The sequence below is a fragment of the Echiichthys vipera genome, assembly GCF_963691815.1.
Source record: "Echiichthys vipera genome assembly, chromosome: 10".
Classification (NCBI taxonomy): Eukaryota; Metazoa; Chordata; class Actinopteri; order Perciformes; family Trachinidae; genus Echiichthys; species Echiichthys vipera.
The window spans coordinates 4,765,293-4,837,381 of NC_139835.1; positions in this window are offsets into that span (position 1 = coordinate 4,765,293).

Sequence of the window (72,089 nt, forward strand, 5' to 3'; positions counted from 1 at the left end):
CTCACCCTAATTTCTCCTAAATTGCAAGATATGGTTTTAAGGTGGTCGACAACCAAACAGATGCTCATCTGCTTTGAAGTTGAGTCACCAGAGCCACACTAAATTGGATATGGAGCCGACCCATTTTGAACGGAAGAATTTTTAAACTTTTGGTACATCCTGCTGCTATTGGAATATTATTCTAAAGATTGTTTAGCTTTAAGTATTTGAACCATGCTAACGCGACTGGAGGAAGACGTCTTGTCAGAGCATATAGACCTTTTTAATGGAATTCCATTAATAGGCAACAGCCTTGGTCCTTGTTAAATTCCTGTCAGTTGATGCAATCCACTTACACCGCAAAAGGAAATAAACTAGGACAGATTTGGAATGTTTATGTTTACATCTTTGAAAAGGTCCATACAACTCAGCTCAAGAATCCAATGAAGGGGTGGATCTGTCACACACAGTAACACACAGTGACTTAGATCAGTAACTTTAATCTGACTACTGATTTGGAAATAGTAACACGTTAGACTATCCTACTGGTTACTGAAAACAAAGGAGTCAGATTAGAGTAGTGTTACTAAGTAGGCTAACGTGTTAGTGGCATCACTGGTCATCACTGACACTGATGGGCTGGCACAAGTTTGTGATGAATAGTTTAAAGGTTAAATAACAAATAACACCAATGATAAACGGTAACACTTAAAAGAACGCAAGCTATCTTTGAAAGCCTCCCAAACTGCCTCAAACCGGTCACCTTTAAAAAAAGAAACCAAGGGTGTGTATTACTCTAATGCTTAGCTTTTATTATTTCATATTAATTATACATGTTATGTGGTGCAAACTATTTCTTATCTTGCTCTTTGTTGAGGACATACTCCCCCAAAACTCCTCAACATTAAAGGTGGTGGGATCTTGGGGCATGGAGATGAGTTGGTAGTCCAGGATCTCCTCACTCACTTTATCCTGTTCCTGTGGCCCATGGAATGGAAGTAGTTCCTAAATCTAAAAAAAACACCATGTGTGAAGAACAAATTAAGGATTTGTTTTGTGAACATGATCAAAACTGAACTTAATACTTAAAGTATTAAATATGTTAAATCCTGGAAAGTGTGGAAACCCTTGCCTGTCTACAAAGTATAGGGTATCTTCCACCCCACACTCAGCCCTCTGTTGGACATCAACAAATCTTGCATGTCTCAGAAGGGCCTCATGAAAGGGAAGTTCTTGAGCCCATACTCCACTGCCCTGACCAGAAACGTTCGTGCTGCCTGCTGGAATAGCTCCACCTCCTGAGCTGTGATGTCTCCAGCCTCAATGAACCTGTTGAGGGTACCTCTAGTTGTGAAGCCAACATTTAGCTTTTCTCCTACCAGACAGAAAACAGAAAGAGATAATTAAGTACATAAAACAATATCCCAAAAACAAAATCACATTTTATTCACTAAATGCATCAGGGTAGACACAAAGGAATTTGACTTTGCAATCAGCATTTTAATGCAAGACTAGACAGACATACAGTGAGGCCACAGATTCTGCAATATATGCTCAATAAGTGCAAGTGATTCCTCTGTAAGCATGCTATTATACCCATGGACTACATATACATTTTATGGCTTTTCCATCACATCAGATATATCACCCAACTCATATCAACAGTCTTCCCAAAACGTATTTGAGGTCAAGGAGACATTTATCTCCTAATTTGAGACTTAATAGTATTACCTGCTAGTTGGTTTTGTGGGTCTTGGTAGGCGATGTTGTGGACTTCTCGGCCCTGGAGTGCTGATGGCTTCATGAACCTTGCACACTGTTTTTTGATGAACTTTGTCATCTGCAAATTTGTGGTTAATTAAAGACTTACAATTACTGAAAAGGGGACTTATCAGCCAATCAAAAATAAGCAGACATATTTGGCAGCAGAGTAGGCCAACCCTTGCATTTTACCTCTCCGTGGAGCAGGAAGATGGAAGACCTTTCTCTCTGGAGAAGGAGGTTCAGTGTGGAGAACACTGGAAGCACTGCTTGAAAGAAGAGGAGGTAGACTTCTGTCATCGGGTTGGAAAATGCATCCACCAGCCTTCTAAATCTTGGTTGATTCTGATCTGTAAATAAAAAGAGTTAGGGTTAGGATTAAAATGATTTATTTAGTCTGGTGTAATGCAGCTGTACTACCGTCAATGAAATAAACAACATACTTAAAGACTTAAAATAGCTGGTAAGTGGCCCAAACTGTCACAGAATTCATGTGATGCACATCTCTAGGCCTAAGCATCGCACTAAAATGTGCAGCAGAATCTCAATATACTCGCTCCCATGGAAGTCACAAAATTCTGGAATAGATCATATATATATACATATGTGATCTATTCACAGGCTATCATATATATATATATATATATATATATATATATATATATATATATATATACATAACATACATAACATAATATAACATCAATAGCAAAGAAATAAAAAAAAATGTTTGTATTTGTTGTACAATAGAGCTGGTTGAATCACTTAAACCAGTGTAACCCACATCCCCAGTAAAATCCAGATATCTGCAATATATTAAAGATTTATTACAACATTATACAGCAAACAGTTTCACTTGGCATTGGACTTGACAGACTGGGAATGTTAAGTATAAATAAAGTACATATGTGAACTTACTTCCAAAAACTTCAGCCCTGCATGCTTGGCAGTGTTGTGTACAATATGGCAGGGGCATCCATGTATGTAAATGCTGCCATTTTCTCTCAGCATTCGGGCTGCAATTGAGTTTTTGGCACCTGTATTTACAGGGGCATTGTCGATGGAGAGACCTACACAATTTATCCAAGGGATATTATTTTCCTGCAAGGTGTCATTGATTTTTTTATAAATCACTTCTGCAGTGCCACAGCTCTTTCCACTAGTGGTGCACATATCCAGGAATCTGTGCACAACATTGTTAATATTCTCACTGTGAGGGGATTTATCTTCTCCAGACCTGTAACAATAATGTGCATAACTAGACTTACATCTTGTTCGAAACTTGTATGAGTGTGCATGTAGAAATGGATACAAACTTAAATTACTGCTAGTTGTTAAACTCTCATCTTCATCACCAGTTCCTTCTTGAAATGTGGTGCCACTGCTTCATTTATGATGCACATTGTTTTGGTACTTGGGATCTTAAAGCTCTGAGCCGTGGGGGAGTCTCCAAAACATTCCTTGTACAAGGGGCTGAAATGGTCAGCAACAGAAAATGGAATATTGTGCTGCACCATTGCAACAGCGACCTTCACCTCAGCTCCCCTTGTCTGCAATATAAATTAATAACATAGATAAGATAAGATAAACATTAGATACGTTTTTATGGAAATACACACAGCAGTTAATCAACCATTAGCCATTTGGTTTTCCTGTGCTATCTACCTTGGCCTCTTGTACACTCATGCCTCCAACAGAAGTTGCTGGTGTGTAGAACTGTGTAACACTGCTGGCTGAGTTTAGAGCCTGTTCTTTGGCACGATGTCCCTTGCCTTCTACATGCCTGCTTATGTCCCTCACGCCTTGATGGGCACAGGAGTTTTCTTGTCTGCAGACTGAGCACCAGTAGAAGGAGCTAGTGGTTCCCATTGTGATGAATGGTCATCGGGTTGACCATTCCTTCTTAATGGTAAACCTATAGGTGGCTGCTCCACTTAATCCTCTGTTATTTTTTGTTTCCAGTGGAGGCTCTTTTTGTTCAATAATGAATCATCTCTGCATTAGTTAATAACGCATATCACATGCCATTCGTTCAGGTTTGCTTTGCCATGGCCACCCCACTCTGCTCTGTGTCCCACCTTGGCCATCCCAGTCAAAATGCCCTCGAAACCCCACTGGCATTATTATTGCCCATCTCTGATTAGCTGGGAGGGTCATGAGAGTCATGCCTGGCCAAGATGGTGACAGACGGAGCCACTAGAGACTCATTTTGCCTCCTCACAAACATATGTGTGCTGTCATGAAAACTGTGTCCATATTTTAAACACTCTATGGTCATGAATGCAGGTGTAAGACTTTCTAAATAAAACAGGAAATAAAACGTACAGATTGGCAGGCTGTCACAAGTGTTGATGGAGGGTCAATCAGTTTAAACAGACTGAACACAAACATATGAATAAAAAAGAATAATTTCCCTAATATTTCAAGATAACCATAATTTACGGTATATTTGTATGTCAGCTTTTCCAGGACTCTTGAGAAGAGGACATTTTAAAGAGCCATTCTGTGGTTCAATGTTTTGATGGAATTCTGTCAGAAGGAGAGCATGGTAATGCATTATTATTATGCATTATTATGAGTACATTAGCATGCCATCCTTGTTTTTGTTTCTGAAACAAAAAACAGTGAGCCCCATGATTAATGAGAACACATTTTGATATTTTATTCTAAACATTCATTCATTCATTCATCTTCAACCGCTTATCCCGGGGTCGGGGTCGCGGGGGTGCTGGAGCCAATCCCAGCTGACATCGGGCGTGAGGCGGGGTACACCCTGGACAGGACGCCAGTCTATCACAGGGCACATAGAGACATCACATTGTGATGTGTGCATGCAGAAATGAAGGCTTTACTCGATGGAAAATATATTTCTCTCTTCTCCTGATTGACTTCAGTGAGAGTTTGATAGACAGATGGTTCATCCAATCACCTGCCAGGTCTGTTTTGAAAGTACATGCCCTTTACCAATGAGTTTCTGGTTATGAGTCTGGTTGCCAGAACCCCCATAGAGGGGGACAATTCCCATAGGCTATTTTTCATTCATTCACACTATTTGCAGGAAAGCAAAACATTTTTTCAAAAAATGCAATATCAGTCTTTTCTAATATCAGGCGGCTCTAATGTAAAATGTATCTCAGCACCCAGCAGTGGATAAGTGTTTATTAACAAAGGTGTGGATATATTCCAGCTTTAGACAGGGGTGGAGGGCTCCAATGGTGAGGTTCTAATTGCAGCAGGGAGGGAGCATGTTGCTTCTTTCACATGTCTCAAGTCACATGTTAAGTTCCTTATATGTTTTTGAACAAATTGTAATGTAGTGTAAGTAGAGATGGTGCAACTGAAAATAGAGGTGAGTTTAGAGTGACCTTTCCACTCAAACTTACCATTAAATTAGTAGGACCCTTTGAGTCTTATAGCAGTAGTATCAAGTATCATGTAAGGTTAACACAGCGGCACGGTTTTTAGGAAAGAGAGACGGAGTAAGAATGGGGTCTTCCCTATGTTCCCCGGTCACATAAGCCTCTGCCTCTGCTGATTTAATTCAGCATTTTGTCAGGGTTGGAGGTTACGGTTAGGTTTTAGCATGAAACGGCACAGGCACAAGGGGACTTTCTGTGTCATTAAAACACTTTAAAAACCTCCTTAAAAAGGCGTGTGTCGGTTGTTTAAGGTTAAAATGATGGTTAAAATGTAAATTTATATTTAAAAAGAGATTCAGGGTACCACTGGACCGGACAGTCAGCCGGAGATGATTTAGTTATTAAAGTACCCTCCTTCCTGTACAATTGCAAATTTATTTTTAAATGAGATTGCAAATCTCATACAAAGATCTCATTTAAACATTAAAAATAAGTAAAAAAGGGGCGGCCGGTGGCACAGTGGTTAGAGCAGTCGCCGCATGTAAAGACGCTGAAGGTCCGAGAGGCAGCGGCTGCGGGTTTGACTCCAATCTGCAGCCCTTTGCTGCATGTCTCCCCCACTCTCTCTCACCCCATTTCCTGTCTGTCCTATATAATAAAGGCTTAAAAAACTGTAGAAAAAGAAGAAGTAAAAAGTAAAATAAAATATATAAAATAAATAAAACGTTAGGGTGAGAGTCAGGGCGAGGGGGTAGTGCTAGGGTCTACATACATAGCATTATTGAAAAAATTTACAGACCGAGGAACATAGGACCCTCTCTATGAGAAGCTGTTCCCGTGTCTCATACATAGCGGGCAACATAGGACCAGGGGAACATAGGTACGCTCCTGTAAGAACATAGCAAGTGTTAAATCCCTTCCCTTAATTCAGTTGTCACAGAAAATATTTTACTATAGCAGGGAATATGTTTACCCAATGTCTCCACGGTCCTTTACCCGTTAATATATACTCCACAGGTCTATTTGAATTAAGTGGCTGCATTATGTAAATATCACACTCAATTCCGATCAGCCGGGTACACAGTTAATACATTTTACTGCACACCAGCCTTGTGTTGCTTTCTGTTGTATTTCTTATGCAGAACAGTAAGTGCAAAGATGTCATGGTAACATAATATATACAGTCTTAATATCCATGCAGGGACATACATGAGCTGGGAGGATGCTTTTAAACCTATCCTAAAGGATAAACAAGATCCACACTTAAATCACTTTAGCTATTGGCCAGAATACTGGTATACTGTGGGACTTAATGAGAGGAGACGGAGGAGAATATTTTGAACCAGAGGACATAAAGAGGCATTAGCATATGTTGACATCTCACTGTTACTGCAGGTAACTTGGCCAGCGAAGGGCCAACGGGCCACCTGGGCTTTCACTTGTCTCCTGGAGGTAAAAGACATTTACAAAGGTTTAATTCAGAATACTATGTGTGGGCCTAAAAGGCATGCTTTGACATTTCAATTTGCCTGAGTTAAGTTAGGGTAGAACATGTTCTTTCTTTCTTTCTGTCTTTCTTTCTTTCTTTCTACAAAGTGATTAAAAAAATATAACACTGAGACCAATCTTAAATGTCAAGAGAGTACATTCTTGTACATTGATCATCACAATTAGAAGCCCCATAGCGCCACAGCTAACTGCAGAAATCACACCCAGGTCAGTAATTTCCACTGATTTTCAGACCCTTTCACAAGACTAGCAATGCTGAAACTAGGGATGGACATTTTAAGTCATTTCCATATTCAAGGAGTCACATTTAATTATTATACAGCATGTTTGAGTGTGTGGGTGCGGGTGCAGTGGGACGGTGGGGTGTGAGACAAAATATATTTGACATCCATACATATACATATACATGATACATTTTCCTTTTGGGATATGTTATTGATATACAGGCGACAAATGTCAATATTTTTATTAGGAGAGAAAATGAAAGAGAGAAAAATGTGTGTTTTTTGCATTTATTCATTTGTTTTTTATAGTTTCTGTAAATTTAATTAATACAGAAGATTTTATTTATTAATTACTTATACAGATATCGTATCAAAACATATCGCGATAACATAGTTTTGTAAGTTACTCTGTGATTCCCACCCCTACCCTCTATTGGTAGGGTTGTGTGTGGGATAGCCAAGCGCGGATATCTGTGGTCAAAACAACCATACCAACAGTGTTGAAATGTAACAAAGCAAGGAAACTTTATTACTGTACTTAAGCAGAATTTCAAATGTCTGGACTGTACTTTTTTTTCCTTAATAAAATGTATAAAGCTGAAATTTGTTAAGCTGTGTTTAGACCAGACGCGATGGACGCAGCTGCCTTTAGCAAGGCCAAGGCGGCTAGCTAGCTGCAGCTATACCCTACAATGCTGTTATGCATTATTTTACCCTACTCTCAATGCTGATTGGCTGTTGCACCACAGCATCAGGCAAATCGCCTAAAAAGTTCGTTTTGTTTTTTGGGGGGGATTTACAACACAAAACAACAATACAAAAATAGTGAAATTATAAAAACAAATACAAAACAATCAAAATAGAAGAATTTAATAGTTTCAACTCACGCGATGGACACAATGGACACAATGGACACAACATCGCATACATTGCCTTATTATCCTGTCTGTACATTGACTTTGGATGTAATTGCATCGCGTCCATCCTGTCCATCCTGTCCATCGTGGTCATTGCGTCGGGTCTGAACGCAGCTTAAAAACAAGAGCTGGCTGCAGCCACCGAGCCATCTCACTGTGAGGCCAAACCCCCTTATGATGAAAATTGTTATAGTGCTCCAAACAGTAATTTACACAAAAATAAATAAATGAGGATTTGAAATACTCAAATCATACCATATACAACAAATTAAATCACATCATTCAACCACAGGTGCTGGGTGTCACATTAACATTAGTTAGTAATTATCATACGCCTGTTGAAGCCGCATAAAGTTAGATTATTATAAAAGATTTTTTGCACTTTTACTTTTACTTCCAATAGTTAAGTACATTTAATATCAGAAAAATATTTTTGATACTTAAGTACAGTAAATAGACGATACTTCAAGACTTTTACTCTAAAAGGTGACTTTAACTTCGACCAAAGTCATTTTATGGCAAGATACTTGTACTTTCACTCAAGTATTGTTTTCAAGTACTTTATACAAGACTGAATACCAAAAATATCTGTATGGATGTTGAGTGTTGTTATTCTAGAATGTTACTGTACACATTGGCTTATTGGCTGCATGAGCCACTGGTCATAGTAGCACATTGTAGTAAATCACTGACAGTTACAAAGTATTTAGTCTGTTGAATGAAGACTGGTGTCCAAATACTCCTGCCAATCCCTAGTAGAAACACTCCTGAGATGACACATCTAACTTGTTATTATTGTTTTGTTATTATTCAGTTTTATTTGACAACTTTCCCTCTTTATAAGAACACACTGGGCTCTGTTTTCCTTTATCTGGACACTAATAGAAGCACAGACTGCAGGTGCAAGCCCACATGGGTGTGATCAACTAATTTCTGCAGTTTAGGTGACCATTGATGGTAGTGCATTTCCTGCCATGTTGTGCAATGTGGAAGCAAGGATGAATACACTTCTGCTGGAGGAATACTGAATCATTAGGTGAAGTCAGGGTGAGCTTCATTAAGCATAATCACAATCACAAAACCTCCTCTCATTAGCTCATAAAGCAACTGACACATTACATGGACCATGAGGAGAGGCTGCATAGTCGAAACACAAACATACGAATCATACAAGGCACTAGGATGAAGTGACTGAGGGGGTTGTTAAAAATGAGAGAATACATTTATTAAAGAGAGCATAACATATCACTAGAACCGTGAATATTTTGGGAACTTATGAACGATCCTCTTTCAAAATCAGCAGAGAGGAGAAACAGCATTTTTGGCTTGCAGCACTTTCTCTCTCTCTCTCTCTCTCTCTCTCTCTCTCTCTCTGAGTGGGCGTAGCGTTTGTTGAGTGAGTGAGTGAGTGAGTGAGTGCGTGTGCGGACATTTGTCCGGCAGAGGGTTACTTTTCTATCTTTGTTTTCTCTTCCTATTTTACTTTATAATTTATGTTTAGTTAGATAAGTGTTGTCTTTATTGTTTCTTAGTCCGCAACCAGCGATTTGATCGCTGGTTAGCATCGCAAACATGGAGAGAATGGCGTTTGATAAATTGAGTCGGCGTCATGGTATTAAAATCCCCGTAAATTCAGATATATCTGTTGAGGAATGTGGTCTAGCTGTTGGCGTTATTGTGGGACATGATAGCATTGTTTCAACTTCTAGAATGAATGGTTCAGTGGTTATTTTTCTTGATAATTTTACTAAAGTCAGTGAAATTATCAGCACAGGTATAAATATAGATGGAAATCTGGTTAATGTTCTACCACTCGTAACTCCTTCAAGACGTGTAATATTGTCCAATGTACCGCCGTTCATTAGCGACGAGATGATTTGCCGTGAATTGGCAAGATATGGGCAAATAGTATCTTCAGTTAAAAAGATCCCGCTTGGATGCAATTCCCCATAATTGAAACATGTCGTGTCTTTCAGGAGACACGTGTATATGATCCTTAAAGATTATACAAGTGATCTCAATGTCGCGTTCAAATTTAAAATTGAGCAGTTTGATTATACCATTTTCGCCACTACCGAAACTATGAAATGTTTTCATTGTGGAAAGGAAGGACATCTCATTCGTGCTTGCCCTGAGAAAAATAAAAGCAGACCCACAGTAGGCAGCCCTGTCACAGGTGCAAGTGAACTGTCTGAAACTGAGCCTGGAGGAGTAGGAGAGGTGGCGGAGAATGAGACTTCAGCGGCAGGGTCGTCTGTCAAACATAATGCGGAAAAGGGACCAGAACAAAGCGACGCAACAGGTAAGCAAGATCCAGGTATGGGGTGTAGCACAGTGTCTGATGAGTTTTCTGCTTCTCAGAATGTAAACACACAAGTTGTAGAAAGTGAAGACGCGTGTGGGAATATGTTGTTGGAGTTTCCCACGGTAAACGAAAAGACTGCTGTAGAGGTAGCAGAGGCCGTATTGGAGGGTTTAGCTGACGAGGAAGGAATGGACACTACTGTGGAGTTTAAGTACCCCATAGTGAAAAGAAAAAAAGATTCTGATGGACGCACTAGATCAACTAAAAAAACAGCCGGTTCAGCCGATTTAAATGTTGAATCTGAGTCTGATTCCACTGACTCCTGCTCACCGTCACAGCAGCACGTATTTAGGGCTTCCTATACCTTAGATGTCATAAAGGATTTTCTGAAACGCACCAAAAATATGAAACGAGTACGAGTGGAGAATTATTTTCCAGATACCATGGGCTTTGTTGATTCAGTGCAACAATTTAGGATTAATCCAGAGAATGGTGGTTTTACTGATCAAGAGATTGCACGCCTGAAAAAGTTTCTGACAAAACTTAGACAAGAGACTAATGATGAAAGTAAGAGCGTCATTTAATTCGATCTTCATTGTCATATGGTGCCTTTGTTTGGTTGAGTTTGTGTTGTGCTTTCCCTTACAAATGAGTGTTTTTAACATAGCGACTTTAAATATAAATGGTGCTAGAGATATAAACAAGAGAGCACAACTCTTTGAGCTTATAAAACAAAAACACATAGATGTATTGTTTTTGCAGGAAACCCATACAGATGATAGGAATGTTTTGGATTGGTGTAGAGAGTGGAATGGGAAAATATTCTTTAGTCATAAATCTTCTTTAAGTGGAGGTGTGGCTTTACTCATTTCTAGAAGTTGCGTTGCCTTAGATTTCACAGTTGACAACATTATAGATGGGCGACTTTTGAAAGTTAGAGCTACTTTTGATCATTGTGCTTTTGTTTTTTTATGTGTGTATGCTCCCTCATCTGGGATGGAAAGGATGATTTTCTTAAATAAACTATGTGAAGTGTTAAGTAATTGTAGTAAAGATGATTATTTAATTATGGCGGGTGATTTCAATTGCACAGCACTAAATATAGATAGAAATCATCCAGAGCCACATCTTGCTTCTAGAAAGAGACTGTTGGAATTGATTAAGAAACATGAACTTGCTGATACTTGGAGGAATTTTAATCATATAAGACAATATACATGGGGTCATGCAAGGGATGGTTTGATTTCATTAGCCCGTCTTGATAGATTTTATTGTTTTAAACATCAACTGAACATTTTTAGGAACTGTGAGATCATTCCTGTTTCTGTTTCTGACCATAGTTTGGTAATGTGTAACGTAGGCATGAGGTTTATTAAGCCTAAGAGTGCTTATTGGCATCTTAACACCAATTTGCTGTGTGATGCAAATTTTAGAATAGTTTTTTTGTATTTTTGGAATGATTATAGAAAATGTAAGACTAGTTTTCCATCTCTTCAGCAATGGTGGGATTACGGAAAGGTCCAGATAAAACAATTAAGCCAGCAGTATACTTTCAGCGTCACAAAAGACATAACCCGTTCAATGAGAAATCTTGAGATAGAAATAGTAGAACTCCAAAATGTTATAGAAACCACAGGAAATCAAGGCCATAATGAGGCACTCAAAGTTAAAAAGGGGCTTTGGCTGACCTTTTAGGATTGAAGGCACAGGGTGCTCTGGTGAGATCCAGGTTTCAGAGTTTGACTGAGATGGATGCTCCATCCCGTTTCTTTTTTAGTCAGGAGCGTAAAAATGGGCAGCGGCGTTGTATACATGCTTTGCGTTCCCAATCTGGGAATCTGCTAAAAGAGCCTGCTGAGATTCGGAGATGTGCAGTCAGTTTTTACGCTGATTTGTTTTCCTCTGAATATAGTGAGCAGCCAGAGATTGAAAAAGTATTCTTTGATGGGCTACCTAAAATTTCCGAAAAAAGTGCAAAAGAATTAGACCGACCACTGTCTTTGGAGGAGCTTAGTGCTTCTCTAAAGACCATGGAGAGTGGTAGATCACCTGGTATTGATGGGCTTCCAATAGAGTTTTTTAAGACTTTCTGGGCAGTGATTTGAGATGATCTGCTGGATGTTTTGAATGACAGCCTGACTAAAGCTGAATTGCCATTGAGTTGTAGGAGGGCAGTCCTAACTCTACTACCCAAGAAAGGTGATCTCCATGAGATTAAAAATTGGCGACCTGTGGCACTTTTGTGTTCTGATTTGAAGATCTTTTCAAAAGCACTGGCTATTAGATTGAGGAATGTGATCGAGCAGGTGATCCATATAGATCAAACATATTGTATCCCTGGAAGATCCATTTTTGATAACATTGCTTTAATTCGGGATATTTTAGACATCTCAAGATTATTGGGCATGGATACTGGTCTGATTTCCCTGGACCAGGAAAAAGCCTTTGACCGAGTTGAGCATCAATACCTATGGAAAACTTTAACAGCTTTTGGTTTCAGTCCAGGTTTTGTTGCTAAGATTAGAGTTTTGTATTGTGGTGCTGAAAGTATCCTAAAATTTAATGATGGTTTATGTTCTCCTTTTAAAGCTCAGAGGGGAATACGGCAAGGTTGTGCACTCTCTGGTATGTTATATTCTCTTGCTATTGAACCACTATTGTATAGATTAAGGATGGTCATTTCTGGGTTTTCTCTTTGTGGTTCAAAATATCTGTTATCTGCTTATGCTGATGATTTGGTGGTTTTTGTAAATAATCAAGAAGATGGTAATGTTTTAACTGATATGGTCACAATTTTTGGGAAGGTATCATCAGCAAAGGTTAATTGGGACAAAAGTGAAGCACTACTTGGGGGAAAATGGGAAGGTAGGACACTAAAACTACCTCAAGGACTGAAATCTGGCAGGAAGGGATTTAAGTACTTAGGTGTTTTCTTGGGTGATAGTCAAACAGAACAGAAAAATTGGGAAGGGGTCTTCGAAAAAATTAAAGGGCGTCTCAAAAGATGGTCTTGGCTATTGCCTCACATGTCCTATAGAGCGCGTGTTTTAATTTGTAACAATTTGGTGGCATCCGCACTGTGGCACCGTCTAATGGTGTTGAACCCTCCCCAAAAGTTGTTGTCTGATATTCAAACTGAAATGGTGAATTTCTTTTGGGAAAAGCTGCATTGGATCCTCCAAAGCGTGTTGTTTTTGCCTAAAGATGAAGGAGGCCAAGGACTTGTTCACCTGGTCAGCCGAGTCGCTGCCTTCCGCATACAGTTTCTTCAAAGACTGCTTGTGGGCCCAACAGACTTATTGTGGAGACCTTTGGCCTATACTATATTGCGACGACTGGGAGGTTTACAGCTGGATCTTTCCCTTTTTCTAATGGACCCCAACAGGCTGCCTTTCAAGAATCTGCCTGCATTCTATCGTGGACTTTTCAAAGTGCTTTGCTTATTTAAAATAAAGAGATGTGAATTTTCAATATCTGCACCACTGCTGTTGAAGGAACCGTTGACAAGGGGATCTAGGCTGGATATATCAAGAGAATCATCTCTACCATTGGACTTCATTTTAGAGAGCCATGGTGTAAAAACTTTGGAGAATTTAGTGTCTCTAGCAGGCCCTGAATTCGATAAGGTTGAACCTGTGGCTACTGCTTTAAAAATGAAGTCTACACGAGTTGTGGCACAGTTATTAACCAAATGGAAAGGTGTCTTGACAAAGAAAGAGTGTGACATGTTGAGATCTTACTGTGCCATTAGTTCTGAAATGGATGATGGTTTTCTGTTTCCAAAATTGACCCTCATACCCCAGCTTGATGGGTGTGAAGGGCCTTTGTTGAACGTATCTTGTTTTGAGAAAATGTATATGGATGAAACTGATGGTAAAGAACTGTATAAAGCCTGTGTTAAGGTTTTGAACAAATTAAAACTTAATACAAGGACTGATACAGCATGGCGGGCCAAGCTTGTGTTAGATGACAATGTTAAACCAAACTGGAGAACCTTTTATAAACCACCATTAACAAAGAGATACGGGGACTTACAGTGGAAGATTTTGCATGGTATTGTGCCTGTTAATTCTTTTGTTGCGGTGCTAAATCCTATGGTTGATGATAAATGTCCTAGCTGTTGTGAAAGAGAGACTGTTTTTCACTGTTTTATGGAGTGTCATAGGCTAATCTGCTTGTTCCAATTGTTAGAATGTATTTTTACATGTTTTGGTTTGGTTTTTACTAAAAATGTTTTCATCTTGGGAGTTAAGTACACACAAAGACGAAAATCTTGCTGTCAGCTATTAAACTTCATACTGGGAAAAGCAAAGATGGCAATCTGGGTTAGTAGAAGAAGCATAATTGAAAATACATCTGACCATAATCCAGTGTGTGTGTTTAAAAGACTAGTGAAGTCTAGGATTTTGATAGATTTTAAATACTATGCTGGAATGAAAGAGTTTGGAAGACGTATGGTGTTACAGAGAAGTTTTATGCTTTGTTAGGAACAATGAACTGGTTTATGGAGAACATGTGGCTTAATTAAGTCCTTATTTATTTAGATTATTTATTAGTTGTTTCTTTTTTATTTTTTGTATGTTTTCATTTAGTTGTTGTCGTCTTTCATAAATGAATGAATGAATTCATAAATAGACTAATGGTCTCTTAAAGAAAATGCCCTTTCTGTAACATACGTGAAAGAATAGATCATTAAAGTTGTTTTTAAAATTCAAAAAAAATTCTCTCTCTCTCTCTCTCTCTCTCTCTCTCTCTCTCTCAATTCAATTCAATTCAGTTCAAATGAGCTTTATTAGCATGACCATATTGCAACTGTGTTGCCAAAGCATTCAGTACAATAAAAATAGTGAACAATTATGATAATTACATTGAACAAGTAGGAACTATGTCAGTATGAACAACGTCCAAGAATACAAATACATACATTACAAATCATACAAAATGCTTATACAATAAAATACAAATAGGTAATGGAAATATCGTAAAACAAATTAAGATGATAAGATGATGATGATAACAAAAAATATATTACAAAAGTTGAGTGTTTAATTATACACGGACAGTAAATAAATCATAGAGAGCAGTTGTAAAAAAAGTCTCTCTCTCTCTCTCGGACTGTCTATCGATCTAGTCCTCCAACAGCAGCGCTGTCCTTTGTCCTTAAACAGCAGCTAAGCGATAGTCACATCCTGTGGCTCCAATCATTTTGATTTTTTGGCTATTTTTCTATAGAAACGTAAACCTTAAACAGAAGGGGTGAAAATACAACTTTAAAGTTCCCCTCCTCTCAAAAAAGTGTTTTTCTTCTGATTATGTCCTCTAAAATATCTGACAGTGACTATGGTTCGTCACTAGAGAGGTGTTTTTACATTCCTCTACTGAAGGAGGAGATGTCTGTGCACTTGAAAGTCAAACGGATTCCATTCCATGGGCGGTTCGGCTCCGTGTACGTCCATCCACCTGCTGGGGCTCCACGAGTTGCACCTGCCATACTAAAAGTCGGCGATCTGCCCAAGAGGCTCCAAGTCGGCTTAAACGTTTAGGCCTATGGCTGATTCTCTCTGTTTACTCATCTTTTGTGCGCTTCTCTTTAAAACTTGGGCCTGCTCATAGTAGGAGATAATATCCGGTACGTAGGATATAGCATCTTGTACTGTCTTTAGTGGATAACGTCACCTAATTCATCCAGACTCCTGGGGCTGGTGTGGCTGGCTTGCCTCTTGCAAATTACCTTATCAAATAATGTTACAAAGCAATCAACGCCAGATTCATGCGACTTAGCTAAGTAACAGCTAGCAGGCTAATTTTAGCTTGCTTGCTAAGTTATCTCACTAAAACCTAAGCTGGCTGTGGCTTGGCTGCACGGCATGAGTTAGCCACCAATTTCTGGTGTGCACTTATTGGTAACGGATTTCTTTGTAGAGCCTGACTTCAAATACCAATGGGGAAAAACTACTATATCGGCTCATATACACTAGGTGGATCTGTGAGAGATGATCTAAAAAGACTGGAACAGGAAGTCCCTTTTCAAGTCTATTCATTACATGTTTCACTTTAATCTTATATCTTGGTGTTACAGCAAGATGTAGCATTAATTGCTGTTTATTTCCAGTGATGATTAGTGATGGTCTGGGAAAACTCCTGACCTCCCACAGACTGACAGCGCAGGCTGCTGGTCAATATAGAGCAGTGGATTTGCAGCTTGAGTTCTCTCTGGGGGGCTGTGTGGGAGGCTGTCTTGCTCCGCTTCACTCTCGACTTGAAACCAACAGATTTGTTCTGTTGGCTGTACCCACCGTCTACAGAAAGGTCGCTCTTTAAACAGAATATAAAATGAACAATGTCCCCAACGATTGTTAAACCCTGCACCTGTTTGAAGAGGCGTTTAGACAAAGAAATCTTTCAAAAGCAAGGAATGTTGCCTATGCAAAGGAGAGCCTGTCCAGACCTTCTGGTATCTGCACATTCTCTGTATTGAAATGTTTTATTCTGTTATCCTTGTTCATTTGACATAGAAGCAAGGTGTTGATTGGTAGACTACGGCACCTTGGGAGAAATATGTGAAAACCTTGCCATTTAACAGTGGAGGTGAAAACGAGTGCACTATCATAAGTGCTGAGTGAAAAGGTGTTTCGATCAGTAGCACCATAGCTGACATATTGACAGGTTTAGAAAAGACAGATTTAAATGTCATGAGCACTTCCTTATTTTTTTTGAAAAAAGGTAAATTCTTTTGAGTGCTCACACCATGAATAAAGGCATCAACCATGAGGATTGCAAAACAACTAGAAGGCTCCGTATCCAAGCCAAGACAGCAAACTTTACACCTTTCAAACATTTATGTGCCGCTATCAATGTTCCCAGGCCAGCATTTCCATTTTTGTGTTCTTTATTCAAAAAGTCTGCAATGTGTAAAGGCCTTTAGTGCCAAATAGATGAATACAGAAACACTACTCATTCAAAACAGCAGCTGATGATAGATTAAGCCTTGGATATCTGACCTAACACTTTTCAATCATTCAGCAACATCTAAGAGTTTAATCAAACCCCATTTAGAACCTTTCTATCTTATCGGACAAAACGCGCAATTTGTCTGCCATCCACCCGTTCACACACCGATGAGGACAGATGGACAACTGGGGGTTCAGTGTCTTGCTCAAGGACTCAAATTGCTGACAAGAAGCATCATCGCCCACCAACCTTGTGATGAAAGGACCAGCCTACCTCCTGAGCCAGAGCCACCCCAAACAACTTTACCAACTATTTTACCTTTGTCTCAGTTTTATAACCTGATAAGAGAACTGAACTTCAGTGCTTGGAGGCACCTGAATGTAGAATACATTTAGAGCATCTTGCAGTCCCTGACTGGATATTCACTGAACAAAACAGGCTGGACTGTGAAATGAAGGTATTCCTCATTGCCTTCGCTGTGGCCTGAGGCTGCCAAAGAACTCTGGGGAGAGAAGAGTTATTGCTTAAGTGTGTTACGTGTGTGTGTGCTCTGTGCATTTGTATGTATAAAGTGTTGTACTGATGTGCCTGAGGAGGAAGCCAAAGCTCATCCCAGTAACACAGTAGAGGGGAGGGGGAGAAGTGTGAAAACATTAATGAACGGTTGTGTGTTCCTCTTTTCACCGCTTCAGTGTGGTGACAGAGCTGCAATAATAGAAGCCGCACATAATGAGTCGCTGCGAGAAGAGAGTACACAGAAAGACATACACACACACACACACACACACACACACACACACGCACACACACACATGCACACACACACACACACACACACACACACACACACACACACACACACACACACACACACACACCGCAGAAAGCTGCTCAAAATGCAGTTTGGAAAGAGAGCCGCTGGCCCCTGTTGGTCACCAGAGGAAGTAAGTGTGTCCTGGACTCGTTCAGTTGGAATGGATTCAGTTATTTTGTCCCTTGGCATTGAATCTCTGTTCTTCATCCCCTGCAATTACAGACTTTTGGCTCGTCACTATATCTCTTAGCTAGGAATGCTATATAGTGTTATTTTCAGTAGAAAGTAGGGCTACTTAGAAATGCCATTCATTTACATGTGAGTGATGCTTAGCCTGTTTTGGGACAGTTTTATGCAGTTTGAAATGGATGATTCTGATATATCTGACAGAATTCAAGATGTAATAACCTAATTTCTGTTATTTGTACTGTGTTATCCATTGCTTCAGTTTGCATTGTCCTATTTTAAGTCTATGTATTTACTCGGTTAGCAAAAGACCCGTATTTCCACGATTTTAACAAGCCACAACTAAAAACCATTTTTTTACAGGACAGTATGAGAAAAGAAAAAAACATTCTGTGTCACATGAAAGTGTTTCACTACAGTTCCCATGCCAGCTGCTGGCAGTTCTGTCTGCTCTATAACCATGGATATATAGATAACAATCAACTGGATCAATGTCTGTTTGTTCTGAATTTGTTATCTAATGCAAAGGAGTGCAAAGTTTTGATGAAATCGGCATTGTCAAAATTTAAAGGGATACGTTTTATAATCTTCAAATATTTAAGCGATTAAAGCTGCTGGCCAAACAACCAGCACCCTTAAGGGGGCTAATCTTTTAATAGCCAAATTATTATATTTTTCTATTTTAAAAAACCCTAAAGATTTCATGAATTTGTGTACAAATATGTGTAATTTGTGTAATTTCTTACAACAATCTTACATTATATTTCGTTATTCAAGATATGAATTAACACTACTCAAGATACCAGAATTTAAATTTTCACAAAATAAGTGTGGTTAAGTATAGAAAATTATACTCGATACATGATACCACAGTGACACCACATATATCATAATCACACTAAGATACTTTTTTAGTAAAAAAAACAACCTGCACACAGTGCTGGTACAGAAAAAGTCGCTGAACACTAGTGATGTGCAAATGAGGCTTCATTAAGGTATATCTACCATTACCTTTATTTCTGAGCTCGCTCCACATGGCTCTCTCTGTTCAACAAAGGGTTGAGGTGAACCTGGTGTTTCATGTAAAATTAATGTATTTTGCATGAAGCTGTTGTTTAATCATCACTTGAGACTGAATAATTTAAAAGCTATCAAAACAGAGAACACACTTGATAATAGCTCCCCTTCCACATGCTAAAACAGGAAAAATCCCCAAAAACGAGCCAGTTCACGGTGCAATAGGATTTAATAGCAGTAATAATAATAAAAAGCAGCAAAACCCGACAGGTGATGCAATTTCCTGGACCTTTGCTTTTCTTCTAATCTGGTTTAATATGATGTGAAGCTTTGGTCGTGCCTTAATCTCAGTGAACAGACCCCAATCCTTTAGCATTCTCAAAGCCCAACTCGATATGACAGGGTACTCTACAAATTATTTCCTTGGAAAGAGATTATTCTGTGCACTGAAAGGTGATGTAAGTTTAACCGATGATTGTTTTTGCCAGTTCTCTTCCTGGATGTTTTGGGGGCTGACAGGAATACAACACCGACTGTTCATTGGTATTCCAGCACCGCTCTGCCTGTCTCGCTATACTATAGAATGCATAGACTTTGTGACAAAGTTGATGAAGCATGCATTTTCATCACTGTGCCAGGGCAGAGCTCCGACAGTGTGCGATGCAAGCATTGCAAGGTAGTCGGAAAAAAAACGTAACAGTGAAGACACAAGTAGTGCACATACACAGGCTATGCAATGTGTGATAGAGAGATCGTAGTACATGTGTGTTTGCTTGTATATCTCTCTGTGTACTGCATCTGTATCCTATATGTCTCTATATTTGTGCAAACAATAATAAATTGACTCATATAGTGCTGTTCTCTACTCAGAGCGCATTTACACACGCATGTGCCACATTCATCCTTTCACACGCACACATTCATACTCTAATGGCAGAGGTTGCCATGAAAGGTTTCAGCTGCTCATCAGAAACTAGTGATTCAGACACACATTCAAAAACTGATGGCACAGCCTGCGGGAGCAATTTGGGGCTCAGTGTCTTGACCAAGGACACCCAAGGACACTTTGACGTGCTAGTGGACCAAACCATCACTCTACCTCCTAAAAAACAGCCGCCCCTACAATCCCAAGACATTCTGAGTAGGAGAATTGGACAGTGTAAAATCTGTATATATAATGTGCATTTCCTCCTCATTACTGGTTAATGATTACTTGTCTTTTGCCTTAGAACACGCAGCTTTGGCTCCTAATTGTACCATACAATGTTTGGTCTAAATCAAAGGTTTTCAGAATAGGGGAGCAGAAGAGTTGTCGGTGGGTGTGGAGGGGAAGAAATATATTTCAATGAAGAAATATTCTCCATTTCAGATAAAACTGATGCTATTGCATCATATGCCGACAACTGCCAGTAGTCACAGGACTGAAGTTGTTGCCCGCACCGTAACTCACTCTCTTCTTCCCCTTTACATGCCCCAAACAGTTATGGGCGATGTTGTAGGGACACAGTTATTTGTTTATGTGATGGCCTTCTCACAGTCTCAGACTTTGAAAACCACTAGCCAAAATTGCACCTCATGTAGGTGATAAATAAGCATTGATCAGTTAATTGTCCAAGAATCTGATGAGAAACTGCGTCAGAAGTTTTAAGAAGAATGATAACTGCCTAGGGCCTGGACATATACAGTACACCTCTCTGCTTGTGAAGATGATCATTGTTTGACTGCAGTCTTCATGCTGTGTTTCAGTTGTCACAGTTCAGAATGAGAGGTGCATATTCTATGTTTTGAGCTCTTCAAGTGACCCTGTCCTCTCCTTGCAAAGCTGCTGCACATTTAACTCCAGCAAAGACACAGTGGGACTACTCTGGTATAGAAATGAGAGTGTAATGATTAAATAGCTGACTGCTGAGCTGGGCTCAGTGGTGGTGGCAAGCTCAGTCCTGTCTCCCACAAGCAATAATTAAACTATCTGAAGAAGGACAAATAATAGTGATTATTGATGGTTAGTTTATGATGCATTCAGCGGGTTGCTGCAATACTTTCTTAATCCCATGTGTGCTTGTGTTCTTAAAAAAAACCTGTGTGCTAATTGTGCGTTCACTAGTGCTGTCCAAATGAAGCTCCATGAAGCATTAGTTGTATTTGTTGAGCCCACTAGATGGAGCTCTTGGTTTAAAGAAAAGGGCCCAATGAATTGTGATTCGGTGTGTTTTCAACCCTTTGTTGAACAGAGAGCTCCATCTAGGGGACTCAGTTAGTTACAGTATTTTTCACGGCTTTTGGTACTGACCTTGGATATAGAGATACAGTAGCTGGGCATAACTAGTCAAATACAGACGAGAATAAAATAAATGATTAGAGTTAGATTCTCACCGTATTGTGCATTTACATCTGATTAAGCAACATTCATCTCTACGGTGTGAGTATATAAGTGTAGAAAAGCTATTTTTGGCTGCCTTAACCTTTCATGCTTGTTGCACTTGCAATGCAGATTTTTTCATGCAACAAAATCACTGATTAAAACACAGCATGCAAGGAAGTGCAGAAATCTGGTTGTTAAATGGCAGTGATGCAAATATTTCATAAAAAAGTTTTCAGTGGCTCAGCTTTATAGAAAATGAAAGGGCCACTGGAGATTTCTGTTGTTTACCTGATCATTACATTATTGAATTCCGTTAAATAACCCCTGTGATGTCATCAGGGTTGGGAGACTACAAACAAAATTGGGGCATAGAGTATGAAAGACATGGGCTATTACTGTACACGTAGAGACAAAAGGGTCTAAAGGCTGGATATTGTCAATAATTGACATTATTTTACTGTTGTGCTAAGCACTTGGTACCCTGTACTGTGTTTCTATATTATTACAAATACTCATCAGCTCTTACCTGACTTGGAAACTGATTTGAAAAAGGCAGGCACTTTCAAAACATACCTGGCAGGTGATTGGATGAACCATCTGTCTGAAGCACTTCCCAAAGTTAATCAGAAGAAGAGAGAAATTATCTTTTCCAACAAGAAAAACATTTAGTGCTGTTGGCCTGTGAATGTTCTCATTCGTCCAGGTCATCGTTATCCTCAAAGCAATTTCAGCCAAAAACAACTGGACTGGTTGTTTGTCTAGGAAGACGTTTCACCTCTCATCCAAGAGGCTTCATCAGTTCATGTACGCATTTGACCAGGCTGGGACTGGTCCAACTAACTGGTGTGGAGATCCAGGTATTTAACCTCTCACAAGGCCGATGATGTCACTGACACCCTTTGTGCTCCAAGTGCCCACGCCCGTCGTTAGAGTGACAGTCGTTGGTGGGCAGTTGGTTTTGACTTCGTTAGTGCTCTATTGAGTCTGAACGACAGTCGTTGGGGTCACCCGGGCCATGTGTGAACAGTTGTCCTTTGAGGTTAGATTGTTGAATCTCCTGGGAAGGGATGAAAGGGCAGCATTGTAAATTGGAGATAAGTGGTGTCTCAGACCCCCTCCTCTGTTTAGCGATGGTTTCTCCACTTTTACATAGATGGCTTCTTTTACTCCTCTTTCAAACCATCTGTCCTCTCTGTCCAAGATTTGGACATTGCTGTCATCAAAGGAGTGGGCTTTCTCCTTGAGGTGTAAGTGGACAGCCGAGTCCAGGCCTGAGGAGTTAGCTCTCCTGTGTTGGGCCATGCGTTTATGCAGTGGTTGTTTTGTTTCTCCAATGTAAAGATCTTTGCATTCCTCGTTGCATTGGACAGCATAAACCAGGTTGCTTTTGTGGTGGTGTGGTGTTCTGTCCTTCGGATGTATCTGAGAAACTCAGGAGGATTTTCAACAAACACTGCATCCCTGTGTATTTCAAACCCGGTAACACACTCAGACAGAGACTAGTACATCCGAAGGACAGAACACCACACCACCACAAAAGCAGCCTGGTTTATGCTGTCCAATGCAACGAGGAATGCAAAGATCTTTACATTGGAGAAACAAAACAACCACTGCATAAACGCATGGCCCAACACAGGAGAGCTAACTCCTCAGGCCTGGACTCGGCTGTCCACTTACACCTCAAGGAGAAAGCCCACTCCTTTGATGACAGCAATGTCCAAATCTTGGACAGAGAGGACAGATGGTTTGAAAGAGGAGTAAAAGAAGCCATCTATGTAAAAGTGGAGAAACCATCGCTAAACAGAGGAGGGGGTCTGAGACACCACTTATCTCCAATTTACAATGCCGCCCTTTCATCCCTTCCCAGGAGATTCAACAATCTAACCTCAAAGGATAACTGTTCACACATGGCCCGGGTGACCCCAACGACTGTCGTTCAGACTCAATAGAGCACTAACGAAGTCAAAACCAACTGCCCACCAACGACTGTCACTCTAACGACGGGCGTGGGCACTTGGAGCACAAAGGGTGTCAGTGACATCATCGGCCTTGTGAGAGGTTAAATACCTGGATCTCCACACCAGTTAGATGGACCAGTCCCAGCCTGGTCAAATGCGTACATGAACTGATGAAGCCTCTTGGATGAGAGGTGAAACGTCTTCCTAGACAAACAACCAGTCCAGTTGTTTTTTGACTGAAATGCTTTGAGGATTTAGTGCTGTTCTTTTCTCTCAATGAAGAAACACTGATTGGTCAGCGGACAAGAAGGATTCCTGTGTGCATTGCGAACGCTATCCTCACGTGATCTCATGTTATCACAAGAATATGGCTGCTGTGCAAGGTAAGATCATGACCCCTCAAACACGATAAATGTACACCACATGGACCCTTGCAGCTAAGTTAACGTGAAAGGTATAACTTGCACTGAATGAAAATGTCAGAGTTGCATCATAGGAAGTGTAGGATCCACATTTTTTTGCCCATGTACCCTAACTTTATGGCAGTATGATACTAAATTACTGGAGTATCCCTTTAATATGAACAGCTGGCATGGGTTACAAATGGAATCTTCAGAATGTGTCCTGTCATAGCCCTGTGACTGGCTGGTGACCTGCTGGTGTACCCTGCCTCTCTTCCATTGCATCTTCAAATGGGCCCGAGAGCCCCTGCACTCTGAACAGGATAAGCTCTACAGAGAAAAGATGGATATTTAATATGAGCATTGTTGCCTGTGTCTGCATCCTTTTCCCTGAATCTTGAAGAAAACGAAACATTTGAAGCTGAATTTGCTTTTCTAAATCTCCGGAGACCGTATGTCCTCCACAGAACTGTAAGGAAAGATAATGATGTTTCATTCTTTCCCCAGGGCAGTGAAGAGAGCTAAAATATTGGTGTGTAGATGGAAAACCACTGCAGGGTACTAAAAGATAAGTAGCAATGTCTGTGAAGCATACAGAATATTGTATGTAGGTAAAACTGGGAGAAAATCAATGAAAATGTATTTTAGTATTTTTTAATTGTCAACATGTGATGGTAAATAGAAGGGAAAGCAAATCCAATATTAATTTAGACACTTGGAGTTGAATTGAAGTAAAATGCAGTCAGTGTGCTGAATTCTATGATTCAGCCACATAACATAAAGGGTAATACCTTTACTCCCACATCTCACCTACTCATACTTTGCAACTTGAACTAAAACTCAAAGAGAAGCCTTCTGACACCCCCACCTGCAACTTTGTGATTTATGCTTGCCATGGCTTTGACTTATTTATATATATTTCTCAAGATATCATGGTCCAAAAAGGCGATAGGGGAGGGAGGGGTGCAGAAGCAGCTTGATAAATGATCCGTGAAAAAAAAGGACACCTGATAGGCAATTCCAACCAGCAAAAGACGGATATTGTCCAGAAAATAAAAACACCTCCCTCAGCTCAGATAACACCTCAATCTGTCTTTTAAAGGAGTGAGAAGAATGGAGCGATGGTTCCATTAACGGGCACAACCGATTCTTTTCAATATCTTTCGAGAATAATTTCGTGTCCCCTTTTTCTGAATGTCAATTATATCTGTTGTCGCTGCTGCTTGGACCGACAGTCAATATGGAAAGGAGGCAGAGACAGATTGGTCGCCAATAATCAGTTTCCTCCTGGATTTGCTGATTACCAAGCATTGCAAATTGAATGTAGAGTGCATACTGAGGTGCTAATATGTGTCTTTAATGGCTCCAAGGCTGTGGGGAGACAGAAAGCAGATATACGGTTAGGAGTGTAAGAATAGCTGCTTTGTGTGCTGCTTCAATAACAGAAATGAGGTTTCCCATTGCTTCTGTGTTTGTGAACGTTGTCCCCCATTCTGTGCATATTAACAAAACTGCTGCTAACATCAATTGTATTAAATATAAACATTACCCTTCTGAATTGTGTGTTCAGAATAGAACAGTTCTCTCTTTCATTGATGGGCTCCTGTGCAGTTTCATCTTTGTGTTTAGAATAGTGAATGTGAGCTGCACAAATAAGAAAAGAGATTCACACACACAATAAGCAAATCTTCTGTGCCTTTCAGACAGGGAAAATACAGGGTAAATACAGTGTGCATTGGCTGGTACACAGTGGGAACGTATCCGGAGACCAGCAATGTGTCACGTCTCCAGGCATCACTCATCACTGGGTGCCACAGGGTCTTTGTTGCTCTTCTGTTTGTGAGGAAGTGGTTCACAGGGGAATCTGCAGCCTCTTCTGTAAAAGCTGTGGTGTCGTGCAAACACCCCGCACATGCATTGCCTCCTGCTGGCCAGCAGAAGTCAGCATTGTTCTACATAAATGACCAACATATAGGGGTGCCCTACAAACACAGAGCAGAAGAGTGTTCAGTCTCACCTGACAAATACTGTGACAGAAAGGAAAGGCTGTCATGCCTTTATTTATTTTTTCATTATATTACCTATAAAAATCACCGCCATTATATAGCCTATGCACTTGCTTTTGAATAAGGGAGAACAAAGGGAAAATCCTGTATCTACAAAGAAACATGTTCCCTCTTGTCTGCTGGAACTAGTTTGTGTTAAAAATAGGGCTGGGTTTAAAAAGCAATGTTCAATTGAGTGACCCAATATCGATTCATAAAATTCAGAATCTGACCGTTTTTTATGAATACATTGGGTCGGGCGTATTGCGGAGAGGACTAAATAACTCCAGAAAGTTTTTGCGAGGTAAAAACTGGCATGACCATTTTCAAAAAAGGTCGATTGACCTTTCACCTGCGTTGACTGGCTCTAGTGTGTTCATGTTTTGGGCTCAATTCTTTATGTAAATATTAACATTTTAAATAATGCACCAGCCTACAATTTACAATACTAAGGAATATTTTTTATTTCTTAGCAATATTGGTTGTACAGCTGCAATCACTAATCAAATCAATATCAAATCAGTATTGAATCAAATCGAATCGGCAAGCTAATTGAATTGATAGGGACTCAACTCGATTCAGGAAATCAGTGGTGATATCAAGCCCTATTTGGAAAGTCAACTTTATTTGGACTATTTAAAGATTATAGTTTGAGTAGTAAATTGAAATAATAATCAATTTAATACATTTAAATGTATGACTTAAAGGTACTGTAGCTCAACCATACCAAATGATTGATTATTGATTTCGGCTAGATGCTAAAATGGCAGTTATTGGTACCTTGTTGTATAAAAAATTAACAAACAGGCTTTCTCTGCACACAAGACAAAGTCAGAAGATAAGATTTTCTTTTTTTACAGATAATTCAAGGCTTTAGTTGACAGAGGTGCACACCTATAGACCTCAAAACCATTACACTTTATATTTATGTTGAGTTTTGCCTTGTTCACTTTGCACTACAATTTCACAAACAATTCTAAATCGAAATGTCCATAGAAATACTAGTTTTATTGTGATTAAAACAGTCTGTAACAGGTTAAATTAACTCAATTCCTTTGAGTTTATTACATCCTGTTAGCTATCACAGCAGCAGGATCAATGTGTGCACTAAATGTGAGAGAGGTACTGTGTGTATTTACCCAGATGGCACAGCAGTGGTAACTTCATTAATTATTTATAACAATGAGTTATCCCTGGCACAGAGACACAATCTAACCCACCTAATTGACCGTACTTTTCTCCACTTCAGACAGGTCAGGTGTCACACACAGATTCTGTGTTTTGTGGAGACATTTTTATTTTACTGCCAGTAAAAGCCTAATCTGTTAAACCTGACAAGTTTTGCTGCATTGCAAGTGTCACAGTATTTGCAGTAGTGTTCAGAAAAACATCTTTTTTAAAGATTTTTTTCAACAACCAAAGGCCTTCACTTGTTAGCATCACTTGTCAATGCATTAGGTAGACCTGTAGATCCAACTCTGACACGCCACAACAAACATGGGTAACACGTGGTTAACATTGTGAATTCAAACCATTACTATGTGGTTAGGTTTAGGCAATAAAACCACTTGGTTAGGGTTAGGAAAGGATCGTGGGTGGGGTGAAAATAAGTGTGTTTGTGTCGTGCAAGTGATGCACGACACAAACAAAACAAAAACCACGGTCTCCTTGGTAAAGGTCTGGTGTTTGTTTGACAAAACTGACCTCCTCACATGGACAGTGTCGCACTATCCTGGAGCACTTGCTCTGAGCCACTGCAGATGGGTTTACAGCTCAAAATAAAGTTATTTTAAAACACTCGTTCAGGGGTGCTTTGTGTGCCTGTATCAAACGCAGAGGGCCTTGATAAAATGGTGCTATTTGACGCCCTGGGAATGAGGATGATCTGCACCAACACATACAGCACATTTGAGATGTGACACAGGCTCAGGACAGAGAGAGGAGAGGGAGAGCTGCAAGAAGAGGTCTGACTCTGCTTCAAATTCTCTTTTATTTTTTCTTTCTACCTACTGCAGCTTCTAAGAGTGGAAGGTATCCAGATTTTTTTCTCGTTGTTTTTCTTGTTCAAGTTTTGGCAGTTTGGGAAGCTCTCTACATTTAAAATACTAGATATTTTTCCAGAATCAGTGCCCAATACAATGGAAGTAAATATTTCACATAAATAACTGTCTACAATGGATTAAATTTATTTTTTTTTTTTTACAAAAGAATAGTCGCTGGTTCAATCCCCAGGACTGGCAGGATAAATCTGTGAGGAAGCAGCACTTGCCTTTTACACATTACTACCACTGAAGTGCCCAGTGGAGCTGCTCAGTGGCCAGCCAAGCAGACTGCGGTTGTACTGGGCAGCTTCCAGGTGTGAATGTGTAACTGTGAATGTGATCAGGATGTTCCTGAAAAAGAGAGCATTGCTCTCAGAGTTCGCCCCCTGAATAATTAAAGGTAAAAATAATAATAATAATAATAAATAAATAAATAATAATAATCAAAACTCCTGTTATGCTCAATTTTAGCCATGCATGTAAGCAATTTCCTTGTCTTTTGTAGAGCAGAGTATCTCCAGAGACTTCTCCCCCTCACTGCCTCATTGTCATGTCAATGACCTGGCTGTTAATTCCTAATTTCTACAAAAGGCATTCTGAATACAAATGTACATACAGAGGATGTTACATGTCCTTACAGCAAAGTGGCTCTCTTCATATCAGCTACCTACACAAGCTGAATATAAAGTTCTGAAGGTGTCTGAATGTCTGGATGTAAGGCAATGCCACAGTTTTCACAGAGGAACGTGTCAGAGGTATGATACGCCAATCAGAGTTGTAAACGCTGAAGGGGTTCAGCTCTACAGACAGCAGGAGAGGAGCAACTCCAGAAAAAGATAATGTCACAGTGCACAATGAAACATAATAGGAAACCTCTCATGTAGTCATGCGATCACCCTTTGGGGTCACACCCCAAGTTTGGTATTGCCTCTAGGCTAGGGTCTAAGTTTTTCTGCTGGTGTAATCTCACACTGTGAGTGTGTGGAACATTTACCATCTGCAGGGCGGGCTAACGAGGCCAAGCAGAGACCCCTCCTCCTGGGTTCATCATTACTCCCACAAGTCACTGCTTATAAATCAATACCCAATGCTGTGACGTAGCAAGATGGAGGACTTCCCTGAATGTTTCACCCCTGCTTTTACATAATAAAGAACACAGGAATTATCCAGCCCTTCAGTATCACAGAGAATCTAAGTGCAGACATCTCTGCTTGGATATTCACATGACCTCTTAGATTGCATCTCAAAGACAAGATGAAAATGATCAATCTTCATTTGCAGCTCTTCATACCTGACTGGGCTATTGCATATATTCAATTGATCTGTTTATTATGTTATGAATATTAAATAAGGCTATCCCTCAGAAAGAGTACCTATCTGCATTCCCTGTGCTCAGATCTTCCCCTCATCTTTCACGTATCAGTATAATGAGCAAGTACAACGCTGACATTCAGAGCCTGACAGCAAAACTGTGGGGACTCCTCGAAATTCTAAATCACACAGAAAAGAATTACAAAACAATGCTCTTGTGATGCAGGGATGTGCATAATTACTGTACACACCATAGGGTTTGCCTCTCAGAGGCGCCCCTTTGTCTGGAAATTGTCCTCTGTTTTGACATAGTTTTTGTATCCAGGGAGCTTTAGTTAGCTGCCCCAACACGGTGTGAGAGATGAGAGGCAGATCTGTTCCTTTACAGACTAAAAATAATAATGAGTTGTGTGTGCATCTAAAGCCCGATACATCTTCCTCCTCTTTGCCACATAGCTCAATTGTTGTCCAATCTTTAGTAAGAACAAATAAAAAATAAAAAACAACTTATTCTTTAAAGGTACCCTTTGTAGCTTTGACCACTAACAGGGCTATGGATTAACGTTTATTCAAAGAAACAAAAATGGTCTAAAGCAAATGATAACATAATGATTCAGGACACATTCATGCTAATAGTTTCCTGCTATCCTACTGGTGGACAGGTGTCATTAAAGGAACAGCAGGGAAGTAGAAGACTAGTGAACATATGCTAACTCCAATATTTAATTACATTTTAAAGATTTATGAGGGTGAACTGAATCCCATACATTTGTCAGATTAGTTATTTTGGTGCAAATATTTCGGTGGCGAATTCACAAGGAATGGATTGCAGACACTCATAGCACCATGAGTTGCGCATCATTGACCTGTCTCAAGGTCCGATTCACAAAAGATATTGTTCTAATGATATTCCAGCACAAACATGGCCATAACGTTTTGCAGCTGATTATCAAATAGCAGTTATCTATGTGGCAGTGTAAATGTTGCCTTTGCACCAAGAACACAGATAAAAATGACATTTTCAGAGTGCAAACTACAGGTCCTCAAAATTTCAGGCAAGGAATTAAAAGATGACAGAGAGAAAGCTTCGGTTACCATCAACTCTCTGAAGATGCTCATCATTTCACTGTATCTGTGTGTGGCTGTTAGCTCTGATGTTTGTGCAGTGGACTGTTTTTGCAATGAGGCTCATTTGCATCGAAAGGGGCCAGTTTTACGCCAAATGTATGCCTGTTACCTTATTTAAATACAAGCAACTAACTGAAGAGTACTGAGACACTGTTTGCTTTTGCTCTTTGCAGGTGCTTTGAGAAATGCACTTTCACATGTAACCAACATGGTTACTAAACCAATTTATGTGATTTGAATGTAGTACCTTAGCCCCACCACACATGGTGACGCATCAGCCCCCTGCTCAATGTCACGACCATTGAAGGTGATCTCAGTCTGTGCCGATCGCCATCTTCCTCAGAGTCGAGCTACTGACCAGAGCCGCCGCACATTAACGAGCTGACGAACCAGGGGACAATTGTGTGAATGTGCCTGGGAGAGAGAGGAGCCTCCAATTTTTTATTTTTTGTATCTTTCATTTTCATACACTGCAAAATATTACTTACCTGTAGCAATAAATTGTAAACTTGCAATAAACAATAAACTGTTAACTACATGCTATCGCGTTTGAATAACTATTACCAGCTCTCCGGACTTAGAGAGATTGTTGGTGTCATAGCGTGTTCTTCTGATCAGGCTAAAGGCGCTACACACATGAAAATGTTAACTTTGCTGTTCATGAGAAAACTCCATTGGGTACCTTTAATGTATGGCTGAGAGAAATTTGCCATCCAAATAACACATTTCTTGTAGAATGAAGTCACCTGACATTTTTGCTATATAATCCGGTGTTTTCTATGTCTTGGTCATGAAAATTATTTTTTGTTTTGGTTGCTTTCAACAAACAGTTTGGTATGTAACATTTCATCTAACATTAACACAGGATGTGATACCACCTGCTCTGTAAACCCATTACTTCCTGCGGCATGGGTCCAGCTTGGTGCGATTTTACGTATACACAGGCTGGTGTCTTTGTCTTTGTGTTGCTGTGACGAAAGCTTCAGGCAGCCAATAGAACGAAAGAGAAGTAAAATTGAAAAAGTAAAAACTTGTCACCTGAAATCTTATGGACTTTCAAAATTAGTAATGTCTATATGATTGGTGACATTCTTCCCATACGTTGCTGTGCTGATAGTGTGCCTGTAGCTACCAAGGGTAAATCTGCTTTATATATCATGTGTGGACCCAAGGCCACTGCAAAACAACTATTTAGACCCCAGAGGAAAGAATCCTCTGTTCTTAGAATAGCTAATGGGGACGTAAAATAATAACTAATAAATGAGAAGATGGCACCAATACCCTGTTTGCTTTCATTTTCTTTTCAAGACTTGTATAACCCACAATTAGCCTTTATAAAAACAGTCCGACAGTTGGTTGGTGCATGCTCAGAGTAAGCCAGCAGTGGTCAGTAGGGATAAATCAAAATGACCAGCCAGTGTAAGAAGAAGCAGTGCAACAGCCTTATTGATTTATTCATCAAAGAGAAGTTTTACTGATGTTTGGAGCTTGGCAGACAATCAGAAAAGACACCATCCCCAAAGTTTGCCAAGCCAAGTGTTGATTGGCCAGTGGGATATTTATGTGTGCGGTTCAGAAAAGAGTAATAATATCCTGTGGTTTCAGTTCAGCTCCACTACGGTTGCTGTCTTAAACACTGGGTTAACATTGTGAATACAAAGAAAACTATGTTGGTAGGTTTAGGCAATAAAACCACATGGTTAGTGTTAGGAAAATATTAATGCATTAAGGATCAAATAAATGCATTTGTAACATAACTACAATGACACACAGGACATGAATCAAAGTCCTCCGTGGTCAAAGTCCTGTTTGTTTAACCACCTCGACTTGCTGTGCCGACTTTCTTTGCTCTTGCATCTGGAGCACTTGTTCTGAATGTCTAAAATTGCCATAGATGGGTTTAGAGTTGAATGATCAGACTGTTTCATACAGATGCTCAAGGGTGCATTGTGCTTCAGTATCAAACGCTGAAGGATGTGACAAAATGGCTGTTTTTGATGCCCTGGGAGTGAGATTGGGCTGAAATACTGTATGATGAGACTGAAACAGGATTGTGTCGAGACGGTTACCCAAGATTTGCAAAAGTCTCAAGACATGGTTATGGTTAGGCATTGACATTAACTAATTAAAGTAACATGGTTACATTTAGGCATTAGTCTTGAATGGTTAATATAATGTAATATATATATATATATATATATATATATATATTAATATATAATAATGTATAATATATAGTAGAGAGAGAGAGAGAGAGAGAACATTCATCAGACACACAATATACTCCTACACTCCATAAATGAAAAACATACTGTACATGCATGTTGTGTGTAGGTAAAGATGAATGTTTTCTTATATGTATGTTTCCCGAAGGAATATACATATACTGGTTACGTTTGTCTGTGTGTGCACGCTTCACCTTTTGCATCTGTTTGAAATTCTCATCTTGCATTACAGTAACCATCAAAGGACAGGTATTGAGTGTGCCTGTGGAGGAATTAATTCTAACAGAAATTGTTACTTGTGCACAGCAGAGGCAACCAATCAGGTCTGATTTAAGCAATCCGTTCAGCATCTTTATCTGACCTGTGCAGCACACTGCCCCATCAGATATGGACTGTGTTATGTGGTTCAATGATAACCTGCTCAAAGAAACAGATGATTAAATCCACTTTAGAAGGGATAAACAAAAGACCCTTCGAGGTAGACTGCAATTCTTCTGACTGCTGGAATAAACAAAATTTCCCATAAAAGTCCTGAAAGGTAGGAAGAATTGCTTCGAACTATCTCCACCGGCTTCCGGAAATGTATTTCTTATCACAGCTGAGGTGGCTGTAATCCACCATAGCACCGCATTGTTATTAGATGCACATTGCAGCTTTATGGGATCACACAGATTTTTTCAGGAGATAACAGGTGCTGCTTCTTTAGCCTGAGAATAGTTTGTACCTGGGTACATTAATGCATCGTTTGTTTCCATGAAGCAACACAGTAGCTATTTTAACTTGCGGCTCATTTGAATCTGAACTTATATAAAGCAATGAAAACAAACATGGAAATACACTCATTTCACTCCATCTACAAGTGAAATGAAGATTTTTGGAAAATGGACCAAGCATTTTCCAGGTTAAATAAAAGTTAAATAAAATGAAGCAAGACTTCCTGGAATTTGTTGTACTTTTAACTGCCACACCAGAGAGCACCTGTCAAACCAGCCTTCAGAGCCAAGCAGCCTTATCCCATTGTAAACAATCACAATTGTCACAATCACATGGTCACTATGTGTTGACTATTGTAATTTTTGTTTTCCTGCTCTTTTGTAAACTTTATGTTCCTATTACACTTCTGCCCTTACTACAAGCCTGACTCAGAAGGTGGAATTTCCGATTTCCGATTACAACAGACACGGATATTGTAATACTCGGTAAAAAGGCAACAAGTGTTTTCATTAGTGGGTCACATGATCAATCACCATTGTTTTAACTCACTCTGTGATAGATATTAACTATAAAATCTATATTTTCTACAAAAAAATACATATACAGTACCCAGTCCCCAATCAAAGTTTCCAACTGACACTAAGCCCTCAAGTGAGGGTGGCCCTGCAGGCCCTATCTGTATGTCCCAGCATGAAAATACAGTTCATTATTTGATTATCTTATTTCCCTCATACTGTCTATTCCTTCAGAAGCATAGTCAGAGAAATATCGTCACACAAAAAATAAGCAGCTAAGCTGACATACTGTAACTAAATGCCCAAGAAAATAGAATTATATATAATCATATTACCCCCTTAAAGTAAGTCCCATGTGATGCAAGATGACAAACAATTATCTCCCTTCACCAAACAACATTTCAGCCTGCAGTGCACTACAACAGCAGTTAGACTAAAATGCCTAACCACAGACAACCTTTTGAAACCAGCACTCTCTTCATTTAATCTTCTTGCTCTCTAACCTGATTCCCCTTCATCCTTTTTGCCGGGGGGAATCTAATTCATGAGAGGTCGATGACAGAATGGGGCCTGTGGTCCTGTTAAAAGGCTCCTGTGCTTTTGCCTGTGTGCAGAGATTACTGTGTAGTTAAAGCTGGACATCAAAGGGTGAGTCTAACAGGGGATTTATTAGAGTGGAGTTACTGGAGCTTGATGGAAAGTTATGAATGAAACCCAACAGGTTTTTGTGAGACCACTGGAAAAAAAACACACATCAGAGAACAGGATTTAACAAAACTAAATGACCATTGCAACAATTGCAACAATGGCGAAACATACAAGGTTGCTTATTCAATTGATCATTCCCGATTTGTCAAACTCTTCTGGTACGTGTCCATCATATCCCCAATGATAGTATGAGCTTGTGAACAGTTTTGGCTGCCCCTACTCCTCCATGATTAGTTGTGTCACGTTGCTTTCAAAACTCAAATACAAAAGTGCAAATTGCCAGCACGCTTTTACGGCAAATTGACATCTGATCAAATACCACCCACCTTTGCAAAATTAGTTGTCGAAACTAGGGCTGTTGTGGTGGAGGAATTTCCCCTGTAGTGATTCAGGATCAAAACTATGTGGTATTATTGAATCTACATATGGTGTGTAGATCGGTGCACGTAATGTGGAACCAAATTTCCGTGAGGTCTGCTCAGACGGTTTAAGCCATCAGCCGCTGGCAGCTGGTGCTGAGATTAGCACTACAAGCAGATTTGTGTGTCAGAGTCACTATGGTGAGCGCAAATGAAACAGCAGAGCTGTCCTGCCTGCAGGTTCTGGGTCAGCTACAATGGCAACAGAGATAGAGTTGTGTATAAGACGAGGACGGTGTGTTGCTATTGCTCCACTGTTGTAGGGGATGTGAATGGGAACACATTCAACATGCTTACACACATTCAACAGCATCACCTGACTCCTAACCCCTGTGCTTTCTTTCCTTTAGATGGAGTTAGTTTGTAAAATACCCCCTTTGTTTACCCGCCATTGTTGCTGGTAAATGACACTCTTAACTTTTATTTTTATTATGAATTTATTAAATAGTCAATATACATGTATTGAAGTGAAAACAAGGAGGGCCTAGCCTCATGAAATACACACAAAGCTGGGGCAATTGCTTGCCGTCACCTGCGGTTGGCTTGGTTAAAGCAGAGGCCAAGACCTATTGTCAAAAAACAGTGGATCCTACGTTTCCCATAATGCAACTCGGCAACATCATAAAATGAAACCGTGCCAGCCTTGTAAAAGCCTGCATCTTTCAAACTTTACATATACAAGTTGTAATGCATTTGTTGTAAATTTGTAGCCTTCAAGCTGAAGAAAAGCCGAAACTGAAATAAGCCAGACAACATCATCTGGGTCCGTTTTCAGATTAAAGAAAGGTCCCTTCAGAGCCACAGAAGACATTCTACAACAACTTTTTACAGGATGACCAGCACTCCTTATGATCAGTAAACTGACCTTTATGTGTAAAATTGTTGGAGTGGCTCTTTAATCCATGATCGTTTCTCCCTCCTGTATAATCACACTAATGCCTGACGGAACATGCCAGCTCATTTTCATTGACATTGCAAGCGTGATGCTGCAGCCTACAGCACAACAGAGCAGAATAACCTCAGTAGCATCAATGCAATGTGCCGCTGTTCTGGCAGTGGACCATTTGCTTTGGTCAATTTATGGTTCATTCTTTGCTGCTATTGACCCTCCTCCAGAGGGGAGCGGCTGGGCTGCCCACAACAGCGATTCCCCCCACCCTTCCCATCCCTGCAGCATGAGCACCCCTTGCCCAGGCATGAAATTGACCTTGGCCTGCAGGCTCGGTGCTGAGATAAGCCCAAACAGGCACGATAAAAACCCGATTCCCTGAGCACCCATGCACTGAGTGGTGAGCGAGCAACCTTGGGGCCATGACGTCAGAGGTTTTATTATCCCCTTGCTGCCAGAGGGGAAAGACATTCAGAGAGTCTGAACGCTGCTCGTCTGCCCACCTGCCTGCCCATACTCATGTGTGACATATTAAAATTCATGAGCTACATTGGTTTGAATGCCAAAGTTTATGGCAGCGTTCTCCCTCTGCATAGGTCCTCAGGGATGAATGCCTGGGAAAGATTAGAGAAGGACGGTGGAGAGAGATATGGGATCAAGAGGGGAAGAGAGTGAGAGACAGCGATATGGAGGATAGGAGGAGATAAGGGAAGAATAGAGGTAAGTGGGTGGGGGGGTTAAAGATAGTGGGTGGAAGCAGAAATCTCAACCTTATTGCCAGACAGAATGTTGATTTTGGATATTTCATTAAAACCCCAAATAACATGTTTGTACAATTAGTTTTTCTTTTAAGGGAAGTTAGCCTAGTGAATATGGTCCGTCTTAGGTTAGGGAAAGTGACCTCAACACTCATTCAGCTTTTCCATGTAAATGAATTGCTTCCTGCATTGGCAGTGAATGTTTGCATTGGATATAAGCCATGCAAAATCATTCAATATCTCAGAAAATAATAAGCAATATTGGGTAGAGAAATCGAAAGGAAAGAATTGAGACGGATTGGATAAAGGAGGCTAGAATGGAGCCTTAAGAGTTGAAGGTGGCATAAAGAAAAGAAGTAGCAGTGACAAGTGGGAGGAACTAAATGAATTGCCCCAGGCCACGGAGAATAAAACACTGAAGAGACTTGAAGTATACGCAGCTCAGACACGATACTACACAACACAAAACATGAAGGGCTTTCAGAGAATAAAAAGTTTCTCTGTTGGAGAAAAAGGCTGACCAAATCAGACTGCTGCCAGCGAATCACCCTGGCAACTAAGACGTGCACTGTGATGGATAGGGGGAAAGTGCAGGTGAGTGACTGAGGGAGAAGTGAGGTGTGCAAATAAGGAGAGAGGGATGCAGTGACTGAATGAGCGAGGGAATGACAGACTGAGAAGGCTCGGCACTGATGGAATAAGAGAATGGGACACGGCTGAGTGACAGATGGAGAGAGAAAGTGAACGCGAGAGAGATTGGGTGACAGTCTTACTTAGAGAGACTTTCGATGGAAAAGAGTCAGGAATGTTGAGTAAGAGCTCTACCTTGTAAAGACACAGGGGGGCAGTGTTGCATCGAACACACACTGCACTTGGCTCTGCAATGGTTTGGTATTAAGGCATGGCAGTCTTTAGTAGTTTACATGCTGACATTTAAAATCATCTCTACTCCCATTTATAAACAGCATATACACAACATACACATGAGCTTATAGACTAGATGTTATGTACTATATTGCAGTAGTAAGCCAATATAAGAACAATTTTAATTATTAATATGTAATGTTTTAAGTTTTCATTTATGTTTGTCTACAACTATAACTCCTCATTTGAAGCATCTGTAACGTGTATATAAACAGTTAATAAATGATTGGTGTTATGTGGCATATATAAACATGACATGTAAATTCCATCTGCTAATTAAGGCCATGAGAAGGGCTAAAAGCTACAAAAATCTAGCAAAAAGAACCTTGAGTAAAGCCTTTTAGGCGGGTTAAACTTTTTCAAACATGTTAAAGCTTATAGAGTATATTTCTTGAGATGGAACACATTTATAAAAGTAAATTCAGATAGTGTGTGATGTAACAGTTTTAATCTGAAGTATTTAGCCCCCTTTGCTGCCAGTTTTTCTCATTTTTAAAAAATTGATATTTGTGACTACATCATTAGCATTCTCAGTGGTGACGGTCAAATTAAGTTTTATTAATCTATATGAACTACTGATGTCCAAATAAAGCTCCATGAAGCATTTTCATTATTTGAGTCCACTAGATGGTGCTCTCTGTTCAACAAAGGGTTGAAAACACACCGAATCACCATTTATTGAGCCCTTTTCTTTAAACCAAGAGCTCCATCTAGTGGACTCAACAAATACAACTAATGCTTCATGAAGCTTCATTTGGACAGCACTAATATGAACCAATTTGTCATTTATCACCAGATTGCTCAAGCAGGCTGCATGCTTTTTCAAAAATAGAGAGAAAATTAATGAAAGAACTCAAGTTATGTATTGACATGACTGGTGTGTAATATTTCTTAATGCCTTTCTGATGAAGTGATACTGTCAAGTTTTCAGACATAAGATCCATACTGGTCTCTCCCCATCTCCCACCACATTCACTGTGAACCCAAAGACCAAGATAAGCTTATGTTATGTTTTCCTCTTGACTTTTTTTTTGATTGACTACCATCAGCTTAGTATGGTGTCATGTTCATCTTGGAAAAGTAGTGATGTCCAAATAAAGCTTCATAAAGCATTTTCATTATTTTCTGAGTCCACAAGATGGAGCTCTCTGTTCAACAAAGGGTTGAAAACACACTGAATCACCATTATTTGAGCGCTTGAATATTATTATTTGTCCAGGTCATCGTTATCCCCAAAGAAATTTCAGTCAAAAGCAGCTGGACTTGGTTATTTTTCTAGGAAGACGTTTCACCTCTCATCCAAGAGGCTGCATCAGTTCATGTACGCATCTGACCAGGCTGGGACTGGTCCAACTATCTGGTTTGGAGTTCCAGTTCCTCTTTGAGGGCGTGCACCAGGCCAATGATGATCCTTTCAAGCACTGGAACCATTCTTTGAGCCCTTTTCTTTAAATCAAGAGCACCATCTAGTGGGCTCAACAAATACAACTAATGATTCATGAAACTTCATTTGGACAGCATCATCTGTTTTTCTTTCTGTCCTCGTCTGAATGAACACCCTTGCTATTTTGAAAGGACCATTTGTTTTATGTCCAGTGAAGAAAATCAGACAAACATTAGTTTTACCCAGGTCACACACACCCCACCTGTCATGCCACACACTTTAAGAACTACTTGGTTAAAGTGGGTTACCAGATAGGCCAACATTTCAATTTCCCCTTCAGATGGACTCCAAATATGCATTCAAGAGTCTATGAGACAAGAGCATTTTTCTCTCAGAAACCTCTAAACAATATTTGGAGAGCTTGCTTATCAACTTGAGCCTCCTCAAGTACACCAGCAACAGTCTAATATCTCACTTTAGTGTAAAGAAAACAACCCTTTGTAAATCTCAATATGATTTAAACAGCTTTGTGGTGATTGCATGTTAGTGGAGTTTGCAAAGCCTCTGTTCTGCTGACCAACTCACAATGCATACGTTGATTTAGAATACATGAGAATGATAAAAAGAAGACCCATGTCTTTATGTAATTCAAGATCCTCAAAGCCCTCTTTTAAATGGCACCATGATGTAGCTTTTCCTTTGCCTCACTTTTCTAGTTTTTTGCCTTTGACATTCCTAGCAGTCACAGTCATCTCTGAGGGAATTGTGGCTCAGGTGAAAGTGAGGACATAGCCACTCACATGAGTGCCATAGACTGCGGTGTCTATCTCACAATGTCCAAAGCTTCATGAAGCATTAGTTGTATTTGCTGAGTCCACTAGATGGAGCTCTTAAATTAAAGAAAAGGGCTCAATGAATGGTGATTCAGTGTGTTTTTAACCCTTTGTTGAACAGAGAGCTCCATCTGGTGGACTGGAAAATAAAGGAATGCTTTATGAAGCTTTATTAGGACATCACTAGTGGTAGCCCTTAAAAGTGGTTACCCATCCTACCTAGAGAAAGCCACCTTTATTGTGGTTGCAACACAATAGCACCGCAGTATAGCATGTGTTACAAGATAATGTCAGTATGCACACAGCTTTGCACTGGAACACCCAGTACAGCACTGTGTCTTGGGATGTTATGTCATATTACGCTGCGCTGAGGTAGTAAAGTACTTGTCTGGTTTTGCTGACAGCCTGTCGCTGTGATTGTGTGTCTTGCAGTATTGGAATGTACTCAGATGGATACTGTGCTGTTACATTTGTGCTCGCTCACACATGCTCGACTATGATTGGCTTTTTTTTCCCAAATCTTTTTTATCAGATTTAGTCCAAACACAATGACATATAGTGTAGAGAAACAGGACACTTACAACAGTATCGCAACAAATCCCTTGAATCCTGAAATTAAAGTTTAGTCAACCTCAGCATCCAGAGATAGGTCAGGAGAATCAGCAAACTCCAAGAAGGGGCGCCAAGCATCGTGGAATCTCTTGGTAGAGCGACTGAGTGAAAATCTAAGTTTTTCTAGTTTTAGGTTATAAAGAACTTTTTTAACCCAGTGAGTATATGATGGAGGGCGGTTGAGCTTCCAATCAAGCAGAATCAGCCGAAAGTCAGGGCCCGTCTCACCTCAGCGGGGAGGTCAATGTCAGGAGGGGAGCCAAAAATAGCTGATATTGAGTTAGGGGGAATAATCTGGCCATAAGCGCCACTATGGTATCAAAAATACTTTGCCAAAAGGAAGTCTACATATTGATTATGTTTGTCGTGAAATCTGATGCCTGTGTATTTTCACAGCAGAGATCCAGCTTTACTCCAATGTGTGCTTACTTCTCTGTGAACATCACATAGTAGAGCTGTGTTTATTAATCTTTTTTTTGTTTATTTTGTCAGAGGACTGCATGATCATAAAAGAGATTTAATGGATGTCTCACCTTTCTAGTACTTTCTAGTAGATTTATCATTAGCATCGTGCTCACAGGTAGCGAGGTGCCCAGTCCCTGCAAAACACGCACCCACACTTAAATCCTCACCTGTGGACTGAAAATGAAACAACACATTTTAAGCATTTTATTCATAAAATAGATGACTGAGAAAGGAATTTCTTTCTTCTTGGTATTCCAACATGATTAATACTGTGCAGCCAATGAGCACCTTGCAATACACGTTATGCAATAAATTAACTAAAAGCTACGACTGCAGTGCAAATAGATATTTTCCTTTGTGAAAGTTGCTGGCAACAGAACTGCTGAGTTGAGTATGCCAATGGCGCTGCCTATAAACGAGGTGAGGAAAGCTGCCTCCCGTTTTCACAGTGATGGGATGAGAATCAGGGCACTCAAACTGAGCGCTGAGTTTACAAGCAGTCACTGCAAGCGGCTGACTGCTAATCAATTCTTTGTTTTATGACCATGACTTCCAAGTGAGTTTATAGTCATAGTTGACCAACTCAAGAGGGAGTCTACATCCTGACAGTTGAGTGTATTGTGTATTTACCGGGGATGTGTCCTGACCACAAATCTGCATGAGACTGCAGGGCATAATCTAGAGCTGCAGCTATCGAAACTTTTTCAATCGTGTATTCTACCAATTATTCCATCGATTAATCGAGTAATCTGATTTTTTTTTAGATGCAATGTTTTTTTATTTTCCGTTATTACTCACGATTACTATCAAAAATATATTATGTCAGGGGTAGGCCTATTTGGTTTGGTAAGATAATGTGTGTGTGTGTTTGTTCATGTTTAAGTGTGCACGTGTGCGTGAGGGAGAGAGAGAAAGAGAGAGACGAGATGTGTGTGTGTTGAAGGCAATACTCTCGCAATTTACCATGAATAAGTTTACTATTAAAACAATTCAAAGTGGGGCATACAATTCTACATGACACACATGTTTACTCAAACAGGTTTCAAAGAACAGATTTATTTATAAAAATTAATTAGAGATAGATATTATCAGGAAGAGCGACTCAAGAAACATACAAAACTCCACTGACACATTTCCTCAAACAAAACTCTAAAGACTGATCAGGTAGGTAACGTTATGTTCAACATTCTAGAAAAACGAAACATAGAGACATTCACGAGGACAGCTACGCATTCTCTTCCTGTTTTTAACATCTGCAGTCACTACGGCAGCCGCCCTCCTTAAACCGGAACAGCAGCGCTTGGTGAAGTGGCGTTAATAACGGACTGCTTTCTGCTCAGACGCTGAATCATCCATGTCGTGCTGTTGTGGTAGAACAGTTCTAGTTAACGGTGGACACATTGCACCTTTTTGGCTTCTTTTTTAAGTGGGAAAAGATCCCAAACTTATACTCTGCCTTTTCCGGTTGTAGTGGTGTGCACCTGAAAAATGGTCCGTTTGGAACAATGATCCCTGCACTGAGCAAGCCGCGAAATGCCAGAGATAGGAATTAAACAAATCCTTGAGGCAAAAATCTCTGCCTCAAGGATTTTTTGTAATCTCGTATTACTCAAGTAACTGTTTCAGCCCTAGCAAAATCGTCTGCCCTGACTCAGCAGGAAAATGGTTTATGTTGTTCCAGAAGGACTAACTTTTGTCCTAATGCCAATTTACATTGTGATTTTGGGAAGTCCCAAATGAAAGTTAACAGTTGTGAAAGAAACTCTGGTCATCAATCAGAAAAAAAATATACTGTGACACATCGTCATGTCGATTGGCTGCAACAATATTTTGACTTAGCTAAGAGGAAGAGCTGGTCGTCTCTCAAGGCTGTTAATCACACATTTGCTCTCATGACTGCTTGTTCCTTTCACCTTGCACCCTCATTATGTTCCCTTCTTCTTCTCATTTTTGTCCAGTACTTAACAACCTGTTTCTTTACTGCTTTAACATACCTATTTTAAGATACCTCACACTGGATAATAATTTTTAATAGAATGTCCTAGCAACCATCCATAGCGACAGCCTTTTTTAAATAACTCGACTCAGGTTTGAAAAAAATGGCAGCCCACAAATCTACACCAACCTTACAGTTATGTAAGCACCCTTCTGATGTCTTGTGATGTGGTTAGGTTTAGGCAACAACTTGGTTAGGGTTTGGACAAGATTGTGGATGGGGTTAAAATAAGGACATTGTGACATGCTTAATCCTGGAGCACTTGCTCTGAGAGTCTAATTATGCCGCGGATGGGTTTACAGTTGAAAGCCTGGTATATTTCATACAGACATTCAAGGGTGCCTTGTGCACCAAGGGCCCTGACACATTTACTACGTACACTACACTGTACACTACCCCATATACTACACTGTATACTACTACATACATTACGTACACTATCCTGCACACTAAACCATACACTACCGCATATATTACATACACTACACCTTACAACTGAAGAAGTGCAGATGTTTCTGTTTGGTTGCTGATGAATGGAGTGTCATGTTGAAGATGATGTCATGGGTGTTTCACGTAGCGCTGCTTCTGGGATCAGCTGAGAATCCCACCTAAACAGAGGGGGCGCTATCAGTCCAGTGGAAAATGAAAAGAGCTTACGCTGCCAAACTTCTGGAGCCACTTTTGCTAAATAATGTGCAGATTACTTTCTCTGTGCCACTTTCTGATGCGACCAGGCTTTTACTCAGGAGATTCACTGTTTTTTTTTTTAGGTGCATATTACATAATACCAAACTTTCATGTTGTTATCTTACTTTGTAGAACGTAAGTTTCGTAGTATCACACCACAGTAAATAATTAGAACAGAGCACAACTAACACACAAAGATGAAGACTTTTGAGCAATTAACCAATTCATTACTTAACTGTTCACCCTGTGCCCACTTCAGTGTGTGGAGTTGTGTAGACACAAGAGTGTTTTTTAAACAGTCTTGTTAGAGTTTCAGTTTTCAGTTGAATAGAGTAAAGCTGCACCATGCGGTGGAAATCCTGAATACTCTCAAGTTATGAATGAGACTTGTCAGTTATGTACAAAGTTTGTGATTTGGCCATATAACTAACAAAGAAAGGGTGTTTGAGTCCAGCGTGAGGTTTTTTAAAATAGGACTCATTTCCTCATCACATAGTGTCCAACAAGAGGAGGGGCCCCTACAAAAGCAGTAGAGAAACACAGGTTGTTAAGTTCTGGACAAAAAAGAGAAGAAGAAGGGAACACAATGAGGATGCAAGGTGAAAGGAACAAGCAGTCATCAGAGCAACTGTGTGTTCAACTGCCTTGAGTGCCATAGTCTGGGGACAAATGCCAAGTAAGCCTTTTCTAATTATCACAACTGTAAAACAGGACATATAATCTGTAGTGGTGGAGCGCAAAGCCAGAACTATCGACCTTCATAAAGTTTCTCAATATGTGGCCTATGACCTAGAAGTACTGGAGGAATACAAGTATGTGAATCCAATATTCATATGCCATATGAACAGAGAGTTCATTTCAGTTAATGTCTTTATCCTCATGAACATTTTTGTCAGTGTTTCAGGCATGATGTAAAATGTGATGTGTTTCTCTGGCAATTGAAGACTTATCATCCAGTTTGTCCCAACAGTTATGAGACCTGAGTTGACTGCACTGTAGGACTGAGCTGATCAGGCGATGGGAAAAGTTTCATAAATCTGCACCCCAATTAAAGACATGAATAAAAGAGAAGCACCCCAAAGGTGATGTGATTTAAATAACTCCTTTTAATAGGCAGTGGCTCGGAGGGGTTCGCTGGCAATTATCACTTGTGACCCACAGCAATTATCACCTGCTCCCAGCAGACAAAAGGCAATTTTCAACTAATTGAGTGCTAAGCCACAGGAATTGTGAGAGCTTGACCTTTCAGTGGTGGTTTAAAGGAGGCACGGGCACATTTTAACTTAAATTTGAAAAGGTGTCAATCAGCTTTACCTTTCTGACCTTAATGTCGTGCTAAAAGCCTGGGAATGGAGGTTTATTCACCATAGTACAGTGTTTCACATCATTAGTTTAGTCAGTGAGATCTAATGGCAGTTTAAATAGCCTGTTTTCAACGGCATTGAATGTTTGAATGTTGACTCAATCAATTGACCATAGCTCTGTCACCAGAGGTTCATAACCATGACTCACCCCAGAGTATTAAAACAGAATTCTGCTTTACTTTTACTAGGGAGATAACCACATTTTAGACCTGAGGATGATCTGACTAGGACATCCATGAGAATATATTTGTCGTCTGGAGTCAGTGTGAAGGTGTTACCCTTATCATTACTGTAATGCTGTTTTCCAGTAATCTTGCACCCACATGGATTCCACGTATAATCATGCTCCTATTGTCAAAGAAACAGGTGTGCAAAGGTTTGCAAAAGTGGGACCTCTTACCTCATTTTGTTTCCAAGGGGTGCTACGGTATCAACAGTGCAGACCAAGATAAAGTGATTAACAAAATGACCTAGCACTGAGCATGCATGTTGGTGTGGTCCAAGTGAAGCTTCATGAAGCATTAGTTGTATTTGTTGAGCCCACTAGATGGAGCTGTTGGTTTAAAGAAAAAGGCTCAATGAATGGTGATTCAGTGTTTTGACTTAAATTTATTTGGGGATAATGATGACCTGTACATATGAGAATATTCAAGGGTTAGGGGCAAATAATGGTGATTCAGTGTGTTTTCAACCCTTTGTTGAACAGAGAGCTCCATCTAGTGGACTCAGAAAATAATGAAAATGCCTCATGAAGCTTCATTTGGACATCACTACAAAACAATCACGGTCACAAATTTTGTCAGATTACAGCTTAACAGTACACTAAAATGTGTTTCTAAAAACATATGAAGCGAGCAATAGGCAATACAGTAACATAATATTGAGTCAATTGATGCAGTGTTGCCTAGTTTGATTTTTATTTCAATTTTCATAAGCCTTTTCAACTGCGCTTGGGTGACATGCAGTCCGGACAGTGTTGCTGTCTTTCATCGTCTTAAACTCGCACATGAGATAAGCAGGTGGTTTGTCGGATCTCAAGTTCCTGGAAATCTGTCTGGGTGTTTTTTCGTGGTTGCCTATAGCCTTCTTCCACTTTGACTGGATGGTTGAGTAAAAACAATGAGAGTGACAAGCATAGCGTTTTGAGTTGAACATTTTTCAACTCACTCAACTGCAAACAGCTTATTTTTGCACAAATAAACGTTCCTGAACATTTTTTACCGCCATTTCCTCATGTTAACTTGAATATGTGAAGCAGTGATGCACAATTCCATTTGGTTTGGGATTTCCGAAAGGAAAATGCACACTGGCAGGCTTATGCAAGGTTTTATGAATCAGAATATTTTTTGAATAATAACATTTTCTATGACTTTATTTTCAACTGGAAACCAGTTCAGTTGTTGAAATATGATGTATCAAGATGGCATCAAGTAGGTTCTTCATCCCACAAATTCAAGTACTTTCTGGAGTTTTTCTTATTCATGCAAAGCTCAAGTACGCAAGCTATGCAGCTGTGCGCCTCTGTTGCCTGGCAACGTGTAAGTCAAAAGATATAAGTTCTCATTGCGGTCAGACAGTAAACATTTGTGCAATCACAAAGAAACCTTTGAAGATGCAAACTTCTGCTCAATAACAGCAAGCTCATGTGAGCGAGCCACGGAGTGCATGGTGTGAAGAGGTCACAAATGCAGAACCTTAATATTTAATATTTAATAGTACATGACTGTCCTGGATCAAGGCAAATGACTGTAGTATACTAGGCCAAGGGTAAGCTTTAACAGCTATTTTAATCTATTTTTGAATATGCTATGTGCTCAGCAGCACCAAAAGGTGAGTAGGGTTAAGTACTTGTATTCACTGTAATTTTTAAACACAAGCTACCAATCTATGTACAGAGAACTGAGCCCTTTAAAAAAGTATGTAATTGAAAATTCAGTGCTAGCAAAGTCTTTCATTTCGCCCTCACTGAAGCCAGATGAAGGAGCTATTTTGGGCATGCTGAGCGTGCTGAAGGTCAGTGGAGACCACATGCTTTGATCCTAGAGAGAGATATAGCCTGGTTTATGAATGAGCTGGTGTGGGCCTTTTGATTCAAGGCCCCTGAAGAAAGAAGGTGGAATGCAAACATGTCTGAGGTCCTTCTTCATTACTAATTTTTCTTCCTGCAACCCTGTCACTAGACTACTAGAACTGAAAAAAACCCACAAAAATGATTCTGTATATTCTTGCAGTTATTTTTTCTGCTCTATGATAATCCACATCCATCATGTATGCATTATCACTCCCAGCCAACAGTACAGCTAAGGTTCACAGAAAGAGGTATGTGTATGTAACCTTGCACAGCAGGAATGCGTTTGTATCATAGACTGTATAAGAGATAGACATAGTCTCTTTGATATCACCTATAGGTTTTATTTACTGCCAAAGGGAAGGTCAAAGTGGGCAGCTCCTAGTGGCACCGGCCATTGCCATCTTGGGAGTACCTCACTCTGCTTGTTCACAGTTTTTTTGTATCAGGTTTTAAACATGTTTATTTCTGCTGTAAAGTTGGACATTTTAACATGTGGCTCTATGGGGATTGACTTTCTTTTGGAGCCATCCTCAAATAGCCATTCTGAGAACTGAATTTTGAAGCACTTTATTTTTCAGCTCAGTAGGCTGCCGATTGGTTTGTGTCTGAACTACAGTGATTTGAACCATTCAGCTTCATATCAGAACTGGAGAGTATTTCTTCATTGAAAGATGAAAAACGGGACTGAAGGCTCTTCTCCATGGAAATTAGTTTTTCTCTCTTCCCCTGACTGGCTTTGATAGACAGATGGTTTATCCAATCACCAGCCAGGTAGGTTTTGAACTTGTCTGCATCTTAGATACACAACAATGAAGTCACCCTCCACTCAAAAAAGTGTTTTTATTCTGTTTCTGTCTTCTAAAATGTCTGACACTGACTAAAGTGACATGTATCCGAGCAAAGTTTGTCACTGGAGATGTGTTTTCACATTCCTCTCCTGATGGAGGAGATGTCTGTGCACTTTGGTATGTCACTAATCCATAACCAATCGCCTAATACGTGAAACACTATTTGAAGGGGGATTGACTTTGACAGAACACAGACAACATATTCCTCATCTGAGTCTGAGTTCAGGACCCTGAAACTATAACTTACTGTAGTTGCAGATAGCTAACGTTAGCTCCATGGACGGGCTCCGTGACTGTCCATCCAAAGGCAGGCCTGTGTGAGTTGCACCCGCCATACACTTTTTCTGAGTTTATATAGTTCTCAAAGATTTTGAGTTAAAATTACACTTTGAAAAGTGTTAATATTTTGACTCTTTACAGTGTTAAAATTTGACACCCGTGGTGTTGTTTTATAACACCACATAAGTGAACTTTGAAAAAGAAATTGTGTTATTCCCTATCACTCTGAGTGTTCATTTTAACATACACAGTGTTATTTTATGACATGTTTAGGGACGTAGGTAAGGGCGTTGCTTCTGGTGCGATGCACCCTTGATGGGCCCCCCCCTTGCGTGAAAACACAGGGCAAGATTACATTGTTCCACCCCCATTCACCATCATCATTAAGCACATCATACATCACAGTCATGGGGGTATGTAATCCCACCGAACTCAAATATTGTCTCCTCTGTTTCTTTAATGTATGTTTATTTGGTTTCAGTAATGATACTTCATAACAAAAAATAAACAAAAAAGTATTTCTGATTCTGATTCATAAAAAAAATTCATAATCGCAATTACTTCATTTATTTTGTTTTATTCTCATTTACAAAAGAACATGGCCAACTGGGAAATATGTTTGCACGTCCATGTCGCATGTTGTGATGCCAGGAATGAATGTAACTCAGTCACAGTTGTAAACGATTAACTTGCTTAATTGACAACACCGGCAGAGCTTTTTTTTCACTAAGTGTTAAAACAACACCAAAATCAACACCCACCAACTCAAAATTAATAACAGTGAAAAAACATTTGTTGTGTGGATGCGGGAAATTTCAGTGAGGGAGAAAGAGTAGATGAGTAGATCAGCCCCTTCTCTGAGTTATTTTTACTTTCTATGCGGGAAAATAAAAGAGTAGTTTTAAAACACCTCAAAGCGTGTCTGGAGTGGGACATTGACCTATACTCACCATATGAACTCTGAGAGTAAAATTTGTTTTTTTTACTTTCTATGCAGGAAAATAAAAGAGTAGTTTTAAAACACCTCAAAACGTGTCTGGAGTGGGACATTGACCTCACCATATGAACTCTGAGAGTAAAAGTAACATTTCACCAATAACCTATCGTATGAGTGTAACACAATTATTAACAACACATTTAAAAGAGAATAGCAAATGGATGTACAATGCAAATGTGCATGCATTGTAGTTAGCATTTTAAATTGCAGTGTATAGAACCCATTGTGTTTTTTACTTCCAGCAGATAGCTTGGTTCTTGCCAGAAAACAACCTTTCAGAATACATAAGGGAGGTGATAGTCACTTAGGACTCAGTGCAGATGTTTATGGTCCACTGCTCACAGAAATAGCCAGCCCAATCATGTGTTCAGCTCTGCTTGTGGACAGCTCGGATCGTGTGGTTGGGCTTCACTGATCAGTGATTAGGTTGTCGATTGGTGACAGTCCCTGCAGGAGCACAGTGATGCTCAGAAACCTCAGAACATTTCTCTAGAAAACTGGGCTTATTGTTGTGAATGAAAACAGTCGAAACATTGAAAGCAGCCCAACAAAATGAAGTATGTCGGCTTTCTAAATCTGAATTTAATCTGGAAAAACATGAACCAGCCTTCACTGTCTTAGAATCAGAATGGATGCAGCATAATATTCCATTTCACCTGTGTTTGACCCTTGCTTTCCACTCTGAGACCCAATAATTATATGTTTGCCATAGACACAGAAGTTGTAACATAGCATATCCTGCATAGACAAACATGCACCACACTCGTCTTCTCATACCTGTCTACCTTGAAAACCTATTTGCCATTTTTGCACACAGCAGGAAAAAAAAATAAATTCTACATGGATTTTAAAAAAATCCAAAATTCCAATTTAATTGGTTAGAATGGACAGTTTTGTAATGAGAATACAAAGAGGGTCCAGGTTTATTTTGAGCCAGCGCTTTCACTTGTTATTTGTCTCCTCTGCACCATCTCACTATGTGTATCTATTAGTCATAAACTCTGCTAAGCTTCTCAAGGTTATTTGGAATTTCCTGCATGGATGGTTCTCTGACACAGGCTCCATATTGGTGGCTCCAAGTGCAATATTTAACCTCTCAGGTGCACTTGTTTCAGAATATGGGAGCTACAAGGTTGCTCACCTTGAATGGAGCACTGCCTCAGGTGTGACAGGCATCTCACTGTATCTGTCAATCAATGACAGGTGATGGACAGTGCTGTATTCATTTCATTGATTCAAATCACTGACACCATCCTATTACTGCCATTGAACAGTGGAGGTAGATACAGATTCTAATTTAGATCCTGCGTGTCCTAATGTCTCTTAAAAAATTTAGGTGTCCTACATTTCATTAATGTACTTCACCTTATTCTTTATGCAGTATTCTCTTTTTTTCTGACAATGAAGTGAATCCACCTTTGTTGCAAATAATGCCATATTCATGTTGCCCTATATTACTTTACAAGTTAGTGACAGGTGGCAAAGAAAATGGATACATTTTTATATATAATTACATTCTGTGGCGGCAGTAGCTCAGTCCATAGATGACTCGGCTGGAAAGCGTAGGTTTCGAGCTCTGGGCGCCGATCCATTTGGCAGCCCCCTCGCTCTGACATCACTCCATTAATTGCATGTATATAGGTCCTGTTTGTGCATGTGTGTATATTTCTGGCCTGTTTGTGTGTAATGTGAATAGTATAATAACAGAGTAAAAAAATGTATGTGGGACTAATAAAGGAATTCTTCTTCTTTCTTCTTCTATTCTCATCACAGAGTTAAGCACCAGTCACTAAAATTATACAAATGCAATTCAATATAAAAAAATAAGCAGTGCGTGGTACCTATCTTTGGTCTGTGACATCACATAAGCATATGATATCCACCCTTGGGTGGTCAGAGAGAATGTATACCCCTCGGTATATTCTTATATTTTCCTGTGTGGTGTCTGAAGTTGGCAGTCAGATGATGTTAAAGTGTAATTCTGGCGCGAAATCATCATGGTCTTTTTTGGCACTTACATACATCAAATAAGCCATCAAGATAGTTGTTTTCGTGTATGGACTATTGACGGAAAAATCAGGGAGTCGCTAACAGCCGGACGTGGCTAACACTGATTAGCTTGGGGCAGTAAGGTGACGCATTAAAACGCCTTTTTAACCACTCATGCAGCTCATGATAACACCAAGCCTCGGCAGTAGCATGAGAAGAGTCCCTACACAGAAATCAAAGCACCAACAATGTAGTTAGTGAAGCCAGAGTTTATTAAAAGAGTGTTTTAAAGACTTACCTACTGGCCCCTGTACCAGCTCCTCTCATAGTAAAGTCCATTCAAGTCGATTACCAAATGCAATTCAAAAGGAGGGAGCCCATTGGTGCTTCACTTAATGTGTAGGGACTCTTCTCATGCTACTGCACAGGTTTGCTATTATTTTGAGCAGCATTAGTGGTTAAAAAAAGATGTTGTTATGCCTTCACCATGCTGCCCGAGCTAATCAGTGTTAGCCATGTCCGGCTGGGTTTCTCTGTTAATAGTTCACACAAGAAAACAACTGCCGCGATGGCTTATTTTCTGTAAGTGCCAATGATGATTTTGTGCCAGAATTACACTTTAATGTTGCTTTGCTTTTGTCCGATGCCTCTGCAGCCTTCATTGAGCAGGTGAGTCCTCAGATATGTTGTGGATAGGGATGCCTGGGTGAGAAAATTCACCTCTTTGTTACCTGATTTCCTTCTTTGTTCCCGATTTAATTTCTATAGTAATAAATACATGGATTACATGGGATTTACAGCGCATTACTATTAGTAGATATACGTACAAAAGGTGAATGAGAAGAGGGTCATCCATTTTTCTGCTTTTTTCTTTTAATTTGTGGCAGAGTGTTAAATATAACATAGTGTGTGTATACACGGGAGAATATATTGGAAGCACGTTTGCGAGTCTGCCCTCTTATTCGCTACCGCTCTCCAAAAGTTGGCTTGGAGTAAATGAAATGAAAGCCACAAAACACAATACTGAGTAAATACATTGTAGATAAAACAAGAAGCAATTAAAACAAAATTCAACCCTTATCCAAATTAGTCTTTATATTATTCTACATCTATGATCTTAAACTCACTAAATATACCTTTTTTTATTTACCATGTTGTTACATCATTACCTATATTGTAACACGAGGACACATTTCCCATGATCCACTTTATGAATCTATAAAGTGGGACAAATATTGTATTACTTCGTTGTGCAATACATCATTGATACACTTGTGCAAATAAAAAGAAAGATTTTTTTCATTAAAGCGGTAATTGTTTATTTTTTGCATTCATTATTTATTTTTGGTTTTCTGTTAACTTATTTAGAAAGATTGAAAAAGCTTTTAGTGAGGCACAGCTGTATCATTCCTTTAAACATTTTAGCCTCAGAACTGTTCTGCTTCAGTTTATGGCATTTGAATGATGGCACAGGTGGACAAGTAATACTCATTGTGTGTTGGTGTTTGTGTTTGTGTGTCTGTGCGTGTGTGTGCGTGCGTGCAAATTATCAAATTATTTGGGGTATTTCTTCAGTTACACAGATATGCAATTATTGTATATCAAGTGTTGCAGAACCACTGTATTGTGATTCCATTGTTATCGTTGGCAACATATTGTGATATTGTGATATCATGATGTATTGCCTGCTCTTTCTTCAGGGCCAAGTCTGGCAGCAGTGAATTAATCCTGTGCTGTGGGTGGATTGGGGGGTGAAATACATTGTAGTGTAGATGCTATGAAATGGCTTATTGATTACACTGGTGCAGGGGTGATTAAAATTCATCGAAGGGTAAAGACACACAACCACAGGCATGGAGGTAAAATGCTCATCCCTGACCTTTCAGACGGTGCCTAAACTGTACAGTTCAATCATTTGTCATCCAGTGCTACTCATCTGTCTGCTCAACACACTGGCTTGTATAGAGCCGGACAGTTACAGATCTGTGTGTGTGCGTGTGTGTGTGGAATAATGTAGTGTATAACCACTCTTGTGTGTATGTGGATGAAATAATCTCGGTAAAATCCTTGGCAACAAAGTAATGTCTAGGAAACCCACTCCAGTTAGTGAACTGTGGAAGAGACTGAGTCAGAATGGACCAAGACCAAACCAGAGCAGTGTGAGAAACTAGTGATGTCCTGTGGGTGCAGATGTGCTGAAGTCATGCAAAGCTGTGGCCTCTACACTTCCTGTTCATTTTTGAATCCTAGAGAAGAAAACACTGTTTAAATCTTCTCTTCTGACACAACGGTCACTGTTCTCTCATTTTGATCACTGATTTCACAATATAAAGGTTTTTGTTGAAGTACCCAGTGGTAGCAGTGTATAGCCAAGAGGATATTCTATTACATTCTGAACAATAAAAAAAACAGTATTTCAGAAGAAAAATCGAGTATAAATACTGTGTTCTCTGATTTTGATCTCTAATGTAAACGTCATATAACTACTTTGTACATCACAAACAAAACTACGGAATTTGGGGCTCTTATAACTACGTCAACTTACTTCCTTGATAGCTAGAGTTCATCGCCTTACAACAAACAACCTATAAAGTATAGTTTCTTGTGATGATGGCTATTAATTAATTTGGAACTTTAAAAAACGAAAGCAAATTCAATGTGCACTGTACTTTTCTCCTTGCTGAAGTACCCTTGGTCAAGTGAGGAATCCCCAGCTGCCCCAGTGAAGCATCCAGATCTTTGGGCAACTCTCCTCATGTCTGCATATGCTTGTGTTTACTTCACATTATGCATCCTGCAACTTTGTGCCAGAAAGATTGTTATTAGTCAGTTTGCAGTTAAAACTAAGACTGCTGTATTACACCATGGGTCATGGTCAGTAGTACTATTGCACAATTTGTCGGGTGCATTTAGGATCCTTATTGAGGTGGGCAAAAATGAATTCCTAGAGCGGTTTAGCCTGCAAGTGGGGACTCTGTAGTGTCTACCTAATGGAAGAAGCTGGTATTCTGTGTGCTAAACATGTGTTTCTTTTCAGATATTATTTTGAATCGGAAAGTGTGGTTCATGTGGGGGGACGGGCACATACGTAAGACCAAGAAAGAGATGGGTTCCCATAACAAACACCTAATTGTTTACTTTGAAATATGGAACAGGTGTTATATGTTTAGTCTGGAAGGTGTGGTTCACGTGAGGTGGAAAGGCAAATAAGCACGGGAAAGAGATGGGAAGAGAAGACACGTAACTGTTCAATCTGAAAGGGGGTTCACGTGTGTGTGTGTGTGTGTGTGTGTGTGTGTGTGTGTGTGTGTGTGTGTGTGTGTGTGTGTGTGTGTGTGTATGTGTGTGTGTGGTGGTTGTGGTGGTTGTGGATTCGTGGTTGTGTACTATCTGATGGATGAACAGATTCTAGGGTCACCCATTAATTTCCTATGGTGGTCATTTTTAAATAAGGAACACCATAGGTATTACAAAGTTGATCAAACCACTTAAAATTCAATGAAAATGGTGATCAGCAATTGTATATGTTCAAATGCCTAGTGAGGAAGATATCATAAGGCCTTAAGACAATCAAATGTAAAAAAAACAATGTTTGTGATTGATTAAAGTAGGAAATCTGTCAGATTTGACCCGAACAGGACAGAAAGGTTAACAGATGAGACTTATGATACCAGCCATGCTATCTTCTCTGAGACAGCAGCTGGTCGAGCCCAAAGACAGTCTCTATTCAATATCTTTACTGTGCTGCAATTTGATTGTCAGAGATCAATCCGTCTGCACCTTGAGCCGAGGTTGCAGCATTTGGGCAAGCGACTGTATTGTGGCTAAATGGATCTGAAATTGATATTGATCTCCTGGTTTGCCTAAGAGTAGACATTATTTATTTAATAAGAAAGTAGAAAATACAACAAAGGGTGAGCAGGAGGTTAGCACAGATGGGGTACGCTAGTTCAGTGTGTTTGCTTTATTGACTTTTTTTCTATGCAAAGAAAACCTGACTAATGATATCCGTCAGGTAGAGACAGACAATACAGTGACATATATCTATTCCCAGAAGGCTTGAGCTATATTTCTGCTTGACACAATGGGCTGATGACAAGCCTGCCTTTAAATAGCAATAAACTAAATTTTTATTAATAGTTTGGAATGGAATTTCCCCCTTCGCTTACACCACCAGCACATGGATGTATCCTATTGTACACTGCTTGACTCAGCTTTTCAAACTCACTTTTACAGAGAAACACTCACTATATTTTATACCTCTGTTCCAAACTGTTCCCTTATGTTATCTGGTGCTCACTTGCTACCGAAAAAGACTTATAGAAAGTTTGGTGAAGCAGCTTGTTATGTCACCGACAGTTTGAAACAAACTCCCACCTCAAAAAAGACAAGCAACTTATGTTGACGGTTTTAAGAAACTGAAAATATTTTTTATGATATTCTACGTTTGGATATCATTGTTGTTATATTTCTCATAGTTTTTATAGCATTTGGGTTTTTCACTTTTTAAGGCCATTGTGCTCTAATTATATTCCCTATAGCAGAGTACTATTCCTTGGGGTGTTGCTTTAACTACCTGATGGAGGGTTTATGTTGAATACTGATGTCCCTTTGACTGGGATAGAAAACAGAGTTTGTGGTAAGCAGAGGGTTTGCAGGGGAGATGTCTTTGCGAGAAGTGTTGCTGAACAGGAGAAGATGATGCAGCTTTCTCCCACATCTTTAATTCTACTATGTCACCCCTTTAAGAAACTAAACTATAAATACAACTTTACCTAACCTTCATTTCTTTTTATAACCATTAAGTAGAACTAAGACCAACATTAAGCACAAATACTTATACACTACAGACTTTGTTGTAATTAGTGGTCGACCGATATGCCAATATTTAGACTGCAGAACGGTATACAGTATATAATGCTGATATCATGTAGTTGTTGTTTTGACATCTAATAAAAAACAGAAATTTAAAAATAATAATAAGAAATAATACACAAATAATAACAAACTGCGGTCCCAGCTGGTGCTAGCCTCGGGTCCCCCGCTGGAGGTAGATGTCTTGGAATTGGACTATAGGGAAGATGAAGATGGCGCCTCGGAACTCCTCATATCAGAGGATGAAGAGGAGGATGACATCTTCATTACACCTGCCCGGACTGCAAAGCCCACGGCCTCCATCGCCTTACGGGGTGGTGAGTATAGTAGCACACCAGCTTCTCCCTCCCCCAGCTCTGACATGCACGATGTTCGCAAACACGCGGTGGCTCAACTTAGCCAACCTGTCAGACAGAGAGAAGGACAACGTCGTGGACATGCCTATTGTCCCAGAGGAAGTTTTGGCTCTGTATGTGGCATGCGCGGCTTTGCTGTCCTGATGAAATAGAGTGCCTTTCCCTAGATAAACTTGTCTGCCAATAACGGAGCAACCATTTCCCTATGGGAAACGAGACATCAAACGAAATATTATGAAAGAGAACTTTAGGTTATTTACATAACCCCGGTTCTCTGAGTAATAAGGGTGAAATGTCTCACCAGACAGCCCTTATTGCTTGGGCGAGTGAGAAGAGTGCATCCCATAGTGAGACATCTCACTCATATTACTCAGAGAACCGGGGTTATGTAAATTACCTCAAGTTTTCAAAATATTCCATTGTCACATGGACTAAAAGGCTTCACAATTGCCGGGCCATACATCTCACCTGAGCAGCTGCTAAACCTGTTGCTTTTTTTTCAGCCCATGTTAACATGTTGGAGTTGCAGTCATAACAGCACTATCATTGAATGATGTCCAAATGAAGCTTCATGAAGCAGTTTCATTATTTTCAATATTTTCCACCAGATGGAGCTCTCTGTTTAAAGAAGGGTTGAAAACTCACTGAAGAACCATTCATTGAGCCCTTTGCTCTAAACCAAGAGCTCCATCTGGTGGGCTCAACAAATACAACTAATGCTTCATGAAGCTTAATTAAGACATCAATAATATCACTACAGTTTCAATGTGTATAAATGGCGATATGTCACAGACATGAAGAAATTGTAGATATTTGTACTTAACTGTTTTGTTTCTGTGGACAGAATCTCAAGCGTCTCTGTCTAAAATAAATATAAATTACATTTAAAATGAAATTAAATTAAACATTTTATTATTTACAGCAACTATCATAGGCAAAACTCAATGTAAAGAATGCAGCAGCACCTGATGTGACTGCTATACAAGTTTTTGAAGCTCTGTGAGCAAGTTTAGCTGGTTGAAGGTTGCTTCTGTGACAGTGATTTATGTAGAATGGTTAGATGAACGCAAGGAAGAGCACTGACATCGTTTCACAGCAACCACATAAAAGGCTGTTTGCAGATGTGTCTGCAGACTTCTTTATTCATCAACCTTGTGAGCGTAGGTATCTGACAATACAGATCTCATCTTATCTCAAAATGTCAATAATAAGCCCAATATAAATGGCTGACCAATTAATCGGTCTGGCACTAATAACTGCAATAGATCAGATCACCTTTAGATATGGCTGATTTAACGATGACAACAACTCATCATAATGCTTAAAATGTCTCCTCAACCCCAATACCACGGAGAAAGCAACCACGGACCGAGGCTAATACAAAAACTAAGAGCAAACTGCCCCAAGACACAGGGATTCTACTAGAGAACAGATTTGCTCCACTTGAGGCTAAACCATATGCTAAAGGGCTACAGAAAGAGCTAACCATGGGCCTAAAACTCTGATAGTTTGTGAAGGAGCTGTGAATGAGATAAAACACTTTTGCAGCAAAAACACCAAGGTACTCTGTTCTCCGAATGACATTGTGTCTGATGTCTCTAAGAAGATCCTTAAGATTGCTGCTGAGCATCCCACTCTGAAGTCTCTCATCATCCACACAGGAGCCATTGATGTTGTGAAGCAACAACTGGAGGTATTAAAACAAGATTGTATTGATCTGATAAACAAAGTTCAGTGTTTAAATACTGAAGGGTTTTTTCAGTGGACCTCTACCAACAGTTTGGCGAGAAGATGAGAGATTCAACAGGCTTATTATGCTAAACAGATGGCTCAAAGACAAATGTACTGCTCAATCAATGAACTTTATTGTCATTTTCAACATGTTTTGAGAACGCAGGCATCTCTTTAAAGCAGATGGATTTCGGCTTAACAAGTCTGGAGTACAGCTGCTAAGTTCCAACATTTTTTATTTTTTGCATCAGGCACTGGCAGTCTTGACTCCCCATTTCTGGATTTCCCCAACAGGATGAAGGGCCTTGTTAATACTGGAATCCAACTAACACCACGCCAGGATCTAATTTTTCCCCCATTATCTTCCCACACCCTCCCACTCCACCACCTTGTTAACAATCCTCGACCAAAAGTCATCAAGCCCCCCCACCTCCTCTGAATCATCATATCATTGAGTCTGACTGATATGTGCCGGGTCCAGGCTGCAATACTGAATGTTCTTCCCCAGGAAAAGTCAGGGCCCTATGGAGTTCAGGCAGCCTAATAAGGTTAACACTAACAAAGTTAGTTTCTCAATATGTGATCACTAGCCAACAAATCCTTGTTAGTAAATGACATCATTATGACTTATAATCTAGACTTTTTATTTCTTAGTGAAACGGGGCTGACTAAATGTAGCTGTAGTACCATTCTCAATGAGGCAGCATCAATAAATTTCAGTTTTATGAATAAGTGTCGAAGTGGTAAAAAAGGCGGGAGAGTTGCTGCCCTTTTTAAATCTGTATTTCAGTGCAAGGAAACTATATTTGGTGATTTTAGCTCTTTTGTATATCTCAGTTTTTAGTAAAGGTCGAGACAAAAGTTCTCTTCCTAATTATTTATAGACCACCAAGATACCCAGGAAAATTATTTGATGAGTTTGCTGAACTGCTGTCAGTTGTCTGCACTGACTACAACTTTCTTATCATAACAGGGGATTTTAACATTCACATAGACAATAACATGGACTCAAATGCCAAAGAACTTTTCTTGACACTTTTGGCCTCTTCCAACATGTGAATAGGCCCACACATACTCAAGGACACACTCTGGATCTGGTTATCTCTAAAGGTGTTGACATTATTTCTTTTGATATCAAGGACTTTGCTCTTTCTGATCATTTCTGTGTGTTCTTTGACTTACAGATAACTCCAATCTTTCAGTTACCCTCTGTGTCTGTTAAGAAAAGGTTCATAAATGAGAATACCAGTGTTAAGTTTAGGGAAGCTATAGCAATATCACCAAGTGTGAGTGCAGAGACAGTTGAGGAACTACTGGATTATTTCAACTGCAAAATCTTAAATGGCAAGGATACCATTGCACTGATAAACTAAGATGACCTTGACCAGACAAAGAACACCATGGAGGAACATTATGATGGTAAAGACTCTGAAAATAGAATGCAGGAAATCAGAGCGTGAATGGAGAAAAACTAAACTTCAAATTCACCATTACCTCTACAAACAAAGTTTTTGCAATTTTAACCAGCCATTCAAGACTAGACAGCAAAAATATTCTGAAATAATTAATAAGAACATCAAAAACACTCACGCTCTGTTTTCTATGGTTGATAAGCTTACAACCCCTCCAAAAGAGATTGTTTCAGAACTCTCCTCCACAGAAAAATGCAATGAATTTGCTGGCTTTTTCAATTCAAAAATCAAATCTATAACGCTAAATAGCCACACAAACCAGCAAAATAATACATGATGAAATCCCTTAAATCACCTAGGAATAAATCAACTGTAATGTCAGAGTTTAATACACTTGACCAAAAAACGGTAGGAGAAACTGTTCAGCATCTTAAATCATCGACATGTTGTCTTGACACAGTGCCATCTGACTTTTTTTTAAACTATTGTAAGCTCTGTCCAAACAGATCTGCAGCAAATAATAAATTGCTCACTTCAACCAGGCGCATTTCCTAAACCCCTAAAAGTAGCTGCCATCAAGCCACTCTTTAAAAAGAGAACGTTGGATACCACCATTTTAACCAACTACAGACCCGTCTCAAATCTCCCCTTTATAGCCAAGATTGTGAAGAAAGTGTTTTATAATCCACTCAGCAACTTCTTAAACTTCAGTGGACTTTTTGACAAATTTCAATCAGGCTTCCGACCTCACCATAGTACAGAAACAGCTCTTTTTAGAGTGTTAAATGACATAAGCTTGAACATCAGTTCTGGTCCAGTTGGATCTCAGTGCTGCCTTTGACACTGTGGATCACAGTATACTGTTGAACAGGTTGAAAACCTGGGCACGGCTCAGCGGGACAGTCCTAAAATGGTTCAGGTCCTACTTGGGGGAGTGGAGTAATTTTGTGACCATTGGTAGTTATCAGTCCGATCGAGTGGCTATGACATGTGGAGTTCCTCAGGGGTCAGTCCTCGGACCCCTTCTGTTCAACTTATATATGCTGCCTTTGGGTCAAATTCTGCAGAATTCTAATGTCAACTATCATAGTTATGCAGATGACACACAGATATACTGTATCTTGCACTGACTTGAGTCATTATGTCATTGTTTAGAGCAAGTCAAAAATTGGATGAACCAAAATTTTACTTCAGTTTAATTGGAAAAAAACTGAGATCATTGTTTTTGTCAATAAAGAGAAGAGGGTTGCTTGTAAGTAAACACCCTGAGTCACTGTCTTAAGACACTAAAGACGGAGTCAAAACCTTGGCGTGCTGATAGACTCAGATCTGACCTTCAACAGCCGAATCAAATCAGTCACCAAATCAGCCTTTTATCAACTTAAGAACAGATCCAGAATTAAGGGTTTTATGTCCCAAACTGATCAGGAGAAGCTGATGCTTTCATCTCCAATAGACTGGACTACTATAACAGTCTTCTGACTGGACTCCCCCAAAAAGGATCAAACAGCTGCAGCTCGAGTTTTAACCAGAACAAAGAGATCTGATCACATCACCCCAAATCTTAAGACCTTACATTGGCTCCCAGTCAGCTACAGAATAGATTTCAAAGTTCTGCTGCTGGTTTACAAATCACTGAATGGTTTTGGTCCAGAATACATGAATGACACATTAGTACAGTATACGCCCAGTAGAGCTCTAAAATCCACTGACTTAGGTCAGATAGTGGAGCACAGAGTTCAAACTAGACATGGTGAAGCAGCATTTAGCTGTTATGTTGAACACAACCTGAACAAACTACCAGCAGATCTGAAATCAGCCCCAACTGTGAGCACTTTTAAATCCAGGTTGAAAACATTTATCTTTTCATGTGCTTATAGCTGAGCTCTTTTTAATAATTTTAAACATTATCTATTTTCTTTTCCTTTACTGTTTTTATTCTTCTTTGCTTCTGCTTTTAACTGCGTTTTTGGTTTTAATGCTGTTTTTAAATAAATGTTTTGTCTTTATGTAAAGCACATTGAGTTGCCTTTGTATGAAATCTCATCTTCAACCACTTATCCGGGGTCGGGTTGCGGGGGCAGCAGCTCTAGCCTCAGTATGAAATGCACTATATAAATAAAGATGCCTTGCCTTGCCTTACATATTTACTTGCTTATGTTCATTACTGACCCAACCCTCTGCAACGTTATCCTTCTGAAAAGATTATGAGCTAAACATTTTGTTGCCTAAACCAAGTTTTTTTTTTTTCTCCGTCCATTCATGTATGCGTCCGTCTGTCCCATTCTTGTGAATGCAATATCTCAGGAACCCCTGCTGGGAATGTCTTTAGATTTGGAACAATGGTCCACTAGGACTCAATGAAAAACTGGCTAGATTACCAACGTAAAATAGAATGCTCATATATGTATTAACAATCCCATCTGTTGTTTTGGTATGAGGACGTGTTGGACAGACAGAAGTCATATTTTACACCGCTGCTCCAGACCTTTATCATATTGGTGTTGACATAGAGGTCATATCAGACATGTGAACAAACAACAAAAAGTTGAAGGTTCAATCCCGGGGACGGGCAGGATAAATCTGGGTGGGGAAGTAAAAAAGCAGCGCTTGCCCCACCAGTGAGGTGCACTTGAGCAAGGCCCTTAACCTCAACCGCTCCAGGTGTGAGTATGCAACTGTGTGAATGTGATCAGGGTGTTCCTGAAAAAGAGAGCTTTGCTCTCAGTGTATTCCCCCTGAATAAATAAAGGTAGATTAAGAGTTTTGTTCCCAAAACATAATTTGTACCTATAGAGCAGACTTGGTAGACTAGACTTAGACTTAGACAAACTTTATTGTCATTCACACACATTTTCATGTATACAAACGAAATTCCGTTGCAAGGCTCCAGAAACCACCAAAAAATAATACAATATAAAAGGTAAATATAAAATATAAAAGGAGGCAAGATATAGACATATCTACAACGAATAAAATATAAAATATAAAATAAAATAAAATATAATATAATATAGCATCTAAATTGACAGAGTTGACAGCTGTATTAGGCAACAATTAGATTACTATGATATGCAATACTATGAATAATACAAAATGATGTTCATATCGAAACCTGTTACTCGAGTACTTTGGTTAATTCATGAAGAAGCTCATGTCAGAGAAGCAGAGGAAACACCAGGTAAGTGAATGTCCCTAGCAATCAGAAACATCTTTAATAAAATTCTCAGGGAGAAAGGCAGAGGATAAGGCTTAAGAGAGGCCACATGCCGGCCCCCAAATCATTACATTCACTATTGACATGTTCGCCCTCTCCTCTCTCAAAAACATACAGTACACACACACACAAGCTTGACACATGAGCCAGGGTTTCACATAAAATGCCAAAGGAACCCTAGCACAAACACTCCAAAGCAAACAATTAAAAAAAAGTACACAGGTTGTCCTTCAGGTGAAAACTGCAAACACATTACTTTTTTTGCAGCGTAAGTACGAGTTATGGCTACTACTGTGCCTTTTTGCATGGAGCACAAAATGTTTTGACATTCACACGGCAGTGTTTAGTGGTTAAGTGTGCGGACAGTTAATGCAGTGTGTTAAGCTTTGGCCTTGTGGAAAGAAGCAGTCCTTAAAACCCACTCTTTAGAAGATGGCCTAGTCAGACAGAGGTTGTAATTAAGGGATCCATTTTTAACAGAAGTGCTCCACTATGCAGCGAGGGGAAGTCATTGTCCCCTCAGCCTCATGCATTAACAATGAAAGCCATCTCACTGATAGGAAAGGACTGTGTGGCAATCTGTAGAGTGACATATCCCACCCATTCATGTGGCACTGAACATTACCCTTATGTGCTGACAGACTGCACATAAACACTCCAAATGATGTGAATGCAGTTCATTAGGAGTGTGTTCAAGTGCATATTCAGCTGATTGGGTAACTCAGCATAAAAGTGTTTGTAACTCAAATGTTGTGCTGTAATGGATTATACTGAGCTTTTTTAACATTTTAAAAGGAGAATATTGAAAATATGTTTTGGGGGGAAAATAAAATTTACATATAGTACTTTTACTTCTACCATAACATTTATCTGACAGCTAGATTTGTCAAGATCTGATTCTGTCAGTACCCTCCTCTCTTCCGTTATGTGTGAGTTTGTCTCCCCCTGTCTGTGTTTCCCTGCATGTTCTCTCCCTTGTCTCTGTGTAGGTCCGGTAGGCGTTCCCCCAAGCTGCAGCCTGTTATGCTGATTACCCCAACACCTTAAATACCTGAAGCTGACAGGCATGCAGCGCCGGACCGTCGTCGACCCTGTATTGGTAAAACTATTCCCCCCAGACTGGCATCCCCTTTCTCGTTGTGGTTTTCACGCTCCCCGTAGTAAGTTGATTAATCGTGTTTGTTTTCTGTTCTCTCCGTGGTTTCCCGTGTTCCCGTTTCCCGTCCGTCTCCTGATCTTTCGTCGTCTTCCTGTTCCTATAATTCCCTTCTTCGTTTAGTTAGTCTTTGTGTTTGTATATCTGTAGTGTTTTTGCGTTTGTCCGTTTATTATATTTAACGTTTATTTTGTACTTTACCTTTTTGTCTGTCTGCATTGGGTCCACCTTTTTGTGTTATACCTGAACCGTTCATGACAAGATTATTGTTTTGAATAATTATCTAACAGTAATTCTGTACATTTTACATTCTCCAAAAACTGCTAACACCTGCAAACAATATTGAGTTCTAAAAGTCATAAATTGAACAAGTGGTGAGATCATTCCAACTTATTCAACTGGTTTTAGGAACGAGTTGACATTTTTCTTGATTCTTATTCTGTCTTCTTACAGGATTGTCATAGCCTTGCAAGACTATATTGATCTCACAAGCTCCATTGTATTTTACTCGCAGATCAGTCTGGTAACATGCGGCAGAGAAGATTTGTTTGCAGAGGAACCAATCAGCATTGGTTTTGAGGCGGATTTAAGTGTGACGCAACAAGAAGCAACTGTTCAGTATAAACAACATGGCGGCTGAGATGACGGATAAGATGACCGCAGCTATCGAGCAAGCCGCTTGCTAACGCTTTTTTCTCTTGGATGTTACTGATTAGTAGTGATGTCAAAATGAAGCTTCATGAAGCATTAGTTTTATTTGTTGAGTCCACTAAATGGAGCTCTTTGTTTAAAGAAAAAAGCTCAATGAATTGAAATTCGGTGTGTTTTCAACCCTTTGTTGAACAGAGAGCTCCGTCTATTGGACTCAGAAAATAAAGAAAATGCTTCATGAAGCTTCATTTGGACTTTTACTAGCCTTCACCATATGATGGAGATGTGATACTGGCATACCCCACTGTGGCGATGTTGGTCAGGATGGACTCGATTGTGATTCTGGAGTTTTGGAGGTAGTTTATCCCTCTTTAGTTTCCTCAGCTTTTCCACTGACTCCCCCATAGACTGTATAAAAAATGGATGTAGCCGCTCCGCCGGGGTCCTTTCTCTTAAATTGATCCAATTGTTCAATTGTTACCATCTTGTCAGACTTTGACTTCGCCTTATTTTCTCTTTTCAAAAAAGGGCATTGATGTGATATTGGGTGGAGGGAGATATGTCCATCTGACTGACGTATATCTCCGAGGTGACGTTAGGGCCAGGGGATAGCTGTCACTCAAGAGGCCGCACCCTTAATTATTCATAAACTTTAACCTCCAATAAATTAAAACTAGCCCGGTACAAAAATACCCCCCCCTAAGTGTTGTCATTGAGATATAACCTAAACATACAGACTAGAATGTTATTTGTACCAGGCCTTAAATAGGTTTAATTAAGCTGTTTAACATGGGGAGTCAATGAGAAAATGCTCTATTATGCAAACTGCCCATAGTGTCCACTCGGAGAACTGCAGTTTTTGGCAATTCCTTAGTGGATCCAGGAAGGAAGGAAGTCGCTGTGGTGGGGGCTTAGTCTTCCCATGTATGTTGAGGGGGACGTGCAGTACCACCTTAGTCCTCAGGAAGTCAATGATCATCTCCTTTGTTTTGGAGGTGATGGGGACCAGGTCATTTGCTACACACCACCGGGTGAGATGACGCACCTAGCACCTGAAACCATCTCGTCCTCCTCCGACGAGATCAGGCCCACTATGGTCTTGTCATCAGTGAATTAAATCATGGTGTGGGGGTGCAGTCATGCATGAATAATGTGAAGGGCATAGGACTCAGCCCATTGCCCTGAGGGGTGCCGGTCCTGAAAATGAGGGTGGAGGAGATGTTGTTACCTACTCTGACTTGCTGTGGACGGTCAATGATGAATTCATTGAAATTCCCTTGGCAAAAAGAAAGGTCTGAACTTTACCACCAGGAGCTCTGGCTCAGGGCAGCAATGTTTCTCCACCATGTACACCATATTGCATCATGTATTGTTTGCAAAGATATGCACGCTTCCCCCGATTCTGCTTCCTTTGCTTTCCGCCATGCCACCTTGTTGTTATGGCGACTAGTCCAAGAGTCTCTGAGGAACAGAGAATCTCTGGCAGTAGCAAAGTTGTGTCAGCTTCAGGGACTGTATGATGATAACTGTGAATGATCATAACTAATACTGATATTGGCTGCTGTCTTGCTTGGTAAAGCTAAAAAGTACACAAACAATAAAAAAGAGCAGAGCCGCTGCTGCTGCTGTTGTCGAGCAGGAGTGGGTCAATGCAGCGAGAGCTAGTCATCTAGTGACACCACAGAGTCATTGATGTAGGAGACATTGATGGGAGATGCCTTGCATGGAAGGAAGAGCATCTCAGTCTTGTCCACATTGTGGCAGTGTGTCGACATCCACTGAGAAATGTCAGCCAAACATGCAGTTATTCGTGCTACCATCTGAGTTTCAGACCGTGGAAAGAACTAAATTAGTTGTGTATCATCTGCATCACTGTGGTAGAAAAGGCTGTGGTAGGAAAAGCCATGTGATCCCAGTGACTGTTAGCTAGTTATCTTGGTGGCTTTATTGACACACATTTTTGCATGTAATACTGCTACAGAGCAGCCCTCCGCGGTTCCCGGGTTCGGGTAAGCTTAATATAAAATATCACAGGTTCGTGCAGGAAGGTCAAAAAGTGACAAAGCAGGAGTTATTAATACTTCACAGAAACATTGCATGGAATAGTCCACCTTCTATCCCCCTCTCTGTCAGTCTCTCAAATGCACTCGGTCTTCTCTCTCCTCTGTTCTACTATAATGCATAAAGTTTCATAAGGTCTCATTAACAAGATGCGGTCATAATGGGTCGGTTGGGTGTGGGAATTAAAAAACACTGACCTGAGCATCACTATGCTCCATATTTCATGACAAAATGCATCAATATATCAAAGCATAGGTTTTAGAAAAGTGTGTAAGCAAATCACTTAGTAGTGTGCCTGTGTGTATGTGTTTGTATGTGAGAATTTGCCAGGGTACAAATTGCAGTGAAAACCTGGTCTGGGATTTAATTGATATAGTTATTCTCTCAATAAACAAGCTGAATGGATTTGATAACGATGCATTGTCTAAAATTACACCATGATAAAAAGTGCCTCAATATTAAATGTGTCCTTTCCTCTAATAATGAGATCTCTAGTGGTGAAAATGCCCCCTGTGATGATGAACTGTCTCTGCACTTGCCTCCATCCTCATTCTGAAATGTGTTTTGGCTAAATGTTTCTCTGCATTTCTGGCATTCTGCCAAGTCATGTTACAGCAAATAAGATGGAGCAGAATCTAACCAGTAGTTGTCTGTGTACCTTCTTAATATAATATTTTAGATTTATTAAACAGATCATACATACCAAGAACAGGCTATCTTCATTCAGTGTTTGTACATATACCTACCAAAGTGATGCATTGTAATACATATGTTTCCATGTATTTATTACTGTAGAATTGTCACCTGGAGAGAACTCAGAGAAAGAAATCAGGTAACATAGTATTCGGGTCCACGTAAGGGAGGCAGGTCGAGGTCATGGATGGGCCAAAATATGGATCACTTTACATTTTCTTCAGAGCTAAGTTACCAACATCACAGGACACACTGCATTTGTTTCCAAGCAAATTAAACAAGGGAGGTAGTGGCAACATATTTTATATCTGTTGATTTTCATATAAACATGTAGATCAATCCTGTCAGGCTGGCTCTCCTCAGTTACTTGTTCATATCGTTAGCAACATGGCTACCGCGAGCAGGCAGGCTACTATAAGAAACAATAAGAATAAGAATTCCACTTTAAACCAGCAACTCTGATCTAAGCTCTGATAAAGGCTGAGATCAACTCATGGTAGTATTAATAAGGAGGCAGATTTTGTTACTTACTGGTCTAGCTTAATAGAAAGAACGGTTTTATCAACCTCGCTTACTCCGTCCGCGGGGCTCATTTTTCTTTTTCTTTTTCTAACATCAGAGTTTCCGTGATTTATGCTAACTTTACCTGACGATAGCTTCTGTGAGCCGTTTGGTTGACTTGCCTTTAAGTGAAATGCTAAGCAGTGATGCAGTTTATTGTGAAAAGTAAGAGGGCAGTAGTGAAGCTGTGAAGGGCTGCTGTAGATCGTTCGTTTGGACTACAAAGCCTCTGTGTCATTATTTGATTACCTTTTTAAGTACAGACACAACCAAGTCCTCTTCCTTTGTGCAGTAAATGAAGAGTGGTCATTTTCCAAGGAGTCCAGCCAGAATTTCATAGTGGAAGTGAGGCTGATAGAAAACCCATCCAAACATCGGAAGGGTCATTCTTCTAGAGCCATAACTCTGTGCAATCAAGTTACTTCATAATGATAAATTAAAACAGAAAGGTTATCTGTGGTGACTTTAACAGGTTTGTAGTTAAACTCAAACACAACTAAAAACTCATTCTACCACCACACCTATTCCTTTCTCAAATTTAACTCTTACCTAGAATATACATCACTTCCAGAAAACAATGAATCTGTTTTGACAGAATATTCTGTGGATTACCTCAGCTAAAACACAAAAACACTGACATTAGGGTGGCATTCATTACCGAGCCTGTCTGTAGCTGGTGAGCAACCGACATCATCTTCACTTCACCAGTTCAACTAACTATAGTGGTTCACTGCAGTGCGTTGCTATAGAAAAAAACACTGATGCATGAAACTTCCAATCAGATTCATTTACTTATAAATCTGGAAACCCCGCACATGAACTCATTAATGAGACTACGTTGCGCATACAAATACTATAGGCAAAAGTGCAGAAGAAAAGTGTCAGACAAAACATCATTCTACGACTATATAGAAGTCATACAGTACAGAATTCCATCATAATGTTCACCCAGGCTGCATGGTGTACAATAAGACTGTATATAGGGCATTGCAGCAGTGCAATGAACCACAGTATCGATATACTACAGTGTTGCTGTAGAATAAAATGTAACCATAAAGCACAGCACATCCACTGACTGGCTGCAATGAGGAAAATAACCAGCGGACACCGACAGGGCTAATAATGGCTGGGGCTCTGCATCCCCTGGCTTAAAAATATAATGTCTGTGCACCGGGGTAATGCTGGCGCTTGTGTTGCCAAACACTGGTGTGCCATTATCACTGCCTCCAGAGTGGCAGCGAGGCAGGGACATTTAGCAGGGTGTCAAGCTCGCTGGAGTCGTCTATCAAACAGCAGCGACCAGAATAAAGGCTCCGTCAGAAATACTGACAGCTGTAATATTTCACCTGGCCCTGGAAGCCATTCCATCAGCCAAAACAAAGATGCAGAAAAATATTTCTTCTCTTAACCCCCCCCCCGAATATATATGAATATTTATTTTGGGAGGTCATTTCCAACACAGTTGTTTTTATTGTTGGGCTAATGTGGATGAAGTTAGGAGAGCAAATTTATTTTATGCTGCCTTGGAGTAGGTTCTCTCATTAAGTTGAGTATTTTTCGCTTCAGTTAATTTATTCATTATATTGGCTCCGATAAAGAATTTTCAATTTTGGCTAATTCTGTCTGGCAAAAATTGAAAGTGTCTTCAAAGCATGACTGCACCTTCGGCTGTGGATGTTATCCACAGAAGTGCAGTCTTGTAATTGCAAAAGTAACGTAATTTATAGCATCTGCACTGAAAAACAAGAGCACAACTGAAATTTTCAATGCAAGGAAGTCATACATTGACAGTGTCACGTCTTTCAACTGAATAGATTTCTCGTCTTTAAAGGACAGATGCACCTCAGGCATCACTTACTTTAATTCCTGGTTTGAATATTGTATCATGTATCATCTGCTAGTCTCCATCCTTAAGAGCCCAGATGCAGTGTGTGAACGGTGTCATGGCCGGGATGGTTAAGGTCATAGATCATTTCTAATTGATGTCAGTGCTCAAATCACTGGAGATTGTAGCCAACCATTTTTCTTCATATATACTGAATGGTCCATGTGTTATGATTATATGTTTGTAGCACAGGGCATATTGATGCCTCTGGCCAACCGCTGAAACTGTAAGTACACAATATTGACTCTGTGTAAATCAATACTAATGCATGCAACATGCATGCTACCAATCTGTCAGTGTTCTGTCAGTATTTATAACTTCATGGATCCATCTGCTGCCAAAGTGCAATGAAGACTGAAACCATAATCTATCATTTAACACTGTCATTCTGATGGCAGGCTAATGGCAGCTGATGACCTGGCACTGATTGAGTGGACCAGGGAAATAGTGTAGCTTACTCATGTGCCACTTCCATTTTGTATGTATTTATATAGAGCCTTTCAACAACAAGGTCATTCAAAATGCCTAAAAATAATAATACAACAAAATGAAGAGATATTTAAAGGCACCATCTTGAAGTTTTGACCATCTGTTGCGCTATAGAGCAATGTCTTTACAAGTTGGCCTCCATCTACACTTCTACACACAAGGACACATTTTCATGACCCTGGTTTCAGAACATTCCACTTACTGATATTCGTGGGTAATAAAGCACAAAGGCAGCTGTGTGCCAACAAAGGCAGTGAAGAAGAAGACAACTAGCAAGATGGATGTAAACAATGAGGTTTTTAAAAAAATAAATACTGTATTTAGTAATATTGACTTTACAAATGTCTCATGAGAAAGGAAATGCATTCAATATGTTCTTAGACCTCAAGGATACACATATTGTGCTAAGGCTCAGGTAATTGTGTTTGACGTATTTCTTACTTGTGTGTGCAGTGTATTTAAAACATTTGATGTAAAACAGAACAGCAAGTCCCTACATATGGAGGTAGCTGCGTCCTAAAAAACTGGACTCTCACCCAAGGGAGCAGGGATCGGTTTCTGGGTAGTGGGTGTTCATGTCCTGGTGCCGTTCATGACTTTTTCTAATCCTAACTAAGTGTTTTTTTTATGCCTGACCCTACTGTAACTGTCACTTTTTGTTGGCTAAAATCCGTCATGTAATGCTATTTTGATCTGCTGTTGTCGCCAAGCACTTCTGGTCTGGAGGCAGATTTTAACGACCGACTTCCGTCTGTCGTTGATAATGATGATGATGATAATACGTTGAAATGCTTAGTAAAAACAGGAACCTAAAAGTTTGACAAGATCAGTGGGAATGAGGATTAAATGATTCAATCATGGGGCTCTTCTAGACATTCCAAATGTTCTTGGACCAAATGAATCAAAAACATTATCCACTGAATTACAGTTATTCTTTGCCATGTAAGTTGCATTTCCACTGTTTAGTAACTATGTGAAATTGCTTCAAAGCCTGGCGTGCTTCGAGAAATGAGTGGAAGTGGGCTGGTTTATATTCATATCATAACTAATAAGGTTGGTAAATATGGACAAGTTTCTCCTTTCCTAGTAAAAGTTATAGAGGGAAATTTTTTTCTGACTGTATTTTCTGCAATTTTCAGTCTGCCATAAAATGCATCCCCTCTCTTTAATGCACATATCATGTCCTATCAAGTGTTTCATTTAGGGTTTTCTTCAGATCATAACTAATAACTAATAACATTTTTTCCTTCCTAATTTATAGGGTAATTAAATGGTTTCCGACTGTGTTTTATCCACAGTCTAGAGGGGTCTTATCTCCTCAGCTCTGACCCAAGCACAGGCATCTGATGCATGCGCTTCATACACACACCCGATCGGCAACTTGCCAAAGCTTCTTTTTTTTTTACGTTATCCTCGGTAATGTCACAAGTAAGAAAATCCTTTCTTTTCTTTTTTTTAACACATGAGCGATAGTAAATAGTATTTATATTTAGGCAATACTTAACAGTGCTGATTGAGTACTGAAATGGATAACTAACTTTACTCATATGTTCACCTGTGTCAGCCTCACTCATTTCCATCGTTCCGATCATGATTGTGATTTTTTAAATTATAGAAGGGAATTCACTGTCACTCTTGGCAAACTTGTAGGTCTGTGAGGATGTTTGAGGTGGAATAGTTTGAGTCAGGACTCTGACCTGGCAACACAAACCTGATCGTGTATGAGCAGCAGCCAAATGCCTTTGGCTACGGTAAGCAGGAGGCTAACGTATTAGCAACTTCGTACAATGTGTGGGGCCTAGGAGAGATGCAGAGGTCTGATCTTCTCTCACATAATTTCATTTACATTATCCCTAATGTTATTATGGATGTTTTTGCCTAATACGGCCAAAAATAAGCTGCCTACTGAGCCTTTAATATATGCCACATACATGTCAAAAACTCAGTATCAAAGTATTTTTTACATTCAAATCCTAGTCTTTTCTCTTCATGGAAAAAGCAAGCTAATAGAAGTATGGAGGACGATGTAAGAGATGTGTGTTTTGATAGCAGTTGG